General features: G+C 39.9%; 2 long non-coding RNA genes across 3 annotated transcripts; both read left to right on the top strand.

The window, feature by feature from the left end:
- Positions 1–21,062: 21,062 nt before the first annotated feature.
- Positions 21,063–28,691, top strand: LOC142965757 (uncharacterized). The gene is made up of 3 exons (XR_012957734.1): positions 21,063–27,087; positions 27,975–28,062; positions 28,587–28,691. It is a non-coding gene; the product is annotated as an uncharacterized LOC142965757 (long non-coding RNA).
- Positions 28,692–28,770: 79 nt separating this feature from the next.
- On the top strand, positions 28,771–31,884 carry LOC142965756 (uncharacterized). 2 transcript variants are annotated; one of them, XR_012957733.1, is made up of 6 exons: positions 28,771–28,818; positions 28,951–29,026; positions 29,123–29,236; positions 29,401–29,516; positions 30,030–30,216; positions 31,287–31,884. It is a non-coding gene; the product is annotated as an uncharacterized LOC142965756 (long non-coding RNA). The 2 variants fall into 2 exon arrangements; XR_012957732.1 differs by having other exon boundaries at positions 28,774–28,818; positions 29,120–29,236.
- The last annotated feature ends 40,205 nt before the right edge of the window (positions 31,885–72,089 follow it).

Raw genomic sequence — 72,089 nt, 5'->3', positions numbered from 1 at the left:
TCTTTTTATTATGATCTGTTATATTCAAATGAATGGTTATCTCACACATTCAGACAAAAGCAACAGTACCCGTGTACCATGACGCAAGTTCAACAGAGCCAGGCTGTCTTTCCCTTAGCTGGCTCAACACAGACTAAAGACCCAGATCAGGTAACACGACGGAGGTTATCAACGTGCTTTGTTAACCCAGGCCTTCTTCATCACGCTCTGAGTGCATTCCCTTAAAAGGGAGCATTTGGTGCACCATTTGTCTCTATGGCTGCAAATACTGTAAGGCAAGAGAGGAATGCTGGTAGAACATCACACTGATTAATAATATAGCGATCGATGTACGTCAGCGATATTATAGAAGGCGTCTTTTAAAGCCAGCGAGGTCAAATGACCAGAAAACACCACAAACTGCAGTCAGCATTTCAGTGTGAGCAAGAATTGCTCAGTATTCTTGCTCAGATTTTCCACATCATCAGCTGAATGCATGCAAGTTCCTATGGCAACATGCGCTGCTGTAACTGCATGGCTTCATGACATGACCACCGTACGGCTGGAAAAACTCTGCATTTACAACATTTTCCCTTCAACTTTTCTATTGCTCATGGAGAATTTTGTCAGGAAAAGCCAATGGATCCATTCAGTCTCTAAAAACTTTCTCCCTCCAAAGAGAAGCTCTTGCAATTCTGGCACCACGGTCCTGGTATGCTTTTTATGGGCGAGTTCAATCCAAAGCGGTCATGACGATCTAGCCAGATTAAAAGAGAGCCATGTTCATGTCATAGAAAACCAACTAATCTCATTTTGTGGTACACCAGGACAGCACTGTGTCACAATCTCTTGTTCCACACTCAGTCCAGTTGGTGGCGGTAAAGCACCTCTAAGCTCGTTCTTTTCTCAAGGAAAATAATTGCCAAACGTAACCATCTTGCATCTTGCTATTGAGACACAGCTTAGTTTTGCTTCAGCATACTTGTTATTGGAGGGGTAATGTCATAAGGTCATGTGAGCGTTGCTCGCAGTCCTTGCTTTTTAACTAAAATGCATGTTAGGACAGGCCTTCACTTTGACATTTTTGTTTACACTGACCCTTTAATACTCAAACCAACTAAACGTCCACGGATCCTTAATGATGCTATCACAGGTCCGGGATTAGCAGGTTTAGACCCGAACGCAGATGAAGAGATGAGGAGGCAACAGGGAGAATAATGATTTAATGACAAAAATTACTATCAGCTTGAGTCCAAAAGCAGCCAGGCAATAAAAGTATATCCAACACAAACAGGGATTACCACACATGAAAACTTAACAGGAGAAAGGATGAAATGTAGCAACAAGCAACTGAAGCAGACAACCTGACACTGAAACAGGGAAACACACATACTAAATACACAAGAGACTAATCAGTTAATGAAACACAGGTGTAGAAGGTATAGGCGGGAAAAAGACAAAAGCAGGAAGTAAAACAAAACATGACACATAAGGGTAACTTTCAAAATAAAACATGAAACAGACCAAACAATAATTTCTGACGACGGCTGCTATATTTAACAGTAAATCCCCCACAATTACAAATTAAACAGGGTGTTGAAATAAGACATGTATTAAATATAATTGGTCTAAACTGTACGTAAAGAATACTTAATGATGGAAATTGAAGTAAGAAAAGGGAGTACTACAGTATGATAGGTAGTGGCCGTGACAGTGAGGATAACAATCACCACCATGCCCTTCACACACAGCAACACAAAGGGAAAAATAATGTAAAGTGTAAAGTAAGCGCAAAAATAACTAGACACCCGATTATGGGTGTGTGAAGCTCAGGCGAGGAATTATATCACCAAAATAATAATACATTACAGAGACTGTTTACAGGTAACAGCTCATGTCTGATTGTTCTATAACATGCCCACTAGATGTCCCCCTCGCTTCATGGTATCCCGCCGTGCAACTCTCACCGGGGAGATTATGGAAGATGTTGGTCTGCAGATGGTTGTGCCTTCAGTAGGCTGTTGGTTAAGCTGTGAAGTTCTGCCTTGTGTGTATGTGTGCGATTGTAAACAACCCTTTGTGTACAGGGTTAAAGTTGGGTTCGCACCGTGTGCAGCTGGTTAATGGCATATACAGAGTTGAGTTCCGGAGAGTGGAGAAAGTAATCAGGGCCAGTTGCCAGGCGGTTGCCTCCTCTGAGGGCCCACACCACTGGTCCCAGGTGTCTGCAAGGCCTGATATTACTGCTGGGCAATGAGCTGCAGCCAGCAATGATGATTTTGGGGGGGGGGGGAATACACACTGACACACCCACTCACATTCAAGCTCAGACTGAAAGACAGAAAGATACAAAGAGCATAGACACGCAAATTCCCACCTTTGTACAAGTGAGTTATCCATGACTTTATATGTGGGAGAGTTTCCAAATACAAAATATTGGTTGTATCCCACTTAGCATGAAGGACAGTCGTACAGTATTTTTATTTAATTCAATCTGTAAAAGCTCCATTTAGCCTACAGTGCGGTTGAGTGTTTTGTTTTGTAATTTATGGCTTGATTATATTGGAAGGCATCATTTGCATTCAGAGAGCTATTGTTCAGTAATGCAAATCTTGATCCTTGCTGAGAATCCCAGTGCCCAAGATTGGAGATTAGTGCAGATTGGGTATTGTGAACATCAAACGCTTATTTCCTTAACATCTTGTGGGGGGAAGGCATTACCCTGCTCAAAGGCATATCGTTTTCCTCCAGGCAGGTGTAGTTTGGCAAGGCTTGTTAAACCTGAGACAGTTGATCAAATATTCAGCCAGGCTCCTTGAGCTGCTGAGAGCTTTTGGATGTCGCTGGGATAGTGCTGCGCTGATAAAAAACAGCTTTGTAGTGCCTCAGTGCTGGCCTCCCTTTGCTATTCCTTTCGTCGACTGCCCGGGTCAGCCGTCTGTCGGAGAAAATTATTTTTGTATGATTTCTTTAAAAAGAACCAAAGTAAAGAAAAGGCAGCCTTTAACTGGTGTAATCCATCTTGCGCCAATGGTGTCAGAGTGATTCACGATTTCCAATTTAGCCATGGTTTGAATCTAAAGTAAATCAGGCAGGAAGGCTCCACCCTTTTGTGCAGCCGGACGACAAACCCTCAGTGACAAGAGCTTTCAAATGAACATATCCCCCACATTCATCTTGTTCATTTATTGCATCAGACAACCCACTGCTTGTCCTACATAGATCAGCAAGCAAAGACCTCCTGGCATTGTGACTGAGTGGAGACAAGGTAAGTCATTGAAGCTGGCTAGGTGGCGTAGTATTGATAGAAGATCGGACAGAAGAGCAGTAGAACGGCGAGGGCCCAGATTTGAAGTCTGTGGTTAATTACATTTGCTTTGATTATTGTAAGCTGAATTCCCTGAGCAGGAATTTAGTGACTACTCCAGCCTGCTAATCTTAGACTTCTGCCCACCATACTGTTGAAGCATTTGTATTTATCTCAACATCACATGCACTAATTGATTTAGGTTTCTTTACATTTGAGTGGTTTGTCAACCTTCTACTGTGCACTCTCTGTCATACTGCCAAACACAGGGGACCCAACTGAAAGGTACATTTAAAGACATGTTTAAAGCAACTATAATCAATATTTTTAATGTTTTTCAATGGATACAATTGTAATTTTAAATTTGAAAGGAGATGGAGATTTTACAGAATTATGTTCTTCCTTGCCAACTATCTTTTTTTTTTAATTTTAAAATTACATATATTTTGTCAATCTATGATCTCGAATGGTTTGAAAAATATTGCATATAGCTGCAGAAAATGGGAAGAAATGCTAGGGCCACATGTGATTTTAGAAGTACAAAATATACAAATGATACACAAATAACAATTAACACAAGAATGCCAATAGTGCTCAAGAATAATTACAATTTCTCCTTTCTGGGTATCAAAAACAAATGAAAATATTTGCGACAGCTGTGGGGGGCAAGATGATAATATTATGGGGCACTGCCACCTCCTCTCCGAGAACCACCATTGAGTTGATGGTTACTGAAACTATAATTAGAGTGAATATTGAATTAACATTCATCAGGTGGACGGAAACACGACTACAAATGAATGCTGTAGCTCCGTGTCGGCTTGAAGTTTAAATGAGCCACAACAACTTCAAAAGGTTATGATCTGTCAATGTTGTGTTTATCGCATGTTTCCCTGTTTTTGTCGAAAAATCTGTTCAAGGCTGTCCGTGGGTACATGCCAATTCCCTTTATCACATCCATTTTCCTCACTTGAGTTTTTTCCTTGCATCTTAGTCATGCTCATGAAGAGAAACATCTTTCTACTGAATAAATACATGTATTTTTTGTTAACCAGGACACACAACGAAAGGGATCCATTATTTTCAACTAAATGGTGTCTCAGAAAACATAAAATCCTATAACCTATTGTACTTGAGTAGTTAGTTGTCTGTCCACGACTGCAGTGCGTGTTGTTACGCAGTTTTAGATGAGTCTGATCAGCTGCAGCTCAGGTCGCTTTCATGGAATGACCTTCATGATGGCGGACCGGAATCATTTTCAGGTCAAGCGACGATCGTGGAGCAGGGAAATCAAATAAGGGAATTGCCATGTACCCCATGTGTGTACTGCCATTTATTCAGTTAAAGGATTGAACGTATTTACTCACCTTTGTGGCATATATGCAGATTAGTCTGTTTTTTGTTTGCACAATTGAGATAATCTGTTTTTTTTTCACGTGTTTGAGAAAACACATTTTCGTACTCTGGGTAAAGTGACCCTTTTAACTGTCCACTACCATGCAAACACTTGCTTCTTTGCTAGAAATAAATGTGCTCCAGCCGGCCATAGATCATTTAAAGATCATTGTGTGTAGGTGCACTGGATTCCAATGCAGCTCCAGCCCTTGCAGGTGTAACCTCAGCATGAGGCACCGGCCTCGTCCAAGAGCACCAACAATGTTATGATTAATTGTTCCTGTCACTTTAGGTCATTTAGGCCTACATGTTATTCTGCATATTACTCATATCTGTCCCAACAAAGGCGCACACTCACGACAATGCATGAGGGCGTACAGGTACACAGAGGTGTGTGCATTACAAGTACACATGGTCACACACACACAACCCACAGACATGGTCACTAGCACACACAAAGGCACACAAACAAAAAACGCTTCCAAAGCCCGGCCTCATGTGTGATGGCAATTCATGCTCAGGCAGTCAGGCAACGCTCCAAGGTATTCATTACTATTGATGTCAGAATCCACAACAAGAAGTGATGGCTGAACCTCCTGCAGTCTGTACTGTTTAAAGCCAAGCTCCTCTCCCCCAGCTGTTGCTCTCTGTCTTCACTTAGACGGGAGACTGTGATGATTAATGCACTCTCTGCTGGGATCTCGGAGAAAGAACCTGGAGTTTCTGCTGAAGTGCTTCGCTCATATTGCGGTGATCCAGTCACACAATATCTCCTCTGTGGAGCAACGCCGAAAAATAGCAAAATTGAAAATCATGTCGTTCTCGCAGTCTGCGATGTGTGCTGCTCAAGATGGATTAAGCTGACGCCTGTTTGTTCTGACCATTGTCTGGGATGAGCTGCTGTTTTTTCACTTTCAGCTACTGATTCAAGTTTCTGAACTTGTACCAGCCTTCATTATTCAAGACTGCTGTGGCCTGTAGGAGAAAATTGCATTGTATCATTGTTATTGGTTTATCATGTTGGTGGTTTATGTTTTATGTCAAAAATAAATAATAGCATTTGTAGGAATGTTTGAAGACTCAATTCTACAGAATGAAAAAGGTGAAAATCGTTCTATGGTGTGTTGTCTCTTCTCGCTTAGATGTTGATTACTTTGATGTCTGTTCCCCTCAGGACTCCTGTTCTTTGCTGACGGTGCTCTGCGTTGGTGTTTAACCTGTACACTGATAAACCTGATTCTGCTCGCTGGTGCTGCTGAGCGCTGGAGATACCGCTCATCTTGATAAGTGCAGCTGTTCAGCGATTCCCTCACTGTCTCATGAAAGCCTGCGGGGGTTGGTAGCACTGTTGTTAATTAAATAATGCTTTAATAGATTCGGATAGCTTCCAATTCCTTCTGCTGTCATGTTATACAGTAAGATACATAATCATTTCCGGATTTTGCTTTACTTGCGGGAAATGTGATGCTAAATAAAGGGGCACTCTGGCAATTTAGTTTTGCACTGCCATACATTTTGCCGACTTACAAGAGACATACTAAAAATGGAGATGGTCAAAATCAAAAGAGAAGAGGCGAAGATATCTTCACTTTTAGTCTCTAGCTTGAGCCCAGTTTCAAAAACCCTGGATCCTATACATTTCCCATAATGCAACCGAGAGCGTCACTTTGTTTGACCCACCCTGCCTGGTAAATGCCCAAGTCTGCAAACTCCATGTCAACAGTTCATAACACGGGCGTTCTGTGACAACATTTGCAGTCTGCGCCCAAGCAGAGCTCATCTTCAGCTCTCTGCAGAGCCACAAAAGACCTTTAAAGTTTTTCACAGGCTGTGGAGTGCTTATGATTATTAAATAGCAGGAGCAACACAATTCAAAGATTCATCAATGAACTCGCCAAGCTGTGATCGATGTTGTTGTAGGATAATGAATAATAACCATGCATTAAATTGTCTTACTTTTACGCAGCACTAACGTCACCATTTGTGTGTGCTGCCTTCTAGTGGCCCGAAAGGTGCACTACATAATAATTAGGGCCAGGCCTTCGGTAGCTGGAGAAAGTAGCTTAGTTGAGGTTAGGTACAAACGGGAAGGTTCAAGATTTCAGTGCTCCACCATCATCAAATGAGGAAATATCATGCTTGATCTAAGAAACTAAGAAACTTTGGTTTTCCTTTCAATTTGTCGCCCATCTGCAGGCATTTTAATTGTCTTGCTGCAGATCCACATGTGAGTAATGTGTGTGTGAGAGCTTGAAAGAAATGTTTGAATTGTGTTTACAGACTTGATAATAATATACTACTTCAATGACCCATTCAGTGTGCTCCCTCTTTTAATTATAAGACAAACACTGAAGAGGAAAATCCACCCTTAGTGGTAAAAGGCTCGAGTGCTACGAGGTGTTGGAAAAATAAATAACGGCCATCAATTTCAGCCGAGAGCTGATTTTTCCATCTCTCTTTTCTTCCTTTTGCCAGTTTATACCCACAGGGTCATGGTGGGGTGTTGACAGCTCTTGTGCTCCACTCTGTATGTGTGGGCATTAGTTTGCAGTCAGTAGCGCTACATGGGGCGACTGTTGCCATTAGCTGTTAGATTTCTGATTCACACCCAGTGGGAGTGGGTTCTCAGTAGCCAAGCTGCCAACTGGCTGGGCAAATGTAACGTTGGCCCTTTTTTGTCCTTCATGACCGAACCGATTGTGCATCTACGCTTTCCTTCTGGCTTTTGTATCTTTGAATAATGACCAAAAGAAACTACAGTTGCAACAAACAATTGACTAATCTGCTGCTGATTATTATTCTTTTGATTAATTGATCAGTTGTTTGATCTATAAAAAGTCAGTAAACAGGAGAAAATGTTCATCAATATTTTCCAGAGTAGGTGTATTTACTTCCTATTAAATAGATTTTTTTTAATTACACCAAACTTCATACAACATCCCTTGATAGTATTACTCCTTGCTATTAGAGATTCAATGTTATTCAGTAAAATCAAGCTTTGTCAGGCTTTTTGAATGACAGAGAACAATCCTTGCAGAACCATTTCTTGTTCCTGTTCTGTTCATTGTCATTATTCCCGCCATAGTTTGGCATTGATTCTTTAGGATTTGCTTGTAAATTCCCTGCTTGATTACATAAATGTGTGAAAAACAGGTTGCCATTGAGCTGGGAATGCAGGGATATGAGTCAGACTTCCTGGATGGATGGAGGATGGATGGATGGATGAAAGATGGTTGCATGGATGGAGGAATGATAAATGGATGGATGGCTGGAGAATGGATGGATGAAGGATGGTTGGATGGATGGATGGAGGAATGATGGTTGGATGGATGGATGGAGGAATGATAAATAGATGGATGGATGGAGAATGGATGGATGGATGAAAGATTGATGGAGGATGGATGGATGGTTGGATGGACGAATGGATGGATGAATGGATGGTTGAAGGATGGCTGGAGGATGGATGGAGGATGGCTGGATGGATGAATGGATGGATGGATGCATGGATGAATGAATGGCTGAATAAATGAATGGAGGATGTATGGATGGAGGATGGATGGATGGATGGAGGCATCTATAAACGAGCTTGAAGTGTTACATTCGATCACATAGAATATGGAGATTCTGAAAGTTGTCCTGTTAAAGGAGGGAGTATTATCCCTCTTGTCATGATTAATGAAGTTCTTTGAATAGGACAACTGACTCGTTAATAGCTCCATTAGGAACGCCCCCAAAAGATTGATACAGTACCTTACCCATCCTGCGGACCACTATCATGCTTTTTACTATGTGTGCTTTGGGGGCCATACTGTGTCATTTTGATGAGCTCTGAATCACTTACATCTTCCACCGAGGAAAAGGCTTAAACCACTAAGAGAGAATGATGCTTTTTTTTTTTCGCTGGTTTATTTTCCAACAGTTTAAAGAGCTTTTAACCCCACACCAGGCTTTGTTTTCCTCTCCTCAGTGATGTGTAAAAAATGTAATTCTTCCTTATCATGACCCAAACATGCAGCCATTTATCCAGCCGCTGCCAGTTTTTATTTGCTCGGCTTCAGTTCACTTGTCAGCCTCATGCCATGAATACCTGAAATGGAATTTTGAGTGGTTAAACACAGGTAGTAATTCAGAGTTTCTTTCTCTAATGAAAATGATTACCATACAATACTGTGCACATTATGTTGTTTTTAGCTCCGGGGCTTAATAGGATGATCATTTCTTGTCATTTCATTGCCAAGAACTTTAATAGAATTTCTGGGTAATTGCAAAAATGCTAATGGAAATCAGAGCTTTTGGAATGTAAAATTGCAGAAAGCAAATACTATGAAGGCGGATGAATCACCAATCGTAATATTGCTAATATCAATGAGAATCAAAAGAGAATTGCACATTAGTGTGTTTCTACGCAGGGAGCATTTACGACCCAGAATACAGAATGAGTAAATCACACAAGCGTCAAGATATTAGTCAGACAGTCTAGATTTGCAAGACATAAACAATCTCAATCTCTTGTATGGTGGGACTCTGAGCGGGAAATAGGGAACGTTTCAATTACAGCATACATGGAAAGGGCATCTCTGCAGCAGGATTGATATGTCATTCTAACAGTTTCCAATTAAAAAGGGAGAACACTTCCATTATTCTTTTATTAGAAGACCTGTGCCTGAAACCGCATCGAAAGACATGCACATTTCCGGTTAAAGGTGAAGTCCATCAGGCGTGAAATGAGTACAGCACACATAAAACAATTTTTATTTCCCGATGGCCGTCCATAATTTAGCTTTACAATTATATTGAATGAGTATATATGTGTGTGTGTGTGTTTGTGTTTTAATGCCATTGAAATATGCAAAATAGCACTTTTATGACCGGTTCTATTAATATGATGTGATTTATAATTTATTTATGTTTCTCAATATATGAACTGGGGATAACGTTAAGCTTCAAGCATTTAGGCTTAGACAAGTGAACTAAAGTGCTAATAGAGAGACATAGTCAGCCGTCCAGAGTTAACAGCTCTACATGTAGATAACAGATGTGACCAAGATTTCAATAACATCCATTATTGTAGTTCAGCTATTTAACACTATGCATTTGCTTTCTTTTCTTTTCTTTAATCAAATGTTGTTAGGACCCTCTCCCTCAAAACTCCCAAAATATCATTAGTCCATCCATAGAAATTTAATTGGCAGGTATTTTGAGAATCAAATAATCACTTTGAGTTAGTTTTTAAAGAAACTATACCAAACAATATCTGGTTCCAGCTTCTCCAATATCTATTCTCTCTGTTTTATATCATTATAAACTGAATATCTTTGGGTTGTTAGACTAAAAGTTGGACAAAACAAGACATTTGAAGACGTGCGTATGACTCTGGGTAAGTGAGACAGACATCTTTCACAGTTTTATAGACTAAACGATTAATTGATTAACCGAGGAGATAATCAACACATTAATTGGTAATCAAAATAATCATTTATAGCTGCAATGTCTTACAAATGAAAAACCTTGAAAATGTAAGATATAAAAACAAACACACACAGCAGCTGCTGTAAAAAAGATACTCATTTACTGCAGGTGGTGCTACTTTCAGAACTGCAGGTCTTTTAAATGGATGTTATTGGTGGAGTCTGGGAACTTGTGCTTCAATGACGCTGTGTGACCTTATTGATAAATAGTCGAATGTGCTCTTTTTCTAGTCACGAGAAGAGAAAAGGGGGCAGTAGTTCACATGAAAATTAACTTTGCTTGAGTATCTGCTGTGTAACTGGCATGCCATGAAAGGAATACTTATGCAAAGAGAAACGGCCTGCGGGGTCTTAATCGTGACCCAGTTCAAACTTTGCGGGAGGCAAGAAAGCTCTTCATGGCTTCTCTTCTTCTCGAATACAGTGGAAATGATGGAATACATTAATGCCAATGGAGGACTATGACCTGACACATACATCAGTGGCAATGAATATGAGCCCAACAAATCTAAAGGAGATGGTATAGCATTCTGTGGGTTCTCCAGTGGGAGGGGGGGGGGGGGACTTACTGAGTGGGGAATAGCTCAAGACAGATAAATACAATAAAAAATACAGGCTGATTCTGAATCTGTGCACTCCCACTCCACCAGCTTCCTCCTCCAGCTACTACATTGGACCTAATTATCCCGTGTAAGCAGCAGCCTGGGGATAAGCCACATCTGAATACTCAAAACTGTCTGTTATTCCTCACAATTTAAACCTGCGTAACACTGCTTATCAGCATTTTCTCCAGCTTCAAGCTCCCCATCCCTTTTCTGAAAAGTACAATTGTCTTGATATGCTCATCACGTACGGCATGAAATGTTGATTCCACCTTAATTATCTTCCCCAGGGGTCATCGCTGTGACTTCTGCAAAGTAAATAAAGCAGCGCTGCATCCACACACAGGCGAGCCTCACAGTGTTAGTTACCCGCCATGCTATTTGAAGTCGGAGCCCAAGTAAATGCCTCGTTCGCCGTAATTAAACGAGCCACCTTGACACATTTCAACAATTACGTTTTAATCACTTGGATCTCCCTTAAATCAAAATCTCACGGTTGACGTTTATAAGCCAGTCTTCTCTGTGGCTGAGGCTAGGGTCAGTTTCATCAAATGAAATCTGAAATAAATCATGTGGGGTAATTGAGAGTGTGAGAGGGGCCAGTCTCATCTGGTGACCAAATATGTCGTCCAAGCAGAGCGTGATTGGCTGCGGAGAAGTCAGGTGTAACTTTCCAACTGAACCCATTAGGTGCACGTTATCTATTAAGGGTATCAACCCTTTAGTAAACTATCTTCATGTGAAATATCACTTATGTGACATTGTGTAATTTTGAGCAATTCCCTCCCTTATGGATGAGCTGTTGTACACGATTTCATCAAACAAACAAGGTGCTCCCCACAAACCCTTTGTTTCAGGCATACATATATTTCACTCCTGCTGGGGAGCTGAATCCCCTTAACAAAATCGGCAATGTCATGATGGCTTACGAGAATGATGAAAGCAAAGAGAAAGCATAGTTCATATTGACATTCCCATCTGCATACGTCTTATTCATTCTTTTCACTCTGGAGCAAATTTAACTTGAAGTGAAACTCAGGACATTTTTCAACACTGAAACCCAATTACACTTCACTTACTGTAGACAGCCCAGCACACCGCACTCCGCATTTCAAAAGAAATCTCGGCTGGCTGTGACATAACTTAAGCGTTTTTGCAAATTTAAGACGATACATTTCTCTCTGTTTTGACTTCGAAGAGCAACTGCAGCGTGAATACAATGATATCCACTTTGCATCTCGGGAAGCTACTTAATCTCAGAATGAATAAGTCACTGTTTCAACAGAAAATGTGAAGACATCTGTTTGGATTTGATTGAAGAAAGATGAGGGTCCGCACACATGTTACAGCCAGCAGCCGGTTAGCTTAGCTTAGCATAATGACTGGAGACAGATAGCCTGGGTCTGTCCAAAAGTAACAAAATGTCCTTAACAGCATCTCTAAAGCTTGCAGATGAAGATGCCTGGCAACCTCACGGTGTCGACAAGACTTCAGGAAGTAACTGCGTCTGGCCAACAAATAGTCCAGCACCTAACGGAAAAACTTCAACTTGTTGTTTTTACAAATCGGCTTAAACCGATAAAACAAACAAGATATCTTGGTTTCCCTGGTTTTCACCCTTTTTGCTATCTCTCTCTCTATATATATATATATATATATACATAAAAGGTATAACTGTTGCCAAACTGGTGGCGCGCAGACCGCCATCTACTGTAGATAATACCCTCACTATGGTCCACTTCAAAAGACCTGAACTATCCCTTCAAAATGCTGCTTATGGGTCAATAATAATAACCATAAGAACAATAATACAATAATATAATGTGTATATGTACAATGTAAAACACATGGGCTGTCAGCTTTTCACTACACGATTATCGTGACTAAAATAATTCTCGATAAGGATATTGACGCAATATCTATAGAACATTTGAAAAAAAAAAGATGCTATCAGTCAAATTCATCTTTAGCTTGGTTAAATTGGGCATTTTGTCTCTTTTTGTTGGCAAAGGAATTACACTCAAAATACTATTGTAGGGATGTGGAGAGATAGTCTGTAACTATAACTGTACAACACTATTATCATCTGTGTATAATTATTCTATTTATTTTTTAATTTTTTAAATATTGTAGTTATCAATCTTGCTAATACATACTTCTTTTTACATTGTGGTTTTGCTACTGTTACTTAAGTCCAAAATCTAGTGCTTCTTACACCACAGCACACTACTTAAGAAACACATTATTTCATGTTTCTGAGATAAAAAGAAAAACACGAGCAGGCACTGATTGCCAGCTACTGGATGTACAGTAGAGCTATTTAATGGTCAGCTGTACAGTAGCTCTGAAAGAGAGAGGAAGCACTGTGGAGACCTCTGAATCAAGGAGACTAACCCCACCTGCTGACTGGTGCTACTTCCCAAACGAGGAGCGAGAGCAGGGGGCAAATATGGCCCCGAGACAGAGGGTCTGTCACAGTGTAGCCAATGCCAGGCTGATTTCACGGTTGATGTCCCCCAGAGAAGAGAAAGATGCGCCATTACTGCCTGTAAGTATATTGTCCACCAACAGGGGTCACTCTGTGTTTAGCAAAAAAGAGAGGCAGCTGATGGGAAAAATAGTAAAAAGAGGTAGAAATGTGTAATCAGGATGCAGCATGAATGAAGGTGAGTTTGGACGGAAAAATTACACTGGTGAGAGTGGGTGGTCAAGGGGGAAATGACACAGGAGATGAGTGTGGACATTTTGGGGGAGAACAGATTGATTCAGGCAAATTAAGCAAACAGCAGTCAGATGGACAGGTACAGAAAGATAAAGGGAGAGACAGGCAGCCGGTGCAAAGGAAAAGCTGGAAACCACTTGGCCCCAACTCCTCCACTGTTTTGCTTCTTGAAAACTGGTCAGTGGACAAACTGGAAAGTTCCAAAAATCCCACTAGCTCAGTGATGACTATGGTGCTATGATCCTCAGGGAGTGAAAAGGATGGATTAGTCTATTTTTATTGCTTGGCGAACGCATCCAACAGCCCTGTCTGCTCATCAATCATTCACAGTATACTCCTATTCCCCAGTAAGCTGCCCCCTCATCCTTTCTTTTCTCCTTCCAAATTTACTCTTTCCCTTTCCCATTCTTCTTTCGCTGTTCTCCATTGTCAGTCCTCGGAGCCTCGAAGCACAAGTTGAGATACATTAAAGATGAATGGGCACGGATCTTCCCATAGGATCCTGTCTTAAGTTTTTTGGAGTGAAGTCTGTTTCATTCTCTCCTACTTCTCTGTATTGGTTAAGACTTAATGTGACGTGAGAGTTGAAGAGTGTTTTCAAGGCAACCCTCCTCCCTGACAATTAGTGGGAACTTAGGCGTACGGCCAAAAGATTTTACTCACAATTTGACAGCCATGAAAACTCTTCGTTAGAGAACTGCACTTTCATGTACCTGTTTACAACACTGCTTCAGGTAGCGTGGAGTAGAGTAGAATAGAATAGAGTCTACTGGGATAGAAACTCCCAGCTCTCCGGAGACAAAAAAAACCAAAGCTTTTTGTAGTGCAGGGTTCAGCCACAGAGCAGTGGCTTTGCAAAAAAAATGCATTACCATATATTTCGTCCATGCTATAGTTGATTTTTATGAGGCACATAAGCTCATGTGCACAGCCTATAGCTAAATATAGCCTCGTCAAACCTATGTGTAATCTAGTTCACCACTAAATACAATTAAGATTTTGTATGTATACCAATTCATTTCTCTGACGCAAATGAGAAACGAGAAGCCAGCTCATTTGGATTAAAAAGTAATGCATTTTTAAAATGCTTGCTGTTTAAATCATTGTGCTTCCCTCTTTTCCACCCTTCGACATCATTTTTAGCTTCGTCAAAACAAACTAATTCATGTCTCTTGTCCACTCAGAGATTGGAAAGTAATTTCACTGTTCCCCCCTATTTATTTGAGGAGCAAATGAATTGTGCGAGCAAGCCACCATGTTCTCTCTTTTCTAACAGATGTTTGAATGTCTGCGTTGCATCCTGGGTGATTAACCCTGGATTTCGTTCAACTAAATTTGGATGCTCCAGATTCTCGTTAGCGCTGTTGTGGGATCTAAGTGCTCACACGCAACACTGAGGTGCTTCCTTATCTATTTTTGATATCTGCCAGTGGAAGAGGAAGTATTCAGATCCTTAACTTCAGTAAAAGTACTCATCCTACTGCGTACTGTGGAAATACTCCATTACCAGAAAAAGTCCTGCATTGAAAATGTTACTTCTGTAAAAGTATATCATATAATCAGGAATATGTACTTAAAGTTACCACCACCTCCACCAGCAGTGATTTTCTGAATTATGACTCCTGTAATTTATTTTATGAGTGTCTACTCTTTGTTTTGAGAACACCTTTCAAAATGAAACAACTCACAAAGGTAGGATGCACTTGTTTTCATGATGCAAGGCGTCCTAAAAAGAAGTGTCTCTCTCTCTTTGTGTGTGTGAGTGGATAGGCTATAGAGCTCCCTTGTGCACAGTTAAGCTACAAGAGCTCCCCATGTCAATATTAGTGTTTACATTCACACTCAACTGTGACTCAGTTTGGTACTTCTGGGGATGGATGTTTAATCTTGCCTTATGTCATCCTTAACCGGATTTATAGACTAATGACTCGGTTTCTGTGGACTGGGACCGGCAATTAATTGAAATGGCAATTGTGGAGTGAATCTGTTTTCTTCTCTGTGATGATGGCATTTACCTCACGCTGCGCTTACAGCTCTGTTGAGTTCAGTGTTTAGTCTCATCGCTTACTATTAATACACAAATATATTCAGGAATCAATAAATGTAGTTATATATATTGTAGGTATAGAGTTGAACCCCCACACTAGTAGTTGGAAGAATCAGGGTGGAGAGATTATTGATATTTCATTGACTATTGGCATTTACAGAACCACAGTATATCTCTCTTTGCCTCATACTTTCTATGAATTGTATGTGTATTATTTAAAGGGTCGCTCGTATAACAAACCCACAGAGACCCTTTTAGCTGATTGTTTTGGTGGTATGGCACTGCAACTTCAGTGATATGGTTCAGTCTCAAAGCTCTCATGAGCAGCGTCTACACCTGCATCAGGCAGTCTTCCGTGAAAGAGCTCTGATAAACCCACCGTTTGCTATACTTTCCCAGATGAAGATGGTGGGGCGTTTTGCAGCGAAAGAACCAGATATTTTTCTCAGGAGCTTTTTGCAACCAAAAGGTAAGACAATATTAGATAGGGTTATATAAGACATACATTTGTCAGATGACACAATTCCAAATAAACCTTGCTGTGTGTCTTCTGGACATTTTACCGTAATAAGCAACAGTTTGCTAACATGTTATTTATAAGGTGGATATACATCAGTGTTGTGTTTAAAGATTGTTCGGCTGCTGGCCAAATACTATGAATCATCAATGCCCCTCAGCAAAGCACTTGAAATCCCAAATTAGTTTTCTGGCACCAGTTAACTCTCTGAACGGTTACTTCTCCAAATTGTTGATTTAAATAGGGATGTTTTCTCCACCAATTAATTAAGGTTTTAAAATTATGCTTATTTTTTTCTGTTTGTGCTCCACATCCATCACAGACAAATGATGTGTGTGTCTTGCTAATCTGGGGTTTTATAGAGTCGCCTTTGGAGATAAATCCAGATAGAGCACACGCCACATCAAAGCATCAAAGCAGACTGAGATGCAGATGGACTTTGTGTCCCTTCATTACACATGCACTAAACCTCTTGGCTGCGATTTCACTTGCCACTGACGAAGGGATCCGTGGCCACTTAACCAGCTGTAGCTTGAGCCCGTTGTGACAAATGGACAAACACATTCATTTCTCTCAATCAATATCACTGGCTATACCTCCATCACTAAAAGCTCTGTCTAGAAGCTCATTTCCTGTGTCAGATAATTCTTCCCCCTTTTGTTTTCCGTCTGTCTTTCTGTCTCCATTTCTCTTCCACTTTGTCTCTCACTTGCTACACACACACACACACACACACACACACACACACACACACACACACACACACACACTTACGCACAGACCAACATGTACATATAAGTGTAAGGATGGGATCTGGGTGCCATGACAACAGGGCACATCAAAATCCAATTAAATGGAACTTCCTCCCACTTCAGCAGACCGACAAATAACTTCCTCCTACCCTCCCCCCCCTCGCATGAATATAACTTTGAGATGTTTAAGTCATTCACATCTGCGCTCTTGTAACGTTGAGATACGATTAATACGTCAAACTGGTGGAGGGAATGGGGGGGGGGGTTCAAATTTGTTCAGAATGAACAAGTGGTAAGTCGCAGCACAAATGCAATTTCTCTGGACATGGCGCTACACACCACAACATGAACATGAGAGTGATAATGGTCCAATAGCTGCATAATAAGAACACTCATTCAAGCATGAAGCCACCTACAAACCCACACATGCGGAAGCGCTACTCTTGGCTTGGCGCACCGCTCAAGATGGCCACCGCTTGCTGCGCTCAAAATTGGAATTATTTCAACTTTGACCCCAATTGCCACTGACCTTTCAAAGTGCTACCAACGAGATAACATCTGTATGTGACGTTGCCACTTTTTGATGCCACATAAATTCCATGTTTCTACAGGAGCCCAGAATGGACAAACTCTGAGGACGGCCATTCATAATTTTACACCGAAGTGGCTGCTGGACAGGCCACCATAGTTGACGATAAAGCATCATGCATCATGCTGCACAAAAACGACTGTGGGCCATAAACCGCAGGGAAATATGTGTGAAAACAGTAGATGGCACAACCCAACATTGCTATTTATCAAGTAACTCTTGCATTCCACATCTATGACATCTCCAGCTTGATTTGTGCATCTGCATAGGATACAAATTTGAGACATAAACATACAGAATGACTTGAAATTGCAGTAAAGCCTGCCTGCCGAGAGCCTATGCAGCACACTATACAATATGTGGACAAAACCTATAGCTGCATCTTAATATTATAGTGATAGTTGAGAGCAATGACAGACTGCAGATCTGTAATCGTAAATAATAATTGTCATATTCTGTGGATTTCCACCTCATTGTGCGACCACCTGCTGATACTGACACGCAGGAAGACACATGACTGTACATGCAGCACCTCAGACAATGCCTTGTTTGTTTGCATATGAATACATTAAAAGCAACACGTGTCATGTTGGATGATACATGTTCAATTGGATGATCTGTGAGGAAAGATGGCAACATGATCTACTGCACTAGTAAAACAGCACACTGACACACTGTAGCAACGCTGACTTCCTCAAGACCTGGGCTTGTGTAGCTTTGTGGCGAAGTATGTATCTGTAGATCCCCATCTGCCGCTGGGTTCCCACAGTGTGTTAAACGAAGTGGGCATCATCAATCACTGCCACCTCCACATGGGCACTGCCAAGCCCCCAGAGAGAGATGCAAGAGCTGGGCAAGACAGAGAACCAGGCTCCCTGCCTCCAGTGAGAAGCAGCTTACATATTACACATCCGAGAGGATGGCCTGGTAATGTCCCTCAAGGGCTGCCTTCATGCTGTGCTCAGTGACTTCTGGGGGACAGCCTGCCGCTGCAAGACTAAACGCATGAGACTGAACATCACATTAACGCCGGGGCGAGCCTTGGGATGCCTGCCACTTTAGATTGAGAGGCCAGGCCTGCCACCACAATTAAAAAGGAAATGATTAACAATTAGCCTGCTAGAGAGAAATAAACAAGCGGTTTGCTGAGACAACTTTTCCGCTGCTGTAGACCCATTTGTGTAATGGGGGAGCATGTATATTCTGTTCAAGATAGTGAAGTGCACTCCATGTGCTGATGAGTGTGCATAGCCCACGGGGCTCAGCAGGGTTTGTGCCTCCTACACCACGCCGCCCAAACCCACGCACTCCACTCGTCTGAGCAGAGAGCGGAGAGAGAGCGCGAGGTCATCCGTTTAGTTTGTAGCATACTGTTGGCCTAAGCACCACTCGTGCTTCTCTGTTGTGGACAGATTTGACAATTCTCTGCTAAATTAATAGAATTTTGCAAAACGCTATGTCCTATAGTTGTTCATGGGTCACCGTTAAATTCTAAATCTGTTCCGGGATTTGTCCTGTATACCTCTCGTGAATTCGCTGTGCATTGGCTGCAATGACACTTGTCGAATGCTGACTCAGAGTGACTTTTATAAATTGTAAAATAAATCAAAAGACACGGGAGAAAACAGACTTGATAAAATCCTCTGACAATTGAATGATAAATCTGCTGGCCTGCGCCCGAGTGTGCTACGGATTGCCTGGAGGTTATTGCTGTGTATTTTATCCACCGTTGGTCATTCATCACCTGGGCACAGTATCAGCCACAGTCTCACTCACATATGCAGAGAGAGAGAGAGAGAAGAAGCAAATGGAGGCTGCAAGCCACACTGCTATAATGTGTATTTATGTGTATACAAGTTAGGAAAACACTTTATGATTGGGAAATCTCCTGCTGTCTTAATACTTTTTTTTTAGACCTATTCTCTGTTATTTTAATAACAACAGGGATGAAGCTGAATATATGTGCTTTAAAATGTACAGTTTAAAATATTTTTTCTTTTAAGAAAACTGAGATGGTAATATTTTGACTAGAATTAAATTCATTCACCTCAATAATATTTGGGTGAATACAGACATTTCATAAGTGGTTATCGCCAAATTGCAGCACACGGAGCAGAAACTCCACAGCTACACACTACTGTTGAGTGAGAACATGTTTCTTTTTTTGTAATTTGGCTGATCCAGCCCTTTACCAGATCAAATCTTCTATGAATGTTATTGATATGAAATGTAATGATATGATACAGGCCTGGACTCAGCGGGGATCCACCAAAACAATACAGGATGTTAAAGCAGAGCCGATCACGCAGCACAAGAACAACCGAAGGCTATAAACCGCAGAGAAGTATTTGTGAAAACAGTAGATGGCAAAACTCTACATTGCTATTTATCAAGTAATTCCACATCTATGACATCTTCAGCTTGATTTGTGCATCTGCACAGGATACAAATTTGAGACATAAACATACGGAATGACTTGCAATTGCAGTAAGTAGTATATTATATATACTACTGCAGTAAAGCCTGCCTGTCGAGAGCCTATGCAGCACACTATACAATATGTGGACCAAACCTATTGCTGCATCTTAATATTACAGCGATAGTTTGGAGCAATGACTGCAGATCTGTAATGATAAATAATAATTGTCATATTCTGTGGATTTCCACCTCATTGTGTGACCCCCTGCTGATACTGACACCAGGAAGACACGTGACAGTACATGCAGCACCTCAGACAATGCCTTGCTTGTTTTCATATGAATACATTAAAAGTGTCTCTCCATCAGTTACCCTGGTGTAGCAACAGTGTGATGCTCGACACCCTTTCGCCTGGAAAATTCCCAAACAGCGTGGAAGTCTCCAAGATTTAAAGTATGCATATTCATAAGTCATAATCATGGCTGAGGCCCTGCAAAACTTCATTACATATTCATACACAGGGACTTTTCTTATATACACAAGTTAGACTACTTTACTTTAACCCTAGGGCTCAACAGCATATTGAACTAATAGGGATAAGCGGAAGTGAATATGAGACAATTGAAATTCCTGCTGTGATTCAAGGGCAATGCGCTCTTGAAAGCTGTATATCTAAAGAATCAAAATACTGGAAGTGAAATGACCTGAATGTATTTGAGGCAAGAGGAAGCCTGGATTAAACACCTTGTAAAAGCTTCTTACACCTTAATCACCGCGAGCTTAACAATTGCTGTAGTTGTGTACTTGGCGGATGAGTTGGAATTTAAGCGTGAAATAAATGCTGCCACAGACCACTGCACTTTAGTCAGAATAAAAAAAAAGAAAGGACAAAAAAAGAAAGCAAAGATACAGTAAGCACATGGTGAACAGATACTACAGACAGAATAAAGTGACAAAGCATGTCATTTAGAAATAGTGGACATCTTGCCAGACGTCTTACTTCGGTTTACAGGGAGTATGTTTTCTTTGAGCTACTGCCGTTTATTTCTCATCCATCTGTCAAGAGAGAGTTGCAGCATGTTGGCGGTGCACTCACCGCCTTTGTCTTGTAAATTCAACTTCTGACATCCACGAGACTGCAGAGGGTTGTCGCTCGACAGAAATAGACTTCTGTTTTTCTTTTTCGGTCTTTTTTTCCCCGTTTCCGAACAACAAAGCATCTCTGTATCAAAACCGCAAAGGGTGTACCTTGAAGTACACTGTAAGAAAAGTCAGTGAATTTTACAGTGAAAAACTGTTAAATCACAACAGTAAGAGACCGTAAATTGTAAATCGGTTATATTCAGTTTATCTGACAGTGAAACACCGTAAATCTATATATCAGCCAAAACAATAATTTGTGCATGTATTTCTTGTATAAAATACATTTTGTCACTGTTAAATGTACTAAACATTGTACTGATAACGGAAATACACCGTAATATGAAAGAAAAATCCATACCGTAATTTTTGCATTTATTACTTTTTAAAAATACATTTGGTTAATGTTAAATGTACGGACCATTGCTCTGCCAATGGAGGTAAAACGCATCATACAGTCAACAGCCAGCCCCGTATTTTTTGCATTTATTATTCGTAAAAAAATCAGTTTGTCACTGTTAAATGTACTAAACATTGTACTGGTAACGGTAATACACCGTAATATGAACAAACATCCATACCGTGATTTTTGCATTTATTACTTTTAAAACATACATTTGGTTACAGTTAAATGTACGGCCCATTGTGCTGCCAATGGAGGTAAAACGCATCATATATTCAACAGCCAGCCCCGTATTTTTTGCATTTATTATTTGTAAAAACATCAGTTTGTCACTGTTAAATGTACTAAACATTGTACTGGTAACGGAAATACACCGTAATATGAAAGAAAAATCCATACCGTAATTTTTGCATTTATTTCTTTTAAAAAATACATTTGGTTACTGTTAAATGTACGGACCACTGTGCTGCCAATGGAGATATGACGCATTATACATTAAACAGGCAGCCTCGTATGTTTTGCATTTATTATTCGTATAAAATACATTTTGTCACTGTTAAATGTACTAAACATTGTACTGATAACGGAAATACACCGTAATATGAAAGAAAAATCCATACCGTAATTTTTGCATTTATTACTTTTTAAAAATACATTTGGTTAATGTTAAATGTACGGACCATTGCTCTGCCAATGGAGGTAAAACGCATCATACAGTCAACAGCCAGCCCCGTATTTTTTGCATTTATTATTTGTAAAAACATCAGTTTGTCACTGTTAAATGTACTAAACATTGTACTGGTAACGGAAATACACCGTAATATGAAAGAAAAATCCATACCGTAATTTTTGCATTTATTTCTTTTAAAAAATACATTTGGTTACTGTTAAATGTACGGACCACTGTGCTGCCAATGGAGATATGACGCATTATACATTAAACAGGCAGCCTCGTATGTTTTGCATTTATTATTCGTATAAAATACATTTTGTCACTGTTAAATGTACTAAACATTGTACTGATAACGGAAATACACCGTAATATGAAAGAAAAATCCATACCGTAATTTTTGCATTTATTACTTTTTAAAAATACATTTGGTTAATGTTAAATGTACGGACCATTGCTCTGCCAATGGAGGTAAAACGCATCATACAGTCAACAGCCAGCCCCGTATTTTTCGCATTTATTATTCGTAAAAAAATCAGTTTGTCACTGTTAAATGTACTAAACATTGTACTGGTAACGGTAATACACCGTAATATGAACAAACATCCATACCGTGATTTTTGCATTTATTACTTTTAAAACATACATTTGGTTACTGTTAAATGTACGGCCCATTGTGCTGCCAATGGAGGTAAAACGCATCATATATTCAACAGCCAGCCCCGTATTTTTTGCATTTATTATTTGTAAAAACATCAGTTTGTCACTGTTAAATGTACTAAACATTGTACTGGTAACGGAAATACACCGTAATATGAAAGAAAAATCCATACCGTAATTTTTGCATTTATTTCTTTTAAAAAATACATTTGGTTACTGTTAAATGTACGGACCACTGTGCTGCCAATGGAGATATGACGCATTATACATTAAACAGGCAGCCTCGTATGTTTTGCATTTATTATTCGTATAAAATACATTTTGTCACTGTTAAATGTACTAAACATTGTACTGATAACGGAAATACACCGTAATATGAAAGAAAAATCCATACCGTAATTTTTGCATTCATTACTTTTTAAAAATACATTTGGTTAATGTTAAATGTACGGACCATTGCTCTGCCAATGGAGGTAAAACGCATCATACAGTCAACAGCCAGCCCCGTACTTTTTGCATTTATTATTCGTAAAAAAATCAGTTTGTCACTGTTAAATGTACTAAACATTGTACTGGTAACGGTAATACACCGTAATATGAACAAACATCCATACCGTGATTTTTGCATTTATTACTTTTAAAACATACATTTGGTTACTGTAAAATGTACGGACCATTGCGCTGCCAATGGAGGTAAAACGCATCATATATTCAACAGCCAGCCCCGTATTTTTTGCATTTATTATTTGTAAAAACATCAGTTTGTCACTGTTAAATGTACTAAACATTGTACTGGTAACGGAAATACACCATAATATGAACAAAAATCCATACCGTGATTTTTGCATTGATTACTTTTTAAAAATACATTTGGTTACTGTTAAATGTTCGGACCATTGCACTGCCAATGGAGGTAAAACGCATCATACATTCAACAGCCAGCCCCGTATTTTTTGCATTTATTATTCGTAAAATATTCAGTTTGTCACTGTTAAAGGTACTAAACATTGTACTGGTAAAGGAAATACACCGTAATATGAACAAAAATCCATACCGTGATTTTTGCATTAATTACTTTAAAAAAATATATTTGTTTACTGTTAAATGTACGGACCATTGTACTAATTACAGATATACACCATAATATAGCTAACAGCCAACTCTGCAACTTCTGCAAATATTATCTATTACCCATATCCCTGGTGGAGGCCGCTAAGGTATTCAAAAAGCTCCTTGCTGGCAAGGCGACGGGGGTGGATGAATTCGAACTTTGCCCATTCATTAAGTGGTTTGAAAATCAATGGAAAATTCCAAACACTTTTTGCGTAGTGAACTATGGATTTTTGACCATATTCGGCCTAAATACGCCCAGAAAACAATGGACTAGGAGGCTGAAATTTTCACAGTCAATCGACCTCTGCCCATTCATTAAGTGGGATGAAAATCAATGGGAAATTCCAAACACTTTTCCCATAGTGAACTATGGATTTTTGACCTAATTCGGCCTAATTACCCATAGGAAACAATGGGCTAGGACCCTGAAATTTTCACAGTCAATCGACCTTTGGCCAGAGATCAAGTGGTATGAAAATCAATCGGTAATTCCAAACACTTTTCCCATAGTGAACTATGGATTTTTGACCTAATTCGGCCTAATTACCCATAGGAAACAATGGGCTAGGACCCTGAAATTTTCACAGTCAATCGACCTTTGGCCAGAGATCAAGTGGTATGAAAATCAATTGGTAATTCCAAACACTTTTCCCATAGTGAACTATGGATTTTTTACCCAATTCGGCCTACATACCCATAGAAAACAATGGGCTAGGACCCTGAAACTTTCACAGTCATTCCACCTTTTCCCACAGATTAAATGGTGCGAAAAGTTGAAAATTGACTGTTTATTTCACCCAACAGAAAGGATTCTAACCCAATGGTACTTATGATCCGAAATGGCCTTCACCAGTCTTTTCTCTCAATTTTTACACTTTAAATCAAAGTAGAAATTTGAATCCTTTTCCTGTTTAAAGAGGGGCTAGTGAATATGAATTCCCCCAAATTTTACGGTCGTAGCTGCAAGTTAAGGTACCCAAACACAGCCCCAAAGGTCAAAATTGAGGCATATAGCCTTATTTTTCGGCTTTTTTTGGCAAGTGAGAAACGGGCCATTAAATCTTAGTGAAAGGTTGAAACTGCCTGAATTTTGTATTAATCATTCCCCTGTGATAACGTAATGCAGGATCTAAAGCAAGATCTCTGCAGACCCTTGGGAAAGCTAACTTCTGTTAGCAGCATGCTAATGACTTGAATCCAATTGAGCCTTTAAGAGGGTCCTCTTTTGTCCATCATATGTGAATATTAGGACAATAAGCCATTTACAAGTGTTTTCAAATGCACCCAACAGAGATGATTCGAACCAGATGGCACCAGTTTTCACCAGTCTTTTCTCTAACTTTTTATACTCTAAATCAGGGTAGAGATTTGACTCCTTTTCTCCTTCAAAGAGGGGCTCGTCACCATTACCTACCTATAATCTGGACTTCGTAGCTGCAAGTTAAGGTCCCCAAAAACAGCCCCAAAGGGCTTAATTGATGCCTTATTCCCTGAGTGGATTTTTTGACATATGCAAGAATGGCCATAATCTCTCAAATATGGGTCCCAGAACCCACAGATTCTGGACACACATTGTGGACTAGGCCTACAATGAGGTCACCTGAACAGAATTCCTCTAGATTATCTAGAAAAGATTTTTGCCTGTATGACACTCAGACCTCAGCATGGTGTACACGTCCTTAAGGCGTACACCCTGTTGTACTCTTGGTGAGATCAGACCAACTTTTACTTCTAAAGATGTCAGAGCCCTGCTTTTTTAATATGTTGTAGACTTGTTTGAAAACTCCAGAGTTACCTCTTCTTGTGGACAGTCGTAAACGCATACGTTTAGAAACGATGACATAAACACCCACGTTGTCTTTACTAGCAGCTGTTGTTCAGTTAAAGTCTGCATTTCTGCAGAGGAAGCAGCTGTTATTGGAGCGATTAGCGAGCAGCGTGTCCAGCGACGTTAGCAGACCTACGGAGCAGCCCCGTCTGAAGTCACGTTAACCTAATTCATGATATAGATTAGACCACATGGGATCACCTTTCGGTTTGTTTTTTTCCACATGGAACTATACATTCTGCCATTTCTCCTCGACTCTTTCCGCTTTGAGTCACTCAGCAGTGATTGTCAGAGCTAGCTGCACCACAAACAAACAGTCGGTTTGGACACCTGCATTTACTTTGACAGTCTTTTATGTTACAAACACTGAAGCGCATTCAAAAAACATTTGTTTTTTTGTCGATCATTACAGGCTTACATTTATGATTGTATTCAGAGCTGAACTCAAAACATTCGAGGCTTAAGACCTGGCAAAATGATCTTGCTACGCCACTGGTACACGCAGGAAATATTGTCTAACTCGTGCACGCAGTGTCTCATGGTCACAGAAAGCACGGCCGCGGCAACTAGAGTCCTGCTAGTACCCTCGACGTGCGTGAAGGTGCGAGGGCCCGATCAATGTTGCTTGCATTCATTATTTGTAAAAAAGACATTTTGTCAAGGTTAAATGCACTAACCATTGTGCTGTTTTTGTAAATACACTATAATATATAAAATATAACACTGCAGTTTTTGCAGGTACTATTAGTAAAAAGAAATACATTTTGTCACGGTTAAATGTACGAACCATTGTGCTAATAATGTAAATATACCATAAGATAAATTTGAAGGCCAACACTGTAATTTTTGAAAGACATTGTCAGTTTCAACAGTCAGAACTAATATTTAACCAACAAACAAAACAATAAGTGCTAGATGCAAACTAGTCTGCTTATTCAAAGCAGTAGAGAGTAACCTTCCATACGTTTTCCTTGTTTTGTAATCCTTTTTTGCAGAGCATAAGTTGCATCTCACCCCTCACCCCATCCCCCACCTCTCTTTTGATCTCTGTTGGTTAGTATTTTGTAACATTGCAGGTGCTTGCAGGTGCAGATCTCGCGACAGTTTCAAGGCACCCTGTGACATCTATTCCTAATGTGTGTGCAGTGCACCCTATATGATCATACTGTTTCACTGTTTAGCGATTCCCTCATGACACTTTAAGACCAACAGGTGCCTGTCTCAGTGAATAACCTGACCAAATGTGGTGGGAACACAGAGAGACAGACAGACAGAGAGAGAGAGAGAGAGTGAGAGAGAGAGAGAGAGGGACGGACGGACGGAGGCGGCAGTGATCAGACCTACACAACAATTTAAAAAAAGCAACGGTTGGAGGCTGAACTTTTGAACTCATTTCAGCGCCTTTTCTGCGCGCTCAGGCAGCACGTTACTGATGATCAACGGCCTGACTCCTGGAAACACAACACTTCTTCTGAAGGTAAGCATGTCAGCTAGCTAACGTTACATTTGAATTTGAGGCTTTGTTTTCTGCAGTTTTGTGTCGCCCTTGCAAAAACGAGTCATTCAACGTTAATAGTAAGTTCACTTAGCTATCTAAATGAGTTGAGAGTTTACTTTTCGTGGATGTAACATGGGTTATGGGTTTCTGTGTTAAACATTAGCTAGCTTACTTTACCAAAGGTTTGCTAGGAAAATGTTTAGTTGTCATTTCTGTGGCAAGTCAGTTAAAGCTAAAACATCGAGGGGTTATGTGCTTCATTGCAAACTTCATAGTGATGAACCACGTTGTTTATTTAAGTGCGTTGAAGCTGGTTGCAAGCAGACCTTTGTTAGATATGGAGCTATAAGGCTCATTTCTACCAGAGGCATAATGGTAACCTATCAGCTAACGTTACAGCTAAGCTAACGTTACTGTTGGGACGGCTGTTAACTTTACCGCTTATAAACTGTCTGTTAACGTTACTGCTCATAAATGTGCTATGTCTGTTAACGTTACCGCTCATAAGTGCGCCATGTCTGTTAACGTTACCGCTCATAAATGGCTATGGCGTTATTTGAAAGCACATGTCCAGACACAAAGTAGCTAATTATTAAAGTGAGTGGATGGTCAAATGTTTTCACGGTCAGATCTTCATTTACTGCCCACATGCCACGGAGACACAAATAGCAGACAGCAGTATTAGTGACATGTACAGAGAATCTGCTTCTCCTCAGTCATCAGCTGTTCCAACTGAATCACATGACTGTGGCCCTCACCTGCATGACTCAGAAAATGTTATAGAGACCAGCACAGATAAAGGTGATATGGATATTTCTGAAAACTTCAGTGATCTTTTTCTCTGTTTATTCTACTTGAAATTGCAGGGACAGTTTCTACTACCTGCTTGGACCAAACTAACTTCACTGTTTAAAAATGACACACCAATATCAGATGAGGACATCAGCAAAGTTTGTGAGTCTTTGAGAATTTGATCTTTTCTCTGCATGTCATAGAGGGCCAATGAGGACAGCATACTCAAGAGCTCAGTCTTTCAAAAAAGGGTTCAACTATGTGGAGCCTAAGAAAATGTTTTTAGGACGAGATGAGAACAGGACTGATATGTTTTCATATTATGTGCCTGTGAAAGAGACTTTAACCCTTTAGGCTCTGCAAAGACAATACATAAAATATTAGCTGTCTATGTATCTGATGATAATTTGCCAGTTCATGTAAGGTCTGACACAAACCACATGTCACTTGTTTTATTGTGTAGAGAGAAAGATTTCAAAACATTTGTGTTCTCTGAATTACTAACAGACTTGAAGGATTTGGAGGAGAACGGGATCGTAGTATCAGATGAAACAGTAGTCAAAATAACCTTATATTGCATTGCAGGACATAATTTGGGCTCTCATGGCATTGGTGCCTTCACTGAAAATTTCAGTCACTCGCAATATTTCTGTAGGTACTGCCTAATAATCCGATCTGAATTTCAGGGTGACGATCCAAATCTGTGCGGAGCAGAGCGCACCATTGACAGCTACAACTCTGCTGTTGATCGCCTCCAGACCCAAGATAAACCAGATGTGGAAGGAGTAAAGTTGAAGTCAGTATTCAATTCTTTGAAATACTTGAATGTCTGTCAAAAGAAAGACAATTTGTTCCAGTGCTTTTGTGAAACTTCTAGGTCGAAGGCAGGTGGCATTGCTAAGAAGAATCTCCTTTAAAGTAAGTAAATTGTACACATATCTAACAAATATCTGAACATTTTAATTGGTACAAGAGCAGTTTGTGCAGATAATTAAGACAATTTACTCTAATCTTGCAACATTGAATTAATTTGCTCCTGCCACCTTTCAGACATTGCATTCAAACTCTAGTGGTTGTGGACTTGGATGGGAACAACTTGCTGGCTTTTATGACAACCAGGAAAACGGTGGGATTTTAATCCATTTAAATGCCCAAAGCAAGCAGTTGTTTTTTTTACTTTTAAAGATGATTTTTTTGTCATTCGTGTTTTATTGGACAGCAGAAGTAGAGAGACAGGGACCACAGTGGAGTGAGAGGGGATGATCTGCAACACATGGCCCAACGGGAATCAAACCTTTGTTGCTGCGATAACAATATGTGGTACGGGCTAAACCAGGTGAGGCACTGTTTTTATTTTTGAGTGTGAATTTAGCCATTTCATTTTAATTTGCAACCTTTGCATTGAAAAGAGTAAAAGTTGATGCTTGACATGATTTCATCTTTCACTTAAGAGGATGTATGTCCACCCCTTGTCTTTTTTCTCTTTATTCTTTCTTTCAGGTGTGATTACGACTACCAGCGGTTGTACTTCAGATGGACCTCATCACCCTCTTTGCTGTCCTACTAGTGTAACCTTATGATCGGATACATACAAGTGTTGTCAAGGATAAACAGAGGTAAGTTGTTGTAAAGTTCAATGTATGTTCATTTAACAAGAGAAGGCTTTAGGGTCTTCTATTTTTGTAAGCACTGTTTAGCCATTTCATGTTCAAACAGTGTATGCATGTATTGTTGATGTTAAGTACTGCATAAAACTAGGCATTTCATGATCCAATGTGATTTTAACTTCTTGCCAGAATAACCTTTTTTGACATACTGTGAATTTATTTTGACTTTATTGACATACCATACGTATTATGGCTATTTCTTATTCATGAATCATATTTGTAGCTTGACCTTTTTATGAAATCTTTAACCCTACTCTTTGTTTACCCTTTGGTAAGTTTGTTCTGTTTTACCCTCTTTAATGTTTTGTGTTTTTATAGTTTGATTGTTTTTTGTGTGAAGTATGAGAACCATTTTGCAACTGTGTAAGTGCTATATAAAGTTATATTATTGGTGATGTTACTGTTATTATTATTGTTAGTATTGTTAATGTTTTCTATGTTGTCTTTTTTTCTGGCTGGAAGATCATGCTAGCCCACAGCGAACACCAGATTGACTTGTGAGTCTTCAAGCAGAAATTATGACAACACCTGCCTAAAGTTCCAGTTTCCTGAACAGCATACCCTGTCTGTATGAGACTCTGTCCCACCTGTCTTCAGTCAAGTCTGGACCCAATGACTCAGACACCAGTCTTGTCAAGGCTAATTAGAGGTAAGCAGTGCGATAGGTGCAACTCAAACTTCACTCAATCAATCATCCTCAGGTGCACGGTCTGAGCCAACCGCTTCATGCAAACATAGATGAAACCACTGGAATATAGTTTTGTATTAGTACTATTTGTTTTTTAGTGCTCTGAACTGATATCCCCCTTACATTACGTTTCACGTAGCAGTAAAATGTCATTAATTCTGTGTACTATCTTTCCAAAATCCACCCAAAAGGGGTTTGCACCTGTGTCTTTGCACCCAAGTGGGCCCTACAGTGCACTCTTATGTTTATTTGATGGTAAATGCTGGGGGTCATTGTTTCCTATTGAACTGGGTCTCCGCCATACAGTTTGATTTTTGTTAACGAGAAGGCAGTTATATTAGCTATTGTACACTGAATAGCTCAGTTATTCAAATGCAATACAACTCAACAACAGGATACAGCTTACTGTATTCTAGTTTCTCTATTTATTTTGCAACAGTAATGTAATTGATTTTAGAGATATTTAAAAGGTCTTAAAAGTCATTGAATTAAAAAAATTAAAACAAAAAATGTAGAATTGATGGAATTAATAAGATGTGCAGATACCCTGGTTGTATCAAACATGATGATTGTCTTTACACTGTGTGCACAATTAAAAGGCAAGTTGTATTTTTGAGTATTAATTGTATTGAACAACTACAGAGCTCTCGGTCAATCCAAAATGTTATAAACCTCAAACCTGAATATTTAATAAAGTAAAAGTGAGGTTTTGGCTTTCTTAGGAGAATATATATGTGTGCACAATTATTATGCAACTAAATGAAAAATGTTCCCATCTCACTTGTTTATTTTTATCTGTTAAAGTGAGAATAATAAACAAACAACTCAAAATTTACAAATAAACGTTATTGATATTTAAAAAAAATAAAATAATCTGTGACACTATTATTTTTTATTAAGTATAAAGTGCTGGTTTCTTCTAGGTCATTGGAGCTCAGTTTAACAGCAGAAGGCAGTAAATGTTTCTGTAGGCATCATGTTGAAGCACTGCATCAATCTAACTTTGCCTTTGTTTCTGTTTTTGGGTGCAGAGAGGATCATTCCAGTCCACAGTGAATACCTGATGGTCAACATACGAGTCCTCAAGCAGAACTGGTGAAAATACACGCTTCATGTTCCAGCTTCCTGAACTTCATGTCCATGTGAGACGCTATACCATGTTGAGTGCCCTCTTCAGTCAAGTCTGGACTCAGTGACTCATTACTCTTGATCAACTCAGGGCAAGTGGCTAATCCTTTCATGTTTATTCATGGTTATCCTTCATATATATATGGACACATGCTGTTTCTTCAAGATCTCAACACTGCTTTGTGAGTATATTGTACAAGATATTGTATCAGTTCAACCTGTTTTTCACAGAGAATGTTAGTTTCTTAAGGTATATCAATGATGGTCTGTACCTTGATTTACAATCTGCTTTATTTGATATTTCCTTTGTAATTTACAATAATCAGAAGTTGACTGAAATCTATGCCAACCAATTGTATTACGTTCTATGTTGTACCGTATTTTTGTACCGTGATGTCTTATACATTGTCACTATATTTTTTACGGTAAAGTTCTGGCAACCACAGCTGCCGGTAATTTACCGTTAAGTTGCATTTTTCAATAAAATGCCGTAATGTATCATACAGTTGTACTGTGTTTTTTACTGAGAAAAACTGTAATTAGCTTCACAATATAGTTGCTGTTTATAAGGTTATTTACCGTAAACACGTTTATAACATGGCTGTTATTTCTAAAGCAAATTACCGTAAACAGGTTTATGAAATCTGTTTTTTTTATAGTAATTTACCGTAAACAAAAAACAGTTCTCAACTGTGAAATCTACGGTTGCAAAAATAATATACCGTGATGTATTATACATTCTCACTTTATTTTTTACGGTGAAGTTCTGGCAACCACAGCTGCCGGTAATTTACCGTTAAATTGCATATTACCTTAAACAGGTTTATGAAATCTCTGTTTTTTATAGTAATTTACCGTAAACAAAAAACTGTTCTCAACTGTGAAATCTACGGTTGCAAAAAAGATATACCGTGATGTATTATACATTCTCACTTTATTTTTTACGGTGAAGTTCTGGCAACCACAGCTGCCGGTAATTTACCGTATATTACACAGAATTTTTTTTACAGTGTAGGAGCCATATATAGAAATCTTGTAAGTCAGGCATGAATTAACACTGAGGGGGCTGTTGACTTGGAACATTTCAAACACCCTTAGAAAAATGATGATGTTGGCGATGACAGATTAAAAGATTTATTACGAAGGAGTCCAGCAAGCCAAGAATGCCCTTTGTACTAATGGAGCACCGGAACATTGTGGTAGTTCCTGGAATAAATTAATGGAAATAAATGCATTTTTCATTATGAGTGTAACAATTAATATCTCTGTGAGTCTGATATTGCTTTTGAGCTGAAAATGACTTCCCTGGAAACTAAACTTGTATGTATTTTGGAGCAAAAATGAAAAGTTGTTTCGCAATCAATACGTAATTGCCTGAGATTTAAAAATACTGTGCCGGTACACTGCACAGTCTGATGCGAGATCAATAGAGAAATGCATCTGGTTCACAGCAGGAGAGATGGAGGGTGGATCAATAATAAGCAAATTTCCAGGAATTGCAAGAAGTATCGACTATTTAATTAGCCGTTTCTCTCAAAAGGTGCGTCAACGACTCATGATAAAGAAACGCTAATGGGCCTTTGTGATAAACGTAGACTACAACGTGCAGATGAGTGAACGCTTGTTGGAGCACAGAGAAGAGAAGCCATGCATGGAACATCAAAGTCATAGCACCTTTCCTTTTAGACCATCTGCATTTTTTTTAGGCCTGGAGAACAAGTGTTCGTTTATCGTTTATCATATGAATCATGTTGTAAATTTCAAATTCTCAAGAAATGTAATGTAAGGATAAGTATAGTGATATTACATATGTTTCTAATTGCCAACAAATCCCATTAAAAGACCAAAATCAACAATGAATTGATACTAACAAGCAGTTTCTGTTCAACTAAAGCCTGATAGAGCTTAATTATTTGTGCCATAGACCTTTATGTCGTCCAAAACAGATCATTGAGCCACATTGTTGCACTGGGATACATGTTCCATCATTTTGATGAACATGGGCACTGGGGTTTATTTTACACACATATACAAACTGCACCCCATCCTGGTTCTGTTAATACTCACTAGAGCAGATTAATTCCTACGGTTATGAGACAATTTCTGGTTCAGAAAATGAGATAGAAATAAAACTTGTGACACAAAGTGAGACTTTTCTCTATTCCTCGCTCATTCCATGTGAAATACCGTGCAGTTTTCACTCCTGCACTGAACTGCTCATCCAATCTACTTGGTGCAATTTGGAGGCATGACTTGTTCAATGTTAATAAACTTTGAATAAACAAGTAAACGGCACTCTGTGCAGCAGCGAGGGCGGAACTTCAGGGCTCTGTGGACTGAATCAAGCATTTCGTCTGCAGCGGGCCTTTACAGGCCGGCTCATTGCCTACAGTTCACTTTTAGAGCTGGATATACTAACGTTACAACCAAACTCTTCTTCACTTCCCTAGAGTCAGTGAGTGAGGAGTTCTCGACAACGCTGCGATCAGCACTTCTGACGGACTCGCATTGCGAATGGCCAGACGCTCAGAATGGGCACTGCACGAGTTCAAATGCAACAGTCTGAGAAGAGAAAATCACATTTTGTTTCTGCTTATAACCCTTAGACATGCAACCTGAGGTTCAGGGTCACAAAACAAAAAAGGAGGCAACCACCAAGTTAGAGCACCGAATGTGTATTAATCCAACAATAAAAATAGTTCCCCCAACAAATAAACTATTTACTCCTGTTTGAGTAATGTTTGCAAAAAAACTACAATGCCCAGCTGTTTGGAAAATTACTGGGACTTACAAAGACATCTTATTTAAGATTAATGTCTTCAGCAGTAACAAATGGGCTTGGGGCTCAGAGCCACAAATAAGGTTTCTTTTGTTGTTTTCATGGGATTGGCTTACAATAAGAATATTGCCAGCCTTAATCCTGTAAATGGGAAATATGCTATTAACATATGTCTTCCTTTTACTCTGCAATCTGTTGTAAGAAGTGATTTTGTCCTTGAGGGCAACTTTTGCAACTGATAAGATCACATTTAAAGCCCAGACATGTGTGGGTGTAATTGCCCAATGAATGTTGATATCACAAACTGGCAGCGAAGAACTTAAAAGCATTGAAATGATCTGAAAGAAGCTGCAACCATCCATCACAAACTACATTTCACATCAAAACATTTCTACACTAAATAGCACTATTGGAATTTTGATTTTGCTTGTTTTCCCTTTTTCAAGGCAGTCACCCAGCCTTTGATGGCCGTGGCTCGCTCCTCTAGGCGAGCTGAGGGGTTTTAATACGGAACAAACACAGAGAGATGATAAGAAGATAGAAACATCTATGCACAGAGCTCTGTAGATCCACCTTTAGTGGGTAGCCTGCAACAAACATGAAGGCAAAACAGATGAATCATGAAAAACAGAAAAATAAATCCGCTAAGAAAAATCTGATGGATGCCTTTGTGAGAAAAAAATGCTAACACACCTAGACAGTGACGCTGTGGGCACTCGAAGTTTCTCTTGTGATGAATCCTCTCATGATTAATGTAGGTGTAGTTGTCTCCTCTGACCTTGAGAGATGCTTCACTTTGTGCTGATGTTCGGGTTAACTGGGGACTGTGGGAATTGGAGGTCCCTCCGAGGTATCTTTTTTTTCTTGACCTCACACAGGCTTTGGGTTTGTGCTTGTATCATGATCAATATCCACCTCAGTGCATGTGGGTTTTTCAGAGATATAAGGTACTGATGATAGATTGAGGTTTTGATATTGCTTTGAACCCACCTTGCCTGTAAAATTCATTTTTTTATGTTACGCCAGAGTACAAAACACAACATCAACTTTGCTTCCAAAATATAAAACTAAAATGCAAAATGAACCGTTCCTGAACACTGCCATGATATTGTGACGATTGTATGATTTAAAAACCTTTTCTTTTTCATTAGCATTAAAGGTAGATAATTGAAAGATCAAAAATAAAAACAGTTTCTCTTGATAAAGTCTCCTTTCTCTACATATTATTTATAATTTAACCCAAATGGATGTTTTCCATTTCCCATCATCCGACATCTCTTTTCTGTCATTCCAAACATTAATAATGATCAACTGAATCGACTCTCATAAATTCTCATCAGCGCCCTGAGGGGAATGTTCAAAGCTACTAAATCAGTGTATTCATCCAAAGATTTTAAATATTCAGATGAGTCCCCGAGGCTTTGAGGCAATAAAAGCTTATTTACCGGGGCATGGGAAACACACCTTGCATCTTAATACACTGATGGAGAGAGAAGATGAATAGCGTGGTTACATCTGTATCATGTTCACGGTAGATCAATCTGTCACTCTGCTGCGGTTGGTTATTCAATATTGTCCTTGGCCTCAAATGCCACCAAGTGAGATTTATGCTGTCAGTGCGAGCTCTGCAAAGAACAGACACAATCAAGACTCCAAGTGCTACGGAGGTGTTTGATTTCCTTGATTTGATTTCATCACTTCACTGATGGAATTCGCATTCAGGCATCTTTCTACTATTTCACTTCAAAAGTCATACATGAGAAATGCCATAATTGTGAGCTCAATACACTACCGAACCCCGTGCAATCACTTTGTTTACCGTCACCAGCGCTGAAGACAGTTCAGTAAAACTCCAAAAAGGATAATTAACAAGAAAATAATGGGCTTTCATATAGAAATCACTGCTTGTGGCAACAAGGAAAATACAATTTCCTCAGAGACTGAACATGAAACAGAGACTGATGAAGTCACACTTTCAGTTTTTCAGTTTAAATCTTCACTGTCGGGTGAACGTTTCCAGTGCCATCACAGTCGTCGTTATGTTGTCTGATCTTCAACATTAACCCTGCTTAATTTGAAATAAAATGGCAAAAGCAGGACAGGATACATACAGTATGTTCTCTGCAGATCCTGGTAACAATAACAACCGTCTTGTCCTGATATGTGAAAAGGTTTAGGAACGTCACCATTGCAAATGAATTACCTGGACTAGTTAACCTTTTGACTTCAACTATATTTAAGATACACCAAGAATTAAAAGATTTGTTTCTGCCTAGGGGTTTGGGATATGATGATATTAGATCGTGAATGATTAAAATGTCTCCGTGATCTGCCTTCAGAGAGATCATTAGTATTGTGCTACAGTGCGCATCCTGTCAGTTGCAGTTCTATGGTGTTTCCCCTGCATACAGTTGACAGCGCCACTGCTAAGTCAACCTGGTCTCACGGGAAGGCGTCTAAATGGCACAACATTACCGCTTGTCATAATTACGCATTTTAGGGCTTTTCGCTTGCCATTTAATACCATATCATCACCGTAAAAACGTTTGCGGTTATGTTTCGGCAACAAAACCACTTAGTCGGATTAAGGATAAACATCATGGTTGGGCTTAAAAATAACAACAAGAGGAAAAACATGTCAGAAATGTCACAAACCTCACTAACGTAACTGAACCCCCCCCCCCCCCCCCACTTTGGGACACCGGTCTCCTGGTTGCAAGTACTGTGTATGTTCGACCCATCCACCTCTCCTCCCGCGGTCTCTCTCACATTTTATGATTCATTTTATGAAAACTCAACTCCTCGCATCTGCTACTTGTGTTCTTCAACACTGTTTTGGAGGAAAGAAATAACAGAAGTAACAGGCAAACCAGCTTTGAAAGTGATGCATTTATTATAGATATATAGATTGTGGCATCACAAGGGGCCAGGTGGTACATGGGTGCTACAGAGGGGAGAGAGCACATGGCTGGAAGGAGCGCCAAGAACTAACCTGGACTGGAGAGCGGCGTAAAGAAAAGGACCGAGCCAGACTGAGGAGGATTGAAAGGAAGACGACCCGGTGAAACCGAGGACACACTAAGTTGAGTTTTTTTAATACTGTTCCGTTGAACGAAGCATTATCTCATCTTGGACGCTTTTTGTTTGTTTTGGACTTTTTGAGTTTGATGAAAAGAATTACCTGAGTTGCCAGTAACCGAAGAATAAAACTTGACCTTTTTCTGGGAACCTTTGATTTTTGCCTGTTTTTGTGAATTTCCTTGCACCACCCCACCCTAGCCTGCCATTTTGACTTCTCATGACATTACAACGTATATATATATATATTATATTCATATTTTTTCTGTGAGGTGGATCTAATTTATGTGTGGTTCATGTGGATTTGGAAAAATTATAAATAATAGGAAAAGTAACTGATGAATAATTAAAGAAACTCAATGTGGTGTGGTGTTATCTCATTGGATTACATTTTTTTAAATAGGGAAATTAGTTTGTTTCTATTGTTCAATAACTTGCAAAATAGTCTTAAAAACAAATGAATAAGAATGTTGATAAGACTGAATAAAAAGAAGATATTTTTGCCATATTGCACACCCCTATTTCTGCCTTAGAGCAGCTTGTCACATGCACATGAACAACACTGTTACTCCCGTTTGCCCTTTTCCCCTTGAGGATTTTGCTTTGCTTCCAACTGAGCGACTACTGCAAATTCAGCTGCAACTATGACGAGAAAGTTTCTGACTGAGCTGAAGTTAAAATAGCTAGAATAACAGTGTGGTCATCCTCTCGTACTGGCCTCTGAGCATTAGACAGCAGCTGTTGCCGGATGACAAAGTGTTAAAAGCTCCCTAGTTAATGAGGTCTTAGAGAGTTCCTAACCCCCTAACTCTTCTTACCATGTGTTTCTCTCAGTGTTGTGTTTTCTTCGCATACACATACAGCACATTTTCACTTGCTACCCACACAAATGTGACTGTATATGCTCCTGATGGCTGGAGGCAGTAGAGGGCATGCAGTGGGTCATGTTGTGGGTCAAAGGTGGCGACAAGATGAGCAGGGATGTTGGGGAAGCTTATTGTTCTCTGGATTCGCATTTTAAATTGATGTTTGCAGAGGACAACAGCATGAAGTCCCACTGCTTTTTGCTAAATTGCTTATTGGCTCTCAAATAAGCTGATCATCCTATTTACTCCTGGTTTGATTCCCTCTATAGTAGGTGAGCAGGGACACTCCTGACTTCACAGATTTCCAATCACATGTATTGATATCTTAATCACGTAAAACAATTCCCTCTCCAGGAGCCTGTTTTCAATTCAGCAAATCTAGCAAAATCAAGCTCTAGCTTATGTGGTTCAGCAATATAGCCCTTGGGTTCAGTCATTTCCCAGCCAGAAGTGAAGACGTGTGGCAATATATTTTGAATATAATTACAGCCTGTGTGTTACAAAATATGGACCCCCAATTCCCAGATTAGTTATTGAAATAAAATGAAAAGAGCTCTAATTGAAGGAGCTTCGAGCAATTAAAGGAAACAAATAATCGCCCAACCCTGAGCAGCCACTGAAAATAAACGGGGATCTTCAATGCTCTGCACATTCTCATCGGTACGGCCGAGGCCCTCCCATGTTCACTTTAAATGAGCGGTAGACATGGCTGTATTTGTTAAGCAAATGAGCATTTTAGATTTACAGAGCCGTAATGTGACATAATCAAGTTGTAATTTATCAATTAGAATAATTAGGAGGCAGATCCAATTTAATTAAAGTGCTGAAAAGGCTCAGAGGAAGCCAGCCACACATAAATGATCCTGTGTGTGTGTGTGTTTTTTTTTCTTCTGGTTGTGGCTTCAGATGCTCCGGTGAATTTACCATCATCCTCATTCACTCTTCATCTAATTGATTTAGGATCTTGGTTTGAAGGAATAGAGCACATCTTTTTAAATCGCTCCTTCGTACAGAAGAAACTGGGACAAAAAAGGAATGATCTAAAAGAAAGTTAAATGTAATGCCTTGTGGCATTATGACTTAGAGTTTAGCTGTGCGTCAGTGGACACTAATGAATTGGCACTGTCAGCAGAGTGAACTCTGGACCCGGCAGTGGGGATGTGCTTAGTGGTCGTGCTGAAGCATGTCAGCGGGCCGGGCCCAGTGAGCTTGTAAGACAGAGATGAGAGAATGAGAGAGAGGGGATGGGGCAGAGAGAGAGAGAGAGAGAGAGAGAGAGAGAGAGAGAGAGAGAGAGAGAGAGAGAGAGAGAGAGAGAGAGAGAGAGAGAGAGAGAGAGAGAGAGAAAATGCCGACAGCAAAGGCCTCATCAGCCATGTGTGATAAAATCAGCTGGCTTTACTCCTGGTCTTAAAGATGTAGGATTCCTCTTCACCTGCACAAGTTATCACTTTGTCACACACTCAAACTAGAGATTACCTTTCATAATTTGGTGTTGGATCGGGTGTGAAAAATGCTCCCTCACACAGCCATTTAAAGCGAAAGGAGGATTTATTTTCTCTCTTTGAATCACCCTTCCTCCCCCCCCTCTTTCATGTGTCCCTTGGCCTTTTCCTGCCTCCTTCCATCTCCTCCTCTCTCTTCATTCTACCACTCCCCCTTCTTCCTTCTTACTTCCCTTGTCCTTTTTGCCTCATACTTGTGGACAAACGACTCACAAAAGCAACTTGACGCCTCCCCCAATGACAAACGGTCATTTAAAAAGGCCAACCTGTCAGGCAGACTGCACGGCAGAAGGCATTGCAGAGACAGATGAAGGAAAAATATACTCAAGGTAAAGGAGACAAATGATCAGGGTGAGTTGAACAGGAAGGTATGAAGATGAAGCAGGAGGAGATGAAGACTCCTCAGAGGAAAGAGACGGAAGGTTCCTGACTCCCTGCACCAGCGTGAAGCAGCCTGACTATATTTTGAGTCAGTTTATTTCAATCTATGCATGCTGCCGACTTCATATCAGCGAGCCTGCATGCATCCATTTTATATTAGAAAAGTTTCAAGATGAGCATGCCAGTCCTCTGTGAATTTGCTGAAATGTCACTCTAAATAATCATTTCAAAGTGTTCATCTAAGCCCATAAATAAACAAATGAATAATTCAGTTTGTTAGTCAATCCATCATCCGTCCAACCACGTGATCCCCAAAAGACCACAAAATCCAGTGATATAAAATATCACCAATCAAATGGGTGCATTTTACCTGTCAATAACAGAGACATGAGTATACTTTATTACTAAATTAGTGTGAAAATCAGAGATGAACAGTCAAGCAGTTTATTGAACATGTCACATGTGTGATAAAACTGTACTGTCAGTATCCTGTAGATCAAAACAGTCCAGATTATTCGAAAAGTACACCACCAGCAGTGGGTTTCAGTTGAACACTCCGTGTTGGAGCACTATCTGTAGGTTTTGTTAGGGTTCTTTGTGATTATTGATTGGTTTACTGCTAACCCGATTAGCCGTTAGACTACTATCTTGCAGTGAACTGTAATTGCCACATCTTTTCCTGAGAGCCTTCTTGCCGGTTGGAAAGGTCTAAACATGGGTACATGGCAGTCCACCATTGTCTGTCACGAGTGTTGCCATCACTACCGCATTGCATTGTGGGATATTTAATGCCGCCGTAGTGTCCAGTGTTGGCATACTGTAATATTTCACCAGCAATAGTATGATATTTGCGTACTATTGGGTTCAAACTAAGGTTTCAGACATACTAAAAAAAACAGGATTGATGTAAAGTCAATGAAATAGTTTCAACTTCACCAAAACTTTGGAGGGAAATAAAAGACAGAACTGGAGTTCCTGATGAGATCTGGGTTTAGTCAGAGGCTGCTGTAAAGTGCTCAGGGAGCAACTTGGGGAGTCTTGCTCAAGGACACTTCAATGTGCAGACAGGAGGAGCCGGGGATGAAACCGCCAACCTTGCGATTATAAGTCAACCCGTTCTAACCCCAGAGCCAATGCTGCCCCAGTTCACGGTGAATAAACACAGACTGCACCAAACGTAAAGCACGGCAAATTAGCTTTGCTTTCTGTCTGAACACACCTTTGGACTAGCTGGCTATGTTGCTAATACATAATTGTTGAGCTAACTGCTTATCACCTCTTTTCACATGTATTATTGTGGACTCTATGTATGTTTACTTAATGAATTACTATAATTAATAACTGTGTTGTACTCCCTATGGTGTGATGTTAATGATGTTGATTTGTCACTGATTTGGTGATGGTAATTTCTTCCTACCATGAGGTACTATGTAACTACTTTGACAGCTAGTCTGTACTTAAGTGAATCCGGTTGTCTTACTGCACTAATTCATATTGATAATAGCATTGGTCTCACTCTTGTTTATGGAATTTCATTATTTTACGATTTGTAATCACTTTGTAATCACTGTTTTCCCAGTTTCATATAATGCTTTCAGTAAAAATTTTAAAGGCCAACTTCTTGTCTTTAGACTTTTGGCCTGCTGTGTGGCTCTTTTTTTAGTTTCCAGGGGAAGTTCTCCATTTTGTACCAACAAGAGAGGAAACAAGACATGCACATCAATCAATCTGCTAAATTAGAAAGCTACTGCCAATTCAACTGAACGAAGACAAAGGAAATGATGTTTGCTGGGATGTAATCGTTTGGGCTTTTAAGAGATGTTCCCGAAGCTGTCTCGCTACTTTTAACAATTTGTTGTATTTTTTCCAGCTGTGAACAGCTCCTCTGTTTCCTTTGTGCGATGTTGTGTGGGACAATAGCGTCAATCAATAGCACATTCTAAAATCAAGCTAATATAGAACAGACTTCTTTGAGTACATGCTCATTGAATAATTAGTATCTAGTATAGATCTGGGACACAGCACAGAATGAAGATGGTGCTATTATTATTTTTCTTTACAAAGGCTGGAAATTGGTATAGTTGCGTCTATGCAAACAGGTGCATCTATGCAATCAATTGTTTCATGTTGATGTTCGACCCTTTTCCAAAGAGAAGCTGAGTTTTTCCTCAGTTTGAGCAGCAGATGAATTTCTCCCCGCAGCAAACTTCAACTTCAACTGCAAAAGAAAAAGAAACAAAATCAAACTTTCTATCCTTAAATATTCTCTTTTTCCTTTTTTTTTTTTTTTTTTTTACCTCAAATTGACACAATTTTTCTCCTTGAAAACTTTCAAGGTTTGTTTTACCTGCAAATTTCTCTCTCAACATCGGAACTGTGATTACAGCCAGCTGTAGGGGAAGGAGGAGACCTTCACATTGCACCCAAGTCACACAATGCATGTGGGGCTTCGCCATATGAATTCAATTTTCACACACACACACACACGCACACCCCCACCCCCCTGTAATGAATGCAATGTGAATCCTGGGAGGCCATGGCAGCAAAAAATAAATCCGATACATGAATAAACGATGTCCCCGGGGAAGGCAGGCTCCTCCTTTGTGAGGAAGATTGACTCCTCCAAGATGGGACACATCAGCCACAAGGAACGGAAACAGAAATAGAAACTGCCGTCAGAAAGGCGCTCGCTCACAGACTTTCTGTTCAGCCCCCCCAACCAATCTCAAAGCTGTATATAATAATAATACATATTCTATGCAGTGTGACTGCAAGCCATCAAATTCTCCCAGAGGTCAGCACTTTTGTCATTTCCACACTATGAGAATGTAATTAAACTTTGACGCAGGAACTTAGTCACTTGTCAATTCATTCTCTGTGTCTTCAGTCTAGCCAAATCATTTTTGTGATGCATGAGCGGGATGATGCTGGTGTTTACACATTTCTGACTTTGTCAGGTTCCTAGTGGATGATGTGCCACTTCTGTTCCAGCACTTTGCGACTACAATGCTACTTGGGTTATTGAGGTGTGTGTGTGTGCACTCCAGCAGCCCCAGAAAACATAAACACATCTTTATTTGCCCGTATTTTTTTCTTGAGCTATTTCTTATTGACAGACAAGCAATATTTGTATGTTTACCCTCGGCAGCTCCGGCTGTTATTCTACCACTATCACAGGTGGCGGTGTGACGCAGGCTGCCAGGTGGACATATTTACATGTTGTCAAAGTTGGTGAGACTCGGTGGACAGTAAACTAGGCCTACAAGATATTTCTTATCCGAGATGGTTTCCTGAAAATACTGCCTAGCAACAACATAGGTCATCATCTTGTCACATCTGGCAAGAAAGGTGCACCGTGGCAGTCCATGTCATGCTTCAACCTCTAACATTTCTGAGAAAAGATACAGAACTACAGCTGAAACTGTTATGGTAAATGAATTAATATTACTAGATTGCTATAACTTCCAAAAATGTAAATATTCAAGACCAGATGAAGACTCATTACTCATCACACCATTTTATGATCACTCTGTGCTGGTAGTGCAACCTCAATAACAATCACAGAGCATTTCATTAGTATTTCATTAATCCACAAATCTCTAAGGGAACAAACACTTCATTTACAAATCGGCCCATGCTACTGTGGTGAATTGCACTGAGGGCTATTAGCTCAACCACTGAATTCAACCTTCTGCAACCCCCCAATCTGGCGTCACAGCAGATGGGTGGAGGTCTGTGATCTGTTGAGGCAATTTTGTGCATGGCTGCCATGGCCTGTCCTGGTGTGACATCTCCTGCTGCTAGTCGGCCTGTACCCTGACCTTCACACTGGGCTGGTGTACAGCTGTCTGGCTGGGAAATGCAAACACACACTTACACCCCCGCGCACACACACACACACACACACACACACACACACACACACACACACACACACACACACACACACACACATGCAACTCACTTACAATCCCTGGGGAAGAGCGAAAAGTTTAGTTCGGAGAGAGGTTTTTGTGTTATGTGTTATTGCACTGACTTGCTACAGAAGACAACAGCGCAGCGTGCCTTGTTGAGCAAAATGTCAGATGACGCCCAGAACATTGGCGCTTTGTTGATCGCAGATTTGATTCACCTAGATGATGGAGATTGTGAAAAAGATTATATGTGAGGCGATGTTGATGGCAGGAAATGTCAAATGCAGAGGAAAGAAGAGGACGCACAAAAACAAGCACACATTCATTGCACACATGTGCTAGAACACACAAGCACGAGGACACATAATGTAAACCCAAAGAGACACTTCCTCCATAGGGAGAGATCTCCTCTCATTACGAGCAGGATTGACACTGGGCCTGGCCTGTCCAGAGGGAGGCCTAAACCAATAAGAGAGTAATTGAAAGAGGCGCTTGACTTCCCGTCTGTAACAGCTTACAGACCAGGGCTGATGTGCCTCTGGGAGCATGGCATTTAGAAAACAGATGGGCAAAGACAAACAACATGAAAGTTGGCTCAGAATTGTAGGGGAAGTAAAAAACAATTCGGTGAGAGAAGGCATTTTCACCTCCTCGAAGATTATCCCGTTTGTCTCCACATATCGGTCTTTGTGATGCCTTATCTCAAACTGATGATGCTTTCCCAAGTAAGTACATGATTAAAATCTTGTCACATCTGCCTCGTGTAATGTACTCATACAAAAATGACTGAGCTGCATAAAGCTGAAAGAAATACAGATGAAAAACACGGCAACAGAAGAGTGTTTCATAGCTTTTCCAATATCCCCAGAGCGGCTGCGGTCCTAAGTGTCAACTGTTGGAGCCAGAATGCGGAGAGGTAGAGGCTGAGCCACAGCATCTTGTCTCGCTGAGGTGTGTATGTGTGTGTGTTGAATCCCGGCGGCTAGACTTGTTACGGAGATGACAGCATGTTTTGTTTCACTACACAGCCCTCGCGCTGACAGCCTGAAAGCCTGGAGCCAAACAAACAGAGGCAGCAGTGATGCCAGGTATCTCAAGATCTCTCTCTCACACACACACACACACACACATACACACACACACACACACACACACACACACACACACACACACACACACACACACACAAATACATGCAGTATATATATATACGCAGTGGAGGAGATACACACACACTATAGCGTGGAGAAAACATACACATACACATAACCAAGTAAACACATTTTAATGTTGTACAAAACATCTGCATCACTGCAGTACTTTGGGTGGTGGAAGCTGAGCAATGATGCTATTCCTTCTCCTTTTACACCCCAAGTGGATGATTATTCTCCCTCTAAATGCTGTGATTAACTAATCCGTAGTGGTCATTCATAACATCCAATGGACCTTTAGAGCAAATAAAATCTTCTAGCAGTGAATATTGCTTTCTAAATGCGGTCCGCAACTCAGTGTGGATGAGTAGGGGCAGGCTATGCATCATTTACCATACTGTACGCACCTAAGGGGCATCAATAATTCAAGCCTGCACTTGAACCCCAGGTGTAAGAACAAGGCAGGCCTTGAAACATTCCTGGAGTAACTGCAGTACTTCTCAGATTGACGCAACACTAGACATGATGAAGAAACTGAGCTGGCAGAGTGAACACACTTTACTAAAGAACACGATGTTACTGCGAGACTTGTAGGGTTTTACCCAGAAGCGCTCTCAGTGCAGTCCTCCGCTATTGCTCCTAGTTCTTTTGAGTCGTAGCATTCACAAGTGAGGAGGCAGCAAGCTAAAGGTTAGACAAGGTGGGTGAAAGGTTTGAGTTTGAATCCCTGGACTGGGGGTGGAAACAAAGTTTGACTCATAAATTCCAACCCTGCGAAGATGCTTCTAAACAATGTGTTTAACCCCCAAATACTGATTGAAAGTGCAAAATACAGTATAAATGAAAAGCAAGACACTGCTGAAAAACATAGTTTAATATCAGCTAATGTGACCTATTATGAGAAGTGTTTCTATGGAGAGACGTGTGAACTGTTCAAGGGTGTAAATTTGACCCTTTTGGCTTCCGACGCAACTAAGAGCTTGAAAGCAGTGTGTCTTAATTGGAGGCTCCACTCATCATGCAAACATTTTAAATGTGAACTTGAGAATACACATTAATATGGGTGGGTGAGTCATTATATGATACTCCATCCATGAGGCTCGTTTGCGTCAACAGTCCCATTCAGTGACACATGATGAAAGAGCTTTCTTTCCCTTTCCCTTCATCTCATTCCTTTGACCAAGTCTTTCCTCCTCTCTGACTATCATCTTCACCGCAACCAAAGCAGCTGGAGAGAATGAGGATTAAATATTGATATTGTGGCAGTAATGAAGTCTTAATAAGAGGGAGTCAGTCCAAACAATGAGAGAGAGGGTCATACAGGGTGGAGGAAGGTGTCACGCCCAGTGTGCCACCTCAGAGCCATTCCTCTTGTTATTTTATAAGGTCAACTCAATTATGTGGCCGCCAGAGGTAATTTATTCAATTGGGACACTTAATAAACACTGGAGGGGAAGCTCCCGCCAGTTCCGAGAGTAGACTTTGTCACTTGCAATTTTAAATTATAGACCTGACTCGGAGGTACAAGTTACTGAAAACAGACAACAGGTAATGATCTATTGCTTAAGAGATGCTGCCAAAGTGAAAAAGAAAGACAGACGAAGCTCGTAAGGGAATTGGGAAATGGGAGGGGCCTTATTTAGCAACGTCTATTTCCACATTCACACTGAAAACAAAGGGAAGAACAAAAGAAAAGTACCTCTTGAATTACTGGGGGAGCTGGCACACTTGTTTTCTGCGCTCTGTGTTGGAATAAAAGATTTGTCTGCGAATAATTTATTCCAGTGCTCCCTTTGCAATTTCCCTCTCCTTCCCCCAGTGATACACGGCATTTTTTTTTGTGGTAGAATTCCAAATGATAAATACTGCACATTTATAAAAAGTTGAGAGGCGATATTTAGAACACAGGAAGATACTGCATAAGGCCTTATGCTTTATTCACGTCCCTGTGGGAGCCACAGTATCCGGGGATATGTTATGTAAAACTGGTCAAAGCCATGCTAATATGATTTTGAATGGATGAATTCATCATCTGTGTACCACAGGTATTGCATTGCAGCACAGGTTGCTCACACTCATATGTCACCCAGAGCCGAAGGCCCCTGACCGGAATCAATAAATAAAATGATAGCCTTCATTGCGGTGTTATATTAATCATTACGTTGAAGAAAAATTTGCTTCATAATAAAGACTCTCAAGCAGGCTTTGTGAAGAAGAAATACTTTTGTAAATATGATTAACTCGATCGGATGAAGGGGCAAACAAAATCTGTGCTTTTACGTTTCCATATAACTCTATCCTTTAACAGTCTTGATATTTTAGAGTGTGATGTTACGTCGGATCACGCTTGTGGGAATGGACTCGTCACCAAAGGGGATGCTGTTGAAATGATGCATGTGGGTGTACATTTGGTGTATTGCTGTCTTCGCCTGAAGCAAGAGATGAGAATATCGGAAAATAAAGAGACGACCCAGAAAATTTCATTTTTTTGGTTCAACACTGAAACATACACTGTCAGAAAAGGGAAGAATGAAACATCGACATGCAAAGCAACCTACCTCACATGCTACACATGATGACACTCTTGACATATCATAGTTACTAATCTATAACGATAACATTGATTTGACAATTTTTTCTTCTCTATGATGTCCATTTTTCCATTTGTTTTGTCATCTTTTGACCAAACTGCGGAGTCCATTGGAGTCCTTGGAAAGCTCTGATCTGGTAGACAGACAAAATGTATGACTCATTAAGGGTTTATGAGGCATCCTGACATCCATAGCTGTGGCGAACCAAGTATCCAGCCTCAATGAGAAGTCACTCAATAAGATACAGGAGGGTCTGTGCACCGAAAGCCAAAAATGCTAAAAACATAATAGTCTGTTAAACCAGCAGTGAAATGGAATTGAGGACAGACAAGATCAGATTAGATGTCAGACATTGCCAATAGAGATTTGTGTGACATGCCTCGATATGACTCCATTGTCCTCTAGTGAAATAGGCAATGGAGACACGAGGATCTATTCATGAATGGTGGGAGCAAAACGAAAATAGTTTTTTTCATATCGTGCAGCACATAATGTTGCAACAGTAAGTGAAGTGACTGATCATTTTTTTTTGGCACAGCGGGCAGCCTAATGGATATAGAAGTGAGCTTTGGACAAGGTCACTAGTTTGAATTTTGGCTCGAAAAAATTCAAAGTGTAAGGGAGGGAGTGTAATAAGAAGCACTGTCGGCTCCCTCGTCAACTGACTCCCAAGTGCCCTTGATAAACAAGCGCCCTTGATCAAAGAATAGCCCCAACTGCTTCAATTATGCTACTCAGCAATAAAAGATTGTAAGAGGACAGGCAACTCTTCAGACCTGAGACTCCTCCCAGGTCAGAGCTGTTATATAAGTCAGGGTTAGCAACACACAACACAATGCTCTGATGAAGAAAGTCAGGAAAGTTTGTTCAGTTTGGTAGAAATGCAACCAGTTGCGGTGCGTAAATGAATGGGTCAATATAGATCCTTTCTCAAGATACGTTCTTTTCTGTACCGTGTTCTTGCGGACTTGAAATGCCATCAGTGACAGCTCAAGTACTGTCCCAATTCAAGTTTGCCAAGTACGGGGCCAAAACCCTGGAAGTGTTCGAGCTACTTATCTGCTTTGGGCCTGGACATATCATAATTTAAAATAGTTAAGTTTCGCAGCAAAATCGACCCAACAAGACTTGGGTATCTGTAAAAGCACTTACTAGGAAATGTCTTGTTTAGTATTTATAATGTATTATTATTGCTATCCAGCTCTGATGCTGGTTTGTATAGAGGACAGAATATGACTTATGTATAAATAAATAAATGAATAAATCCGTTAATAAATATATAAATAAATACAGGAATAAATAAATAAATGCTCAAATAAATGTTTGAATACAGAAATAAATTAAAAAAAAGAATAATTAACTGCTGAAATAAATACTGAAATAAATAAATGCTCAAATAAATGTTGAAAAAAGAAAATAAAACTATAAATAAATATAAGTATAAATAAATAAATAAATGCTGAAATAAATATGGAAATAAATAAATGCATGTATAGATAAATAAATAAAAGTTGATAATCAAACAGGACATAAAGAAATACATATCATATATTTATTTCTACATTTCTGTTCACCTACATTCATTCATTTATTTATGTGTCTGTATGCTAATGAGGTGGGAGGTCCTAACCTCTGTCTAAAGCAGGATTGGTCACAGGGGTGTGATCACTTCTGGTCTACTACTTCTGCCTTGCACAGTAACGCTGAAGTTGGCTTGCCCAGTGTTGCCAAATTGACGATTTTCTTGCTAAATCTGCCATCTGGGATTTATTCATTTATTCCTGTATTTATTTATACATTTATTAATGCATTTGTTTATTCATTTAATTCTACTTAAGACATTTTTCGTCCTCCATAGGTCTAGGATCACTGCTGACATACTGGAATGCAGCAACATATAATTTTAACAGCAGGGTTACACTTGCAGCAGCAGAATGTGAGATGTTTGCCTAAAATTGCATGTTAGAACCGGCATTTTTGTTATATTTAATAATGTTAGCCGATATTGTACATTGGTTCATTATAACTGTTATATAAATTGCATTATCAATAATTGAATGTTTTAGAGAATTAATCTAAAGTTTAGCAATGTAGTTTACTCTAATTGCTACTCAAGTATTCATAATGATTAGACGCTGAAATGTGAGCATTGTGTGGGCCTTCGGTAATTGCAGTTGGAATAGTCATGTTTGTGCTGCTAGTCTGCTACTGGCTTCAACCATGACATTGAGTTGATGACCATTGCAATTCACTCAGAGATTTGACTTCAAACCCTTCGTTACTGTCACCATTGGATCTCTCACATCCCTTCCCATCATCACCACTGTGATTGCCTGCCCAAGCTACATATTTGAAAATTAGCAATCAGTTTGTATATTCCTGTCAATATACCCTGTGCCTGGCCTGCACAATAGAGCATGTTTTCCCTGGTAGTATATTTCCTTAAATGCTGTAGGGTGCCATACGGGGGCTAGTGCCTGTACGACAAATAGAACATTTCACAAAATAGAAACCTGGCGTCTAAATTTATGTGTAATGCAGTTTTGGGCATCTGATTTGTTAATGGCATCCTCTGCAGTGCTCATTGTGCTTAGTTTAACAGTATATGCCACACATTTAGAGCCCAAATACCAGATGTCAACACTGTACATACTGCCATTTATTCTTGCCATTTGTAATGAAAATAACTAAACCTAAATAATTATTATTGCACAAGTTCCTGGTGATTATTATTCTTAAGTGTTAGCAGTAGCATAACAGATGCCCAGTGTGAATGGAAGGGGTCTCATCACATGCCAAACCTCCAGTGTTAAAAAAAAAAGAAGATATAATTACTGAAATAATTTCAATAATTCAGAGGAAACCACAGTGGAAATTGTTGGTGACATCAGTGATTTTACATTCCACCTCTACACTGAGTGCTGGTGTGTGTCAGAATTCAATCAACATCCCTATTCTTTTCCTCAATCAATCTGTTTAAGGACTTTTAACCAGATAATTGCAGCCTCTTCTGCTATAATGTGCTTTTTAGGCTATTGTCATCTCATCAGTTAAGTGCTGCAACCAATTTATATGAAGGTTAGCGTGTCACCTGGGTGCTGTGCAAACATTATTCACCTTTTAATGGAGAGAGTGAATATGACATTCTGTTCTCATTTTATGATGTGTGCAATTATTGCTTCTGATTACAGTTGTGGGAAACTGTCCACTAGCTGCGTCTAGCTCGTTGTACTACAGGCTTCATTTCCATGAATCACTAGAGCAGTCTTGGCTTTACTAAGCTTTCTTTGACACATTTGTTCAGTGTGATGCAACATAAAATCAGTTATGTGCTCTCTGCTTCCTGAATCCTGCTTCTTTGCTCTGCTGTGATTCCATTTCCCAGGTGGCCTCCCCTACAGCAGGGGCCGTGTTTGTTTTATATGAACTCACCGCTGACCCTGCTGACCACAAATCATGTTGAAAGAGGAGTGAGAGAGTAGAATAAACCTCCATCACGAGAGAGGAAAGTACCTTTTAAGATCCGTCAAAGCCTTTGCTAATAGGGGTGATCCATCCAGGGCTTTCAAAATGTCACATCCCAGCCTCGTTCATTTGCATAACTTCTAAAGTATCCCAGAGAGCGTGCGGCGCATTGATTTAGCCAGTGGTTTGGGAGATGCTTCCCTTGTTGACACAGTCGTCTGAATGTGACTGTGGCACTCCTTAATCCACTAAACTGTGTGGCGAGTAAGTACTCCGCCGCGGTTTTACAACCCCATCATGAGTCATTCCCACACACTCAGGCTTCCTAATCTGCTGACTACTCTTGGGTAAATATCATTATTTGATCTTTGATAAATCATGAATATGTCTCGTAGTAGCTCACTGAAATGTTTAGTGAGCTTATGGTCTGAACAATAAAGAGCTGTGTGCGACTTTGAGAGCCTTACTCAGCAACTTTCAAGTCCATTAATGGAGGATTTCCAAACAGTAGAGCGGCTATAAGTACATTAAACATTATGACTGTGTAAGAATACTTTACACAAAAGGAGGGGGATCAAAAAATGAAAGCACACGTATTACACTATTGTCTTTTATTGGTGGAAGGGGATTCAAGCATTTAAGCCACTTTATCCCCTCTGTGCATGCTCCAACATACAGTGTATACTGTATATATATATATATATACTGTATATTTATATATGTCTAGAGTTTTCAATCAACTGCGAATAGAATTGGAATGTTGGTTTTTCATTTTCTGTCACTTATATTCTTCTGCCGTATTTATGTATTTCATTGAGGGACGGAGTCAATTTTCATTCAACATTTATTTTAACTCGGAAATCCATTGTTTACAATTTACAATATAGCCAATTGAAAAAAAAACAGTTGTGGCCAGATTTAAGGTTGCAAGCTCGTATTCTATGTCTGGTCCATACACAGAATTTCAGCTTCACAGAAAAAAATATATAAATATAGGTGTCTTAAAATCTGGTTCAAATCGTACCTCTAAAAATGAAACTCAACCTGACTTCAGATTGCATTTCAAGTGTTTTATTTTTGGTCCTCAATGTGTATCACATACGAAATCAAAAAGACCAGAGAACAAAAAGGATATGCTTGGTCTCACAGCTCTGAAATGCATCATAAAATCAGCCAGAATATGAAAATATATGTTGCTGGTTCGTTGCAGCATCCAAAGGTCTTGGGCAATAATATGATTTTAGTGTGTGACTGCCCAGGCTGTTACTAATGCTATGTTCCATTTGAACATCGGAAATTTCACCTGGAATGTCGCCTGAGTCGGACTAACCCCACCAACCCCAATCTCAAAATGCAAGATGGCTGCTCCGCTTATTCATACATACAGTATGTCTAACTCATGTCTGTGGACATGCTGCTACGGTGTTTGTATGCACAACATTTTCCGACTTGTTGAACGCAGCCAACTCAGGTGTGATGTCATTCCCAGCTCTGACATCCGATTCCCGAAGAAAATGGAACACAGCATAAGACAACAAATGTTGCAATGACAGAAAAGCTTCAAAAGAAAAGGTTATGATAAAGTTATGTGCTATAGCTGGTATTAGGGTTCAGTTTGAGCATAGCAGAAAACATCTGGTTGTCGTTATGGATAAGGTAAGGGGAAATATTTCGGTCCTGGATGCCATTACATTGAGTGCTGCAGGAATGAGTCCTAAAACTCAGAAATGAGTTGGCATCTCTTCTCTTCCGGTTCCCTCATCTTAAAGAGAATGGATATTAAATAGGTTTTTGGTTGGATGTCTGAAATAAGGTCTGTGCTTAAGACAAGCTTTAGACATTTTAACATTTTGTTCTTTGAAATAAAATTTGTCAGTGAATCACCCTCTCTTGAATTCTGAAGCTTTTAAGTGTCTTGAAAAAGGCAGTTGCAAAGAAGTGGCTAAATGAGACGAGAGGATTCATCATCATGCCAACTAGTTCACCTTTACAGCCTCATTGTTTATACTCGCGCTTATGCGACCGTGGTGTGGTTCATTTATAGCCTAACGTTAGCTTTTTACATCTGACAATTGCATTCAAAAACCATAAAAGTGGTGTTCATTTGTGAATATTATCTTGCTGAACAAAACGTGTAAATATCACAAACGCCAAAGAGCTTTTTTTCTGCATTAATACAATATCCAAGAGAAAAATCCCATTGGCTTTTTGTCGCGGGAACCAGTTAGATGATAAATGGATTGGCCAACAATAATATATCATCTCTACACCACTCTATTTGAAGGAAATGAGTCTGAACTAAATTTTTTCTATACTTATACTTATCATACTAACTAGCTGACTTGGGACAGGTTTTTGAGGACGACCCCTTTTACAGGGTTTGGGTTTTAAAATGAGTAACACTGGTAACACTACAACAACAGCTGGAGACTTTTTTTTAATCAACCAACAGAGCTAACTTTAGCTTAGTTAGCTAACTAGCACACTGAACTGCACAAAGGTTGGGGTCAGTTGTGTTATGCAACAAAAAAACTGAACAGGAGATTTAAAGCTCTATCTGGCAACAACAAAATATACTAAGTAGCACAGACAATATAAGTCTTATTCCTTTGAGACACAATGTAAGGGTTCACCGCATCCCAGTCAGTAAGATGAAACCACCTTAGGGTAAGGCTGACCCATTGAAATGGATATGTGCAACTGGAGAAACACAACAAACAGGTCGCCCTTCCTGCCTCCAGAGAGAATCTCATGAATGAAAGTTTTTTCATCGCTCCAGGTCTTTGAACACGATATCAAGATATTGTTTCCGGCATAGACACAGACCACCGTATGGATTGTTGACACATTTCGCTACAACTCTGAAAGACATTTTAAAGCATTGAATTTGTTCCAAATCATCGCTTCATATTATCATATCAAAACCCTTCACTCACGAGTTCCTCAGAGCATCAATAGTGATCATTTTGGTACATTCTCAGCCGTCGGCAGTGAAACTTTCATTCTCTTTTTGTTAACAGGTCACTGGCCAACATGATTAGAGTTTTAGGATGTGCTGTTTAAAATGTGTTTTTTAAACAATGAACAACAAACAAAATGGAGAGTATGTTAAGATAATGGAGCGACTAAGTGCATTACAGGGAAGCGGGAGAAATGATGGCAAGGAACTGGAGTTAGTTTGAACAGTCAAGGGGACAATCAAGGCATCATTTATCACCACCTTCATCTCCCAAGTTATTAATCCCTTAAGGCATTGTTTCCACAGATAGAGATCACAATGACACAAGAGTCTGGTAAAAGGAAATTAGAAAAGACACAGTGAGGGAAAGTTCAGTAAATAGATCTGACCCACTGGTGCCAGATCACTGCTGAATGAAAAACCGATAACTCGCAGTTCTGCTGAATTCAAAGTAAAGCTTTCTGTTAGGCTTCAACCATGATTATTACTTAAATTAATTGATTTATTTATCTTATTTTTTTTTTTAAAGCTTTATTATATTATTTCCAGCAATTAATTTAAAACAGTATATGAATTGAGAAAGAAATGGTAATGTAACGAATATATATTTGATCATATGCTTGATATTGCTCAAGTCTCTATTGTTAAGAATTAAAGGATTCAATTCAAACTAACTCTGACTAATCAGGTACTTCACTATATTGATTCATGATGCACGTTTATTGTTAAATTAGAACCTGTAATTGTGCGTTTGCACCTTTCTCTGCTGTATCTTCTCAGTCTCTGCCTCTGGCGTTTCTCAACGGATGCCGTGCATCCAGACACAACTAAGCGATGATGAAATTCATTGCCAACTATTTTTATAATCGGTTTTAATCAATTTAATTGATTAGCTGTTGCAGCCCTATATTCCTTTTATATGTATCATGGCAAGAAGTGGTGACACCTGTTATTAAAAACCTATGGAAATAATACTTTTTTGCATAATTTACAAATGTTTTTTCTCTCATAGTGGAGCATTGTAGCAGCTAAAAAGCTGCTTTAGGAGTTGGTGGAGACCAAAACAGAGCTAAAAGAGAGAGAACATTGGAGTTACATTCAACAGGAGGCCAGAAACACAACTTAGTGTTGCTAACAACTTAATTAACTTAATTATGTCATTGCTTTGTATCCAGGTTGTTGCAAAGTCCATTTATCAAGCAAGAATATGAAATATTTTCTCCTTCCTGTTTCTTATTTGCTGTTTTTCTCTGAGTTGCTTTAAAAGGTTTAAGTGAACCGTATGAGACTGTTTTTGACAAATATATAATAAACATTTCTTTACAAATCCATAGATTAATTGTTTTGACTGTATTGTTGAGTTTTCATAATGTTTCAGTTGAGGTTCTAACTTTTGCCAAAATACATATTCTCAGGTTATGTAAAAGTATCATTTCTACTCAGATATATTGAATTTTTTCTCCATCCCCATATTGTCTAACTTTTATTTTTGTCAACTACAACTTAGCTGTCAAACACTGTGAGTTATCTCAGCATTCCAAACTGCAATTAATACTTTTGGCAAAAACCCAACCGCACAATGCATTTTGTACAAGCTCAGTCTGCAAAACAATAAACCATTAACATGCATGATTGTGATGTATTATACTGAAAATAAAAATACGCCGTACTTCATATGCTTGGGGCACTGAATCGATTGGGAGTTGCAACATCAGTTGGAGTGTGTGTGTGTGTGTGTGTGAGTGTGAGTGTGTGTGAGAGAGAGAGAGAGAGAGAGAGAGAGAGAGAGAGAGAGAGAGGAGAATGATTCATTGGGGAAAGGGCTAGGGGGAGGTTTAGGAATGATGATGAAAATCGATAAAGAATAATAAATGAGAAACAACTGGGCAGATTATAGAGGTTATTAGGATGTGGAAAAAGACAGTCTTCGTCCTTTCAGTTCACACGAGAGAGTACAGTGGGAGACAAAAGCATGGAAAACACCTAAATGTGGTAACGCTGGATTGCATTTGCTGTGGCTGTTCGCTGCCTCTTTTTTAACAATAGAGGGTGGCTGTAGCCTCAAGGTTAGCGAAGCACGATTGTGAGCAGAAGGTCAACGGATTGAACTTCTCTGGGTGCAGGAAGGGAGCGAATAATCTCTTGCCCCCAACTACTAATTAGGTGCCCTTGAGCAAGGTCTGAAACCCCAAACTGCTCCAATGCATCTACTCAGGGGTGCACCGTATGGAGCATCTCCCAGGTGTAAGAGTGTGAAAAGCAGCGCTCAGTCTCTTCTGGGTAAATCCATTTTTAAGAAAAGAACAGCAGCATCACAATGCTGGCTGAAACACAATGAGTTCTTGTGTGACCTGGCAGAATTGAAAGTTTGTTGAATACATACAGCACTGGTTAGCAGAAATGCAATCATAGGCATAAACAATGCTCGGAAATTAAAAAGCAAGCTCTGCTTTTGTCTTTCTTTATCTTTAAGAAAACATACAGAAGCTGTCTGCAGATTAATTAAAACCTTAATGTATTGATTAGTATATGCCTGTGGAAGAATACTGACAAATAAATAGACAGCTTGTGCCTTTCAAGGAAATCCTCATGCTTTAACACAACCAAACTCACAGTTGTTTAACAGCAGCTGAAAACAGAGATAGCTAAAAAAATGAAAATGAATCTTCTTTCAACAGCCTTAAGAGGACGTTTGAACGGGGAGACACCAGTGTTTAGAGCCTGGAATCATTGTGTTTACTGAACTGCAAGTAGGACAAAAATGTGATGTTGCACATATGGTTTTGTCTTCAAAACTTTTGTTAACCCTATTACTCACATTAGTCACAACGAGCAATAGATGGCTTAAACATGGAATACATTTTTGATAAGGTTAATATGATTAAGGCCCCATTTTATTTCCTAAACCAGTCAACAGAAAACCCAAATCCACATTTGTAGGTGTGTTTCAAACCATATGAATGAAGAGATAAGAGAGAACTTAATGAATTGTTTGATTAGGATTTTAAAGGTTTCTTGCTGTCAATCCTTAAACCTTCAAAATTAATAGATTTTGTGCTTCTTCAGGGCAGTGAACAAGCTGTAAACACTAAATTGACATGCTATCCCCCTAAAAGTTGATTTGGCAGACAGTGGCTTTCAAAAACATTCAGCACATAAAGAGCAACATTTGCCTTCATTTACCATTATGGTTTTGAGTCCTCTATTTTTATCTCTGTTTGCTCTCCACAAACTCGCTCCATCAGATTTAACCAGTATTAACTGGTTAAATGTGATTTGAAGTTTGCTCATGAATGAGATTTTGAAATGCTACATCAGAATGTTCTGGTTTTGTCTGAGTGACACCTTGAGGTGGTCAGCTATTAACCTGAAGTGAAATGGTTTTGTAACAATGCACCATTTCCTCTAATGATTTAATAAATTTAATCTAAAATTAGACAAATTGTCTCATGAATGTGATTTGAAGGGCTTTAATTTTGAAATTGTAGATACAGCAAAAATACTCATTGTTGCACCGGTTATACAAACCTTCCATTTAACTACTACAATTAGCAGAGTTCAAACTCAAAACTCCGATCATAAAAGGTGTCTCTGTGGTGACGGTTTATGTATTAAAAAGAAATCAAACCAAGAACTGTCTATATTCTGTGTTCTTTAATAGTTAAAGACATTTTGTCTCACAGCAAAGACTCTCCTTTCTTTGCCATGAGCCGGGCAGGTAGCACACTGCAGCTCGAAATGGCTGATGAGAATTAACAAAAATAGTAATGTAAAAACAAAAGAATGAGCTGAAAGAAGACGCTCCATAAAGCTGAGAGGAGCTGCAGACTCGGATCATGATTCTCTGTTGTTTTGTCACCACAAACAACACCTTTCCCTTTACATGGAGCTATCAGGCCTGTTGTTAATAACAAAATATTGATTATTGCAGCTTTAACGTGTTTTTTGTTGTCAATCCTTAATCAAATTTACACTCATCTAAAGGGACTAAATAACGTGTGCAAAATAAAACCATCTTGAATCAATACTAGAGAGTGAAACGGGCACTTGCCAAGGCCAAGGCCAGGCAGAACTCATATCATTTAACAGCACTCATCTAATAAAGCACTCTTACAGCAGCAATAGGAACAGTGTGGCTGGATGCCTACCAGCATTGCATATGACTCAGATGATCAGCTTAGTTTTTATTGTTGCATATTGTATTACCCGGACATGAGGCCATGCATTTCAAGGGCTTTATCATAAAAGAATGACCAAGTGCTTTGATGAAATTGAAGAGGCCATGCACAGCTGGCTGTGGTGGATGAGGTGGATGGAGTGGTGAGGGTGTGGGGACGTGGGGGTGAAGCGGCGGGGCTGAAGCAGGGAGACTCCGAGCTGAGAGCACACCTCCGAGAGCTCCATCTGTTCCCTTCGTCAAATCCTGATGGACAGGAAATCCTGTGCCAGGACCTTGCTGGCTGCCCCTCCTGGCAATGCGCACATGCTCACACGCGTACGCCATACACAGTGACACAAGCACAAACAAACATACACACAGATGTACAGCACACACACACACATAAACAGTCTACAGCTGTAATTGAAAACTCAGGATGGGGCTTGTCAGAGAATGTAAGAACTCATTTTTCTCCCACTCCTCCTCTTGTCCTTGACCTCATGACCTCAGGGCCAGAGGTACTACAGGGACTCTGCGCTGGAGGAAATGTTCAGCCTTTTCAACAGACAAGGGAATAACCATCTGCTTGTGATGTAGCCGTACCATGGTGCTCGATGCTAATTCACCTACATTAGCAAGGTTGAGACTATTCAAAGATGACACGCAAACCTCTGTTTGTCATCTCTTGTGGAGGGAACAGCGCTTCAGTCTCATCTTTCGTGGCTAAGAGGATTTGTCTCAGCGAGGTGTTTCTGCTGTGAGTTTTAAATCACTGTTGACAACAGAGTTTCTCCCAGGATTAGATCTCCAGTTTCATTACGATGGCCCTGATAGCATCTCCCGCAGAATTGAAAGAAGGTGGCTTATTATTTTACACTAAAAATGTTTCCCTCCTCGCCAGACTGAAATTAATTTCGAGTTAAAAGAGACTTGTGTTGCCTCGATGTGGGACAGAGCCACATATTCCCCTTTGAAGCTAAGCGATTAAATGCTCCTTTTGAACTTGCTTGTCAATCAGTATAACTTCATTGTAGATTTGATCTCTTGTATTTCAAAAGTGCCCGCTGTGTGGGTGGACACCTTTGTGTTCATAGCTGCATGTGTGAAATATGAAGATACACACAGTATCGACTGCTCGGCATTCAGCAGTTCAGCATGGTACCGTTAATTTAGGAGCTATGAAGACAGTGGAGCTTTAGATATTCTCCCGCTTTGTGTTGGCTCACTCGTCTAATCTGTTGTTGTTTGGAAAAATCAGACTGAATGTTAAATACAGCAAGTGTGTGAGCACAAGCGGGTACCACAGGGTGGGGAGAATTGACAAAGAAAGGATTGAGACCGCTGACAGCGCCATGAAACTCGCATCACTTGCAACTGCAATCTGCCCCGTCACAAGGTCCAATTCACAAAAGATATTGCGATAAATGTTGCCTTTGCGCTCCGAGCAGAGTAAGCAGAACAATAACAGAGAAAAAAGGAAAAAATGTATTTGCAGATCGAGAGCTACTGGTCCTGACTGACAAGGTGCAGAGGCAGACTTAAACATGTTCAGGTAAGGAATGTAAACGTGACGGAGAGAAACTGTATTTTTGATCTCATGGTCACTGGAAAGTCTGGGCGTGACGCCCCTTATAAATGTGCTTCAGTTACCATCAACTCTCTGAAGATGCTAACTATTTCACTATAACTGCGTTTAGCTATTAGCGCTGATCTTTGTGAATTGTTTTTTAAATGTGGCTCATTTTTATAGAAAGGAGACAACTTTACACCAAATGTATGCATATTACCTAATTTAATCTTTCACCCTTTGCCGGTGCTTTTGAGAATCACACTACACACACACTTATTTTTGTCTTATTTCTGCAGTATAAGCGTCTGAAAAAGCTGCAAAATCCTTTTGTTGAATTCATGAATGTGTGTCTTAAAGCTTTAATATGGAGGTTTTTTTCATATGATGATGGCCATTTTAAAAACATTCTGATGGCTTAAGTTTTTGTTTGTCGAGAAAATTGGACAATCCAATATTTTTGTAAAGAAATATGCATGGCAGAGTGCTGCTATGTTAAGCCTGAAGAAGGCAGCTGATAAGTCTTCCTGTATGTTGAGATTGAAGGCCGAGTCACAAAAAGTGATGTGAAAGTAGATTTTAGTGAAAATACTTTAATATCATGAAATCCTCATCACCCTGCGCTACTTTAGAGTAGAGTAGTTTTTGAACTGAATGAATTGTTTTTTTGAAGTTTCAGCAGTTTCTTTAAACGCAAGTCAATTGTCATCGACATTACCTGGCTGGTGGAGAGGCACAGGTGTTTTATTTGTGCATGCAAATCAGTAAAATATGGCTAACAGTACAATTAAAAGACTGAGAAAGTGAGATGGAGGAAAAAAATCCACAGGCTATCAGTGTAACCTCTCAGTCTAACACATGCACATGCTCTGTATAATAGGCTACTGGGTGAAAGGTCTATAGTGCAACTGTCTGAGGAAATCAGGGTCTGTCAAGAATTAATAAAGGCGGCGGTCCACCACTTTAACCATTTTGTAATTCACCGATTCAAATCTCATTTGTGGGCTGTAAAAGCAGGGATATCCTGTCATAACACAAGTATGACAGGGAACTGCCTGCCTCAGTTGGACCAACTCATGCTTGATAGTGCATTATCATTAGCGGGGAGCCGCAGATTAATATTTCATTAGGACTGTGGCTTTGCAGGGGCGTCCAGGCATACCAAGTGATATGTTATTCCCTGCTTCACACCGATTACTCTGTCACAGGCAGGGCTTGGATACAAGAGCTCTTATTATGATGGACAGAGCAGTGGAGCAAGGTGTTCAGGGGAAAAAAAGAGATATCCCTATTTAACGGTGAGTAGGCATGGCCGGCCAAACTGGTGTATCATCACTTTTCAGGGCATGGCCATAACAAACCATTATTGGGCTGCTGTGGGTGGTGGGGAGGAGCGCCATTCTTAACAGGAGTGCTTGTCGCAGACTGCAGGGATGGCTAACTCCCTTTGGATTGAAATCTGTAGCAAAACAACAGCATGGAGAGAGTATTTAAGACAAAATATCGTGATGTTGAGTGCAAAAGTTAGAAGAAAACAAGAATATTCAAAAGCTTTAGTAAGTTGTAAGATACAGCAGGTCTCACTATAACATCACTTATCCAACTACTCCAGCTATATCAAAGACTGTTGTAATTATACAACTCAAGGTCACTCAACTATTAGACATCAGAGTTTTATGGGTATGTCCACGATAAAAACAAAATGGGAAACCACTCGTGAAAAACATTCCTCCATATCGCTACTAGTGGGAGAAAACTCTACAGGGTGCCTTAAACCTGCCTTGCTTGGCTTAAAGATCTGTCTATGATACTGTAGCAATACACTTTTTGGTTTATCCTGTTTTTATCTTCAACAATTTAAATTGTTTGTCAGGACTGTTTGCAGTTATTATCTTCAATCTAACAATGAATAGTTTACTGTGACAGGGGAGTACGACTTTTATAAAATAAGGGAAAGTCAACCTGGTTAAATATCAAGCTGCATAATAGTGGTTTTAATATTTTAGATGTATATTTACAGATGTTTTTTTCTACTCTGCCTACTCATTATTAGCTATTAAATTCCTCGACATATGGTTTGACATTTTACCTACAAGTAAAACTGAAAACCCACCTTGCATTAATCTCCTTACATGGCATTTCAGTGATAGTTTGACAGCCGCATACACAGGCTACAAGAAGAAGAACTTTCTTGGAGCTTGTGGATTGCTTGTACTGTATGTTAGGCGGAATCAGATTTGATCAAGAAAACTGTTTGATAAAACTTAAGCAAAACCTCCCATCTGCAAAGTGCCAGTATTATTTTTGACATTCTCTAGAAACTAGGATTCTTCAAAGATGGCGTGTTTAAACCTAGAACTGTTTGAAATATCAAAGCGGTTGTATGGCAACTTTATAAATGTCACCGTGGGGGATCTTCCTCTCTTTTGATGCTCATTTCATGAGGAACTGTAATGACAGGTCTGAAGGTGTTTCAGGAAACCTATCAATGCAGAGGCGCTGCTCTTATGTCATTCCTGTTTGAATACTCACTTTGAGGATATGAACATGAATCGTTATTTCATGCCCGAAACCTGCTCATTTCTCAACTTTTGAATGATGTAAATTCATGACTTACAGAGTAATTGCAATTGTCATTTTCCTGGATTTCCAAGACCCCTATCAGAGGTGTCTATTACAGTCTAAAAGCATTATGCACATAAACCTGGAAGATTTCATTCACATCTCAAGGAAAAACTGTCTTGTAACTGCATTATAAAGCAGATATTAGTCTAAAGAAAGTCAATGAGGAATCTCTTTATTTCTACAAGTACTGCTGCATGGTCCAAGACTGCTACTGACAGACTAATGACAGTTATATACAAGCTAATAGGCTGAACAGCAGGGTTTTTATGTAGAAATGTGAGCTACACTAATGGCTGCATTGACCCAACAGGGTGTAAGCATGCAAAAGGCAATCATCCCTGAGTAATGCCTCCATTTTATAATTTGGGGCTGAGACAACATGATTCTATTTGTTTATCCCGCTCTCAGAACACTTTTGGTCTGTTTGTACACAGGCTCGCTCTCATTTATCAGTGTCTCCTCCATCATTTCTATTCTACACAGTGCTGATCCAATCCAGCTCATAGCATCTCTAATAAGCTTTAATTAAGTTGATCAAACCTCCCTCCTCCCTTTCCTGCCATCCGTTTGGGACGAGGGTGGCTGCAGATACAAATATGGTGCTGATTGCTATGCACACAATGTGCTCAATGACTTCATGACCAGCTAATCAGCCCATCAATAGTGTTAATGAGCAGTTGCTGTGGTAATTCACACTCACCGACCACTTTATTAGGTACACCTGTTCAACTGCTCTTTAACGCAAGTATCTAATCAGCCAATCCCGTGGCAGCAACTCAAGACATTTAGGCATGTAGACATGGGGAAGACGATCTGCAGAACTCCACACCAAGTTGTAAATCAGAATTGAGAAGAAAGGTGATGTAAGGGACTATAAACGTAGCATGGTACTTGGTGCCAAACAAGCTGGTTTGAGTATTTGAGAAACTGCTGATCTATTGGGATTTTCTTGCACAAATTGTCTCTAGGGTTGACAGAGGATGGTCCGAAAACGTGGAAACATCCAGCAAACGACAGTTCTCTGGGTGAAAATGATTGATGGCAGAGGTCAGAAGAGAATGACTAGACTGATTTGAGCTGATAGAAAGGCAGCAGTAACTCGAACAACTGAGGTATGCAGAAGAGCATCTCCAAACGCACAAACCCTTGAACCTTGAAGCAGATGGGTTATAGCAGCAGAAGACCTCAGTGGGGGCCACTCATGTCAGCTCAGAACAGGAAACTGAGGCTACAATAGGAACGGGCTCTCCAAAATCGAATGGAAAAACATTTGGATGGTAGGGTCAGAATTTGGCAAAAACAAAAAAACGAAAGCATGGATCCATTGTGATTGTATTGACGGTTTAGGCTGCTGGCCTTGCTCTGTCCAAGGTAACAAAATGTGCCTTGCAGCACCTCTAAAGCTCATTGATTAAGAGGTTATTCAGGCACATACAGCAGAAATTGGCAATTTTTTGCTTTTAGACTGCCAATTTTTACAAGGATTAAATAAACATGGCTGGTAGGCAAATGTTGTTACATTTGGACCAAGCTAGGCGAGCTGTTCCCCACTGTTTCCTGACTTTATGCACAGCTAAGCTAACAGGCTGCTGCTCCAGCTACATGTTTACCGTACAGACATGAGAGTGGTATCAATTTCTTCATCGAATTCAATAAATATATAAATACATAAACTATTCCTTAAACCAATATTAAATATAAATTAGTTTTGTTTCACATCGTTTTGTAGTGAAACTGAGGCATTTATTAACAAGTATTGGTTTCAGTAAAGCTTGCCGTCTCTTCCTTCTTATCTTGGACTTTGATGGAATGTCAGCGTCAACAGCACTCAGAGATACAGTGTCACCAATGTCCCTGACGATCAGATCAGGTATTTGAGTGGGAAGAGGTAGTTCACATGTCCTGTTGTCCACAGTGCACCTGGGGCCACGTTATTGCTCTCCATTTGGTACCACTGGCCTTTCTGTCCATTATTGTTCACACAAGTACAGCTACTGATTTCATATCTGGTACACTGACAGCTGTGCGCACACACGTGCATCCACAGTACACACTCCACTTGGAGTATTCTCTTTTATGCATCATTAACCATGTCATTAACAAATGACTCCTGCAGCAAACATCTCAAGTAATGCCACCTATTATTGATCATCGGAATCTGTCGCGACAGACAACGACCATTGAATCATTGTAATGTTATGGCATTTGCTCCAGTATGCAGTGCATGGTCAATGCCAGTCTGACCTGTTTTGGACTTTGTGTGCAGTGCTGTATACGTTGGAGAAAGAGCAAAATACTTCAGTCAACAGGTCAGAGCTGCTAGCTGAGTGCAGAGCTGTGCTGTTGTCTATTGTGTCCTCCCCTCAGTTTGACATTCAGCATGGTATCCCCCATGCTACAGACCCTTTGACCCCTTCACATCCATCTCCTAGACTGCTGGTGACTCATTCTGACCTGAGTTGTGGGCTCAGCAGAGCTCCAAAAGAAGATCTGGGAAGCATCCTCCTCCAACAGCATCAATAATTTATTTTGCAGGTGGGCACATCCAGGGAGTATGCGTAGGGCCTTCCTAAATTTATATTATGTATTTATGCATTTCCGTCCTTGCATTACAACAGCACAAAAAAGGCTACACACATTTTGTTAGTCGACTCTGATTTGCTAGCTCTGTACTTGATTTTCTCTCTGCATAACTGTTCTTTACATATCAATTTTTCCGAATTAAATGTGTCAATCACAGATGAACTTTACAATGCACCTTCAACCTGTCTCCACATTACAGTATTTCTAGTACATGTTGAAAAAAAAGTCAAAGGGCATTGAACATGATTTGTCATGTCCCCTCCCCCCGCACCAGCTCAATGGTTAGGTTGTACCTATTGTCATATTAATTGCCTTTTTCATACATCGGTCTTATAGAACAGACAGGGAAGGTGACATGTGGTGGGTTTCTCAATCTACTTTTTGCTAAGTTAACACCAGCACTCTCTACTTATTATCCTGAAAACAGTCAAATTCCCAGGACGCTTTTGTAACACTTTCTGTGTTACTCTCTGCATGGTTGATGTTATGGCTTCAAGAGGGTTCTCTGAAGTCCCAAGCTCCTCTGAGCTGATGCAGCATCGAGTTGGAACCATCAGGAAACAAAGGACTGAGGGAGCATAAGCTCCCATTTTCCAGAGCAAGTTAAAAGCAGCACAGCTCCTTCTAATGCTCAGAGGCCTATTTTAGATACAGGGAGCTTTTAATGTCTAATGCACACTGCTGGGCTCAATGACAATGTCGATGGTGAAAGAGGGACTTCAAAAAAGCAACAAACATGGAATGTACCACACTTTTAGCAAGAGGGATGTGCTGCGGAATGAATGAGGTGCAAATGATGTAATTTGAGTGAAAGTATCCCCAAAAAAATGACATATTTCAGTTGCTCCTTGAAACATTGTTGAAATGTATAGTTTATATTCTTATTTGACAAATTGGGTTGGTGTGCAAGGAAAACATACATTTTCTATATCTGCCTATCCTGTTAAGGGCGGCTGGTTGCTGGAGCTTCTCTCGGCATGCACTGAGTATGAGTGTGTGTGTGTGCATACGCGAGAAGCATTGTAAAGTGCTTTGTTCTGCTCTCAGGTTAAAAGCACTATAGAAGATCTTGCACCCATAGGGAGATTCATTATGTATTTTTGTGCATTGCATGCCTTTATTAGATGGGGATAATGGGGCGATAGGAGGAAACTATGGAAAGCCAAAATGTTAATAATTGAATAAAAGACATAATGAAATAAATAATCATACAAATAAAGTGGCTAAAATATATAAATAAACCAATTATTTGTGAAATAATTGAACATCATTAAAACAAAACTTATTCATCATACATTTATATATTGTGTACATTTAATTTCAAAATGCTCTTTTTCAAAAGTCTGTTTTTACTTAATTATGGTATCTTTCACAATAACACATCTCCTGACAAATTTCATTGCATAATGCTAATTTTAATTTTGACAAATTTGATGTCAAAATGTCACTTTGCTGGACAGCGGTGTCGTCAAGGCCCTCTAAGCTTTCGGTGATTAATGTACATGGATGATCATGTACCGTTTGCCAACTAGAGGCTGCTGCCGTAAATAAACACTTGAACTTGTATTTGTTAAGCCTTAGCTTAACAAGGCTGCTCATACTACCTAGCCAGGCTGGCTCTGCGCTATATTTACTCAGTATCAAAGTGAAGATTCTGAGTACCATGGAGAAAGTCTGTCTGTCTTTCTGATCTCCACAGAGTTGCCTCTTTCTCAAAGGAACACATGTAGAATCAAAACACTGTCGAGGGAACTCTGAGGTGAGCAGCCAACGCTAGCTGCTTCCGCTAACACTTGCACCTCACTAATTCAACACCACTACCATGAAAAGTGACATGAAATATTATGATGACAAGAAGGATAACATTTTATGATAATTACATATTTCAGAAAGTATTGTCTCCTTTATGTTTGCCACAATTCTCATGTATCCTAAAGCAAAGGGGGAAAAGATTTTTGTCCCCACAAAGAGACCGAAAAACATTACTTCTTGATGGGCAGAGACAAGAAAAAGACGTGTCCTCTCTGGTGGAAATTTATACTGAAATGCACCCCACAGGGCCTGAGTAAATCTCCCCAGGCTTTGGAGAGCGCACTCTCTCAAGGAAACAACCTAAAATCAACAGCATGTCCGAGTTTTTTTGATCCCTTTGCAAAAGATCAAAGGGCTTTTCATTAGGTCTCTTAGAATAAAGATAAACTCACCAGTGTTTCAGCCTTGATATCTAATTCCCCTTGTTCCATTTCATCCTCTCTATACCATCTTTAACTAACGGCTTCAACAATGGATTGCTGGATGTAAGCACATTATTCACCTGGGCCTGGCAAAGCTGGAGTAAAAGAGCAGGGTGATTATGTGCTTATTTACTTTCGCCGTACATCAGGCCTGTGTTCTGTTCCTCCTGAATCATTTTTATTTCAGGGTGATTAGAAGACAGATTACAAGGTCCAGGCCTCTGTTGTACCCTGCAAAGAAAGTAAAACCTTATATCAGCACTACAATTTTATCAGCACTATTCTCAAATTTCTGAAGTATCATATTTGTCTTCTCTTTTCACAGTGACAGCAAATCTTTCAAACTCCAATCATGATGTAGTCTACAGTTGTTTTGTCTGCTATTTTTCTTTAACCTCAAAAGTCATGATGAGAGATCATGTAAGGCTAGATAATACACTCTCACCCGATCTCAATTGCTGTAGCTTCCACACTACAGCTTCATAGTGTTGAGCGAGCCATGTGATAATAATCATCTGTACTGATCTCTGATGACAGGGCAGGGGTATGGGGGTCTGGCAGAGCTCCTCTGATGAATGAGTGGAAAGGGAGGCACAATGGCAAACAGGGAATCCATCTGGCCAGGAGAGGGCTCTGGATGTTAGGAAACTAACAAGGACCCTGCATAGTGGGAAATGCCCGGCTTTAGAAAGCTGGTTAGTTAGATCTGCCATCGTCCTCATCCTCATCCTCCTCTCTACTGTTTTCTGTCTCTTCCACGTCTTCTTTTTTCCTCCATCATCCACTTCTTCTTCTTCTTCTTCCACCCTCAGCGTCCTCTCCATCCTGCGCACTAAGACACCATTAACACCCTGGACTAGTCTCTGACTGCTGTTGAATATTTCAATATAGCTCTGCTTATCTGGCAGCCCCTATGACCTGCCTGGATGAGCGAGGGAGAGGCAGAGATTCGCATGGCGAGCTGTGGAATGGATACTATACACAGTCATATATAAGTGAAGAACTTGCCTCAAGGTGAGCAAGCACATGAATACCAGATCTCCCTGCACTCTCATTTGTGTGGACAGGCACTGAATTCCATAACAGATACGGAATTCCAGCCTTCATTTTGGGATTTTTTTTTTCTGGATTCTGTTCAAATAGCTCAGGCAAAAAAATGTAATAAATAAAAAAACTCTGCTTTTCTTTTGGAAATACAAGTCAAATAGCCACGGGACTAAAGGCTTGTAAATGTAAAATGTTTTCTTGTTAATTCTTTGGTGAATTTTATTACAATTGTTGCAAGAAAGTGAAGTATCGAACTAAAATATTTCACAGTCCAGGTCCGTCCCACTCATGGTGCTCTCTTCAGCACAAATCATTTCACCCCTGGTTAATGAAGCACGCCTCTTGAGATGGAGGCTTGGGGGTCACTTCACTGAGGGAATGAATAAAACTATGAGCAAAATACTGTGGAGTAATCTTCCGTAAATATACACAAAGCAGTCACACTGTAGGGCTGCACCATTCTTTTCATCATCCTTTCATACCGATTGTTTTCTCTGTCAGCAAATAGCAAAAAATGGCCATCCCAAGTTCCCAAAGCCCACACTGATATCTTAGAATGTCTTTTTTTTTCTCCAGACAACAATCCAAAACCCAAAGAGTTTTTCTTAGATGACAAAGAAAAGATATTCAAATTTGAGAAACTGGAACATGCCAATTTTGCTTAAAAGATTAATTGATTACCAGAATAATTTCAGCTCTAAAGCAGCTACAATGTAACAATTAGCATTTAACTCAAATAGCCTGATCACTTGATATTCATATGGTTTGCAAATTGCAGCTATTTTGTCAGATGCAGCAGAGACTCCAGACTGCACTGAACCACAAATACCATCAAATAGGATTGCCTACTTGTCAATATCTATTACCATTAGAGTGGTAATTTTAAGCACATAGCCTTGTCTGTCCTTGAGTGGAGACTGACATCTTTCCAGAATGCACAATGAGATTGGGGAATTCATTGACCATCTAATCCTGTGAAAAAAAAACAACTCCTCATTGTGAGTGCATTTGACTGGGTGGTTAGTGATCTACTTCTGGGTTTGTGTGTTGCTGTCAACAACAAACAGTGTGGTCTCACTACAGACTAGCAAACTGACAGTCTGGGGGGTTGGGACTGACTGTTGGGGGTCTGGGCGGTGGACCACAGCGAATGGCAGGAAGGGTCTGGACCTCAGATCTACAATGGCAACCTCACATTAGGGGGACACTGCTTGGGGAAAGATTTGACTCCAACCAATGGAGAGAAGTTAAAGTATCATGGGATAGCAGCGTGGGGGGAACAGAGAGGGTAGAGGACACCATGCCGCCTCTAATTGGTTTCTCTTTCTGGAACATCCATTGCTCCCTTTCTCTTGGAGAGCTGCTGTGCTCAGAAATCCACAACTGAGAGCCCAGCAAAGCCTGTTGGATTTAACGGGAATCTGTATCTTAAAGGGGTGCTGGGCTGCAGGAGGGGGGGGGGGGGGGGGGGCCATCACAATCAATAATTCATAAGACCTCTTCTTATTAGGGCATCTTCTGACTGGGCTAGTGGTTCTTATGCCCGGCTCTGTGTCGGATGAGAAGCTTCTTGGAAGGCAAAGCTGCACAGGAACTGCCAGCTCTATGTTGTTGCTAGCTGCCTACTCTACCATTCCCATCCTGCACTCTCACCCATTCAGAGCAGATCCCTTTGTTGCTCATGATTTCTCAAACCTTTCAAATATGAATTCAGCCTCCAGCCCTCTTAGCATAACAACGAGGACGCTATAGGGCACTTGATATTTAAAAAGGTATTTGCATAGACAGAACAGGCAGTTGTGAAACTGTATTGTTTGTTCAATGAAAAAAATACATGTTTTTTAAAAAAGTACAGACTAATGTGGAGAACAAATATTGTTTTATAATGATGTAGTTATAAGAGTTTTCTGGCAGACAAGCACTTGACAAAACCAATAATGAATCCCAAGCACCTAAAGGTAGATGCCTGAGTTTGAGTACTGCATGTTTTTACGGGTGAATTGATTTGTTTGCTTCTTTCAAATGGAACTCATGACGTTTATTTTTCGTCCTCCATACAATATGCTTGGCGTTCAAGTTGTGAAAGTACAGTTTTTAAGTTGTAGTTTGTGGCGTTATTGAGCAAAGATAGCATATACATTTAAGTGTTTTTCAGTCAGTGTTAGGGATTTTGCTAATTGACTGAACCAGAATTGCAGAGCCGTTTGGACATGATGTATTAAATCCATCCACTCGTCTCACAAGGATCCTAAGAGAAGCCCCCTGTGCCTGTCTGCATACCGGCCCTCCACACGTGCGAGGTGACTGGTAACTGAGTCATGGGGAGCTGGTGGCCAGGTCTCCTCTCTGGGCCTCTCTCATTAGACTGCAGCTGCAGCACATTAAGAGCAGACAAATTACTCATCTGCAATGTGGGGAGATCTAATCAAGACCACGCAGCTCCTCTGGATGCCTTTCTATCATCAGCTCCCCCCAGGTTTTTCCTCACACCTTGTTTGGCTCATCATCCCAACCCGTAAACTTAACTAGATTTATTATCCTTAGTAGCATTTAGAGACATTACCTGGCAGTTACCGAACCTTCAACCCCAATGGGTTTAAATTCTTTTCATTTACGTCTCACCGTTTTAATATTTGAAATATTGCGATCACCTTGCAGTGATGAATGCGTTTCTGAATATATTCCGGTAAAGGTCCACAAGGGACGGCACTAGAGGTGATATTTCCAGGCGCATTGAATTCCACATGTTCACTTAATGCTACTAAAAGTGACTGCTGTGCAGGTAGGAGCCATGATGCGAAACAGATAAACAGTGATTACACTCACCGTGATAAATGAAAGGGCAGCTCGCCAATGAGAGGAGTTTTACTCACCATAGATCACAATTTGTAAGTGCTGCTTGCTTGGGATGCCAGAGTGGAGTGGAAGCCTGCTCTTTTTTATTCAATCAATATGATTTTATGCAGTGGTATGCCACATTAAAAAGGTGGCTGCAAAGCAAAACATTCGGCCTCTGAGAATATATCAAACACTTTCAGTCCATAATACCACCTTAAAGTCCAGATGAAATGAAAAATAGCTTCTTTTTTTTAACCCTTTTAGATCGCATTTCCGGGCAGATTGGGCACCTATATGACAATTTCTTCATATTTTTATACCAAAATCGAATAATCTTTTCTTCCTGTAAAACTAAATATGACGTAGGCTTACGAAAGCTAGTACCAACCAATAATATGACGTCCATCCATCAATCAAACGGGTTTTAGCGATAAGGGAGGTGTGTGTGGAGCCTCAGTCCTCTGTACCTCAGTATCGCGCTACATTCAAACCCAGCCCACTTTTTTAGTGATACAGTCAAATGCAAAGGATTTGATTTAAATCCCTATCGGAACTTTACGATATATATTTGTTTCACTGGGGAATGTGCCACAGTAAAGAAGAGCCTATAACCTCCGTTTTACTGGGACTTTAATGTTAATTCACAGTGCATGCACCTATGATGAGCATTCAAACATTTTAACCTCTTTATCTCCTTTCAGCAGGTAAAACCACATGATTTATTTGACCCTGCTGTTTTTCATAGCATTATTTGAACTGTTCAATGACACCAGTGATGTACTATGAATGCATTTTTTTAAGTACTGTATTCCAGAACAATTTTGAGATAAATTGAATACTTTTTTTTTATACGCTGTACGACAGCCGAGCTTACTAGTTACTTTGTAGATTAAGATCTTTGTTGCTTTATAAAATGAGGAACATTGTTATAGAATAACTACCCAACAATTTTGTTGAAAGTAAC

Source organism: Anarhichas minor, unplaced genomic scaffold, assembly GCF_050575085.1.
Source record: "Anarhichas minor isolate MPS153535 unplaced genomic scaffold, ASM5057508v1 ptg000035l, whole genome shotgun sequence".
Lineage (NCBI taxonomy): Eukaryota > Metazoa > Chordata > Actinopteri > Perciformes > Anarhichadidae > Anarhichas > Anarhichas minor.
This window is presented reverse-complemented; position numbering and strand designations above follow the sequence as displayed.